The 72089-nt window shown below is 41.5% G+C and overlaps 1 protein-coding gene, 1 long non-coding RNA gene and 2 pseudogenes across 2 annotated transcripts; 3 read left to right on the top strand and 1 right to left on the bottom strand.

Annotated features, from left to right (window-relative positions):
* The first annotated feature begins 7928 nt into the window (after positions 1-7928).
* LOC125084566 (heat shock cognate 71 kDa protein-like) lies at positions 7929-9803 on the top strand (annotated as a pseudogene).
* Positions 9804-19320: 9517 nt separating this feature from the next.
* On the top strand, positions 19321-21179 carry LOC125084397 (stress-induced-phosphoprotein 1-like; annotated as a pseudogene).
* An 11052-nt stretch (positions 21180-32231) lies between these two features.
* Positions 32232-68920, bottom strand: LGI1 (leucine rich glioma inactivated 1). Its single transcript, XM_047702051.1, has 8 exons — positions 68366-68920; positions 67888-67959; positions 48944-49015; positions 48773-48844; positions 39858-39929; positions 36655-36824; positions 36215-36379; positions 32232-33418 (listed from the first exon to the last, which is right to left on the bottom strand). Exons 1-8 carry the CDS (start codon positions 68830-68832, stop codon positions 32583-32585), a joined length of 1926 nt encoding a protein of 641 aa, XP_047558007.1. The 5' UTR covers positions 68833-68920; the 3' UTR covers positions 32232-32582.
* LOC125084570 (uncharacterized) lies at positions 68822-70587 on the top strand. Its single transcript, XR_007122644.1, has 3 exons — positions 68822-68874; positions 69142-69245; positions 70174-70587. It is a non-coding gene; the product is annotated as an uncharacterized LOC125084570 (long non-coding RNA).
* The last annotated feature ends 1502 nt before the right edge of the window (positions 70588-72089 follow it).

Below are 72089 nucleotides of genomic sequence, written 5' to 3'. Positions count from 1 at the left end.
TTTCCACCTAAATTTTGACAAATACTCCATTGGATATGCAGCTTGTGGCAAGTTTTATTTAGTGTTAAAATAAGTTTTTATTCATTAGAGAAGCTCAGTTACATCTGTTTTTTTCAGAGATAAAATTTAAGTGAACTACATCCATCTGTCTAAAGGTTTTTTATACTAAAGATTTTTAAATGAAATTGTAATGTTCATGAGTAATTATTACCTTTCAACTCTTGGATTTATGTTGGATATAGACTGACTTGCTGATTTTCCCTTAAATATCAAATCATAAAACCCTGTGCTACCACTGAAGAAAGACTGCGAATTCTCAACTTTTGTCTTTTTCTTCATTGACCTTGTCAGTGACTTTTCAAATGTAGTACAAGATTTGCAACTGAGTCCACAGAGATTCTGAGGAACAATGCAGGCTATGGTCCCCTTCTAGCATTACAGCATTTATGCTTATGTTTCTGGTATGGATTAACAAATATTCACAACATTTATTTTTTATTTATTTATTTTTAAAGATTTTATTTATTTATTTGATGAAAAGATCACAAGCAGGTAGAGAGGCAGGCAGAGAGAGAGGGGAGGAAGCAGGCTCCCCGCTGAGCAGGGAGCCCGATTCGGGGCTTGATTCCGATCCTGGGACCACGAGATCATGACCTGAGCTGAAGGCAGAGGCTTTAACCCACTGAGCCACCCAGGCGTCCCTAATCACAACATTTAATGAAAAGAAAATATAAGTTCAATCATTCATTCAACACATATTTTATCCAGTATATACTAAATATTGGAATAATGTGAAGCAGGGATTGCAGCTGTGGACAACACAGAGATAGACCTGGTCCCCATGGAATTTACATTCTAGTGAGGGCAAAGATAACAAACAGGAAAACAAGTAAATGAGCAACATAATTTTATTTTATTTATTTATTTTTTAAATTTATTTGAGAGAAGAGAGAGATCACAAGTAGGCAGAGAGGCAGGCAGAGAGAGAGGGGGAAGCAGGCTCCCCGCTGAGCAGAGAGCCCGACGCGGGGCCCGATCCCAGGACCCTGAGATCACGACCAGAGCCAAGGCAGAGGCTTAACCCACTGAGCCACCCAGGTGCCCCAAGCAACATAATTTTAAATATGAGTAGTACTCTAAAAAGAATAAAGCAGTGTGACATGATGGAAGGACAGAGCAGGGAGGGAGGGATTTTAGAATGGGTGCTTAGGAATGGCCTCTCTGAAGAGGTGACTTGTGAACCAAGACTTGAATGACAAGAATAAAATTAGTCTAGAAAGATGTGCTGAGAAGATAACCGGTAACTCTTAGCATTCCATGGCTGGCAAACCACTGTCAGTTTTCCAATCTGGTTTTTATTCTTCCCCAACATGCACCTGCTGCTTTAGCCAAGTGTGTGCAGAGAGTGACAGCCCTCACCTCACCCCTCCACAGAGGTGACTTCTTTTTCATCAGACCCAGATCACCTTTCACAACCCCCATAGGTAGAGATGCCTCTTACCTATGAATCCTAGTGTTCCTTACGTGATAAAATAGAGATGGGGAGAGGAGAATTTTGTGGCACCATTTGGCATCTGGGGAAACCATTCCCTCATCCCACCCACCTTCATCCTGTGGGGAAGAGAATAAAGTTTTGTGTGAGGAGGACTCCGCCAAAGGTATAAATATGAGTGCGAACTTTAAGAACTCAGTGTCCTGGGGCTCCTGGGTGGCTCAGTGGGTTAAGCCCCTGCCTTCGGCTCGGGTCATGATCCCAGGTCCTGGGTTCGGGCCCCACATCGGGCTTTCTGCTCGGCGGGGAGCCTGCTTCTTCCTCTCTCTTTGCCTGCCTCTCTGCCTACTTGTGATTTCTCTCTGTCAAATAAATAAATAAAATCTTAAAAAAAAAAAAAAAAAGAACTCAGTGTCCTGCCACTTGGGGCACCAGTCTGTGAACTCCCTGCAGATGAGCATTTGGAGCATTGACCCATTTGAGATCTGATCAAACTCCAAAGGAAGATTCCTCTTGCTTATTTCCAGGGGGGCATCTGGCAGCAGAAACTTGACACTGTGTGTTATATCTAGGAAGGAATGTTCCTGAGCCTGCCACCCAGATTCTGATATCTAGGAGCATTCTAACAATAAGTGTCCCCCCGTCATGCTTCTCCCACTTCTAAGATTTTTGAATTCTAGAATGCTCAAACCTGTTCAATCTGCCCATGTAAACACTGCCCACCATTCAAAGCCCTCTCTTCCCTAATGCCTATTTTTTAGGCTTTTCTGAGGCCCTGCTGTGCTGAGCATATTACTCTCAGAGTCTCTGATTTAGTATATCAGTATTTTTTAAAAAAATAGTTCTTGGAGTACAGGTCTATTACCTCATTGCTTAAGTTTATTCCTAAGTATTTTATTATTTTTGGTACAATTATAAATGGGATGGTTTTGTAAATTTCTCTTGCTGTTACTACATTATTAGTGTATAGATATGCAACAGACTTCTGTGTATTAATTTCATATCCTGTGGTTTTACTGACTTCATGCTATCAGTTCTGGTAGCTTTTGGTGGAGTCTTTAGGGTTTTCAAAAGATAGTATCATGTTATCTGCAAATAGTGAACGTTTTACTTCTTCCTTACCAATGGGATGCCTTTTCTTTCTTTCTTTTTGTCTGACTGCTGTGGCTAGGACTTCTAATACTATGTTGAATAAATAAAATCGGTGTCCTTATAAGCCGCTTCTCCCAGAGTTTATGATCAGGCTTCTCCAAGAACTTACTTTCCATTTAAAGGAGATTTGAGGAAAGGGAAAGCAAGTAGACAAGTAGGAAAGAGAGAGGAGGGTTGATTCCCTCCTCTCTCCAGTTCTTTGGTGACCACAGGGAGAGACCTTCTCAATTTAGATGAAACTGGTCTTTCTAGTTCAGTGTCACCATTCTCAATGTAGAAGGTTCTCAAACTCCAGGAGGCAGAAGAATCACCTGGGTAGCTTGCTACAAATGAGGATTTCTAGGGATCAACCAAGAGATCCTTGTTCAGTTAATCAGGTGAGGCCTGGGAATCTGTATTTGTAACCAGCACCTCCAGGTCATTGGGATGTTGTTTACCTGTGGGCATTTTGAGAAACACTTGCATAACGGATAGTAGGGGACCATTGCCCACCTCTGACTTCTTCCTTGTGTGACAGGGCACTCTGTTTTAAGACAGGATCCTAACACTCGCATTCATTTAACATGTATTAACTTAAGCCGAATACCATACTAGGCATTCAAGGGAGTAGAGCCATAAAAATATTTGGGACATACTTATACTAAAAAATTAACCATTGTTTATCTGAAATTTGGATTTCACTGGGCAGAATTTTATTTGGCAATAAAATTGGCAGGGGTTAGGAACTGTTGTAGATTGGTTCCTTTGGCAAGCAGACCCTGAGATGGAGTTTAGTGTGCAGAACTTTTACTAGGAAGTGCCTTTGAGATCAACACACTCAGAAGGGGAAAAGAAAGCTGTACTGGGCTGAGAAAGAAGGCGAACTGAGATGTAGGCCCAATGGCCTCAAACAGACCTACAGGCAACCAAAAGCATCCAAGTTGTCTCACATGGGGCTGAAATGGCTGGGACGTTCTACATCTGGTTCCATCCATCATGGGGTATAAGCTGTCCTAGGAAAGCTGTGGCCTCTGTTGCTGAAGCTGACCCTGAAGGAGCTGACAACTGAAGTTTCCTTGCTGACAACAGTCCTAGCAGCCAAAAAAATCCTTCCCTGAAGGATGACCTGGGATTCACCATCCCTGTGTCCGCTACAAACTCTGAGATCTAGCAATGATCCTAATGGTTCCAGTCATTCAAATGTGGACATTAAAAATTAATGTGATCTTGTTTTATACTTGAGAGATAGTAATACCTGGTTATAGTGGGTGAAAAAAATTTGTTTGGCAAGAAGCCTCTGGCCTATAGTCATATATTGTCATTGGCTTTCTTGAGCTGGTTCATAGGACATAGTATGATTTTTAAACACCTACAGCCCAGAAATAGGTTTCTGAAAATTGAATGTGTGATTCATAGTGAAATCTCTCAAAGTTTAAGGAAGAGAACTGATGGAAAAGCTGGGATCAGTAGTTAATCATCAGGTAAAGAACCCCTCTAATTCCCATAACCCAAGTGAGGAGTAAAGCATGATCAGTTTATCCAACACTGTCTCAGGGTTACCTTGTATCCCATTATTCATCCATCCACCCATCCATCCATCCATCCATCCATCCATCCATCCATCCATCCATCTAGTACTAATTGACTTTGTTCATAGAAGTAAGGGCTCTGATTCCTCAAGTAGTAGAATTTCTGCAAGTTTTCCATTAGTACAATTTAAGTGCAGAATGAAAAGCTCTTCTTGTTACTACTGTGTTCAGGTTTTTAATTTTTTTAAAAATATCTTCCCATGCCTCATTTGTTTTTCTTTGAGATATGGAATCAAAGTCTCTTTTCCCTTTACATAAATAATTTATTTTAAAAACACTGGTTCCTATAGCAACTTCAAAGGTTAACAGCACATGTAGGCCACAGGAATCTTCAGAAAATTGTTTATGATAGAATTACCAAGTCTTCCCAAAAAAGGAAGAAGAAGGAAAGAAAGAAAGAAAGAAAGAAAGAAAGAAAAAGAAAGCTGCTTAAAACATTTAAAAGCTGCTTAAAACTGTGAGCAAAACACACACATGGAATTTGCTGATGGTGTAATGTGGGATTTTCTGCATTCTAGCAGCTTATTAGGAATGTAAGGGACAGAATTCTCTGAGATGGATGGGTACACACCATGCTAGGGGCTCTGGGGTTAGAGAAATGGGATGGGCCCTAACAATAGTGACAATAGTATTTTTCTGCTGTAAAATTTCAAAGGGGCCTCTTGGAGAGCTGGGGTTCCTTATCTTTGTCAGATGTTAGGAAAATGCATAAGGTTTGGTACCATCTTTTTGATTTTATAGAGGAGGGATAAGAAGCTCAGAGAAAAATGATGCTTGGGAGATCAAAGGCCAAGAAGACTAGAAAGTAGAGAAAGAGGATAGGGTGGCTATGAAAATATACCACCTGTATTTTCTACTGTGAAGAGCAAAATTCCCTAGCTGGCCACAACCTCTGCCTTTCTAGATCTACTGCCTCCATTGTGTTGGGACCTGCTTCTCAGGGCTGCTTCCTCCAATGACTGAACATGGCAGAGGGACTAAGTTGAGCCCATTCTATCAAGAGGACCCTGACCTTGGCTTGACTCCACATCAGCTTGCCCAAGACTCTTCCTTTCCAATCTTCATTTCTTTCCAGTTTTTAAAATGAAGTAATTTATTTTGTCATTATTGAGTTAGAAGAATTATTTATATATTCTGGATATAATTCTTCAGTCCTATATATGTATATGAATATTTTATCCCATCACATGACTTATCTATTTCTTTTTCAATGGTGTATTTGAAAGAGCAGAAGTTTATAATTTTAATGAAGCCTGATTTATCAATTTCCTTTTATATTTTGTGCTTTTCATGCCCAATCTATCTTTGCTTACCCCAGGGTCACAAATATTTTCTACTATATTTTCTTTTACAAGGTTTACATTTTTATTTTTATTTTATTTTTTTAAAAGATTTTATTTATTTATTTGACAGAGAGAGAGAGATCACAAGTAGGCAGAGAGGCAGGCAGAGACAGAGAGGGGGAAGCAGGCTCCCCGCTGAGCAGAGGCCCAATGTGGGCCTCGATCCCAGGACCCTGGGACCATGACCTGAGCTGAAGGCAGAGGCTTTAACCTACTGAGCCACCCAGGTGCCCTATATTTTTAAATATTATATTTAGATTTATGATTCATCTTAAATTTTTATTCGTGATAAAAAGTAATAGTTGAAGTTTATTTTTTTCGTATGGATTTTCAGTATTTCTAGCCCATTTATTGAAAAGACAATTCTTTCCCTTAACACTTAATAAAAAATCAATTGACCATATATGTGTGGGTCTATTTTAAGATCTTCTATTCTTCTCCACTTATCTATATGTCAAGTCTTATGCCAGTACCACTGTTTCTTTCCTTTTTTTTTGAAGCAGTTCCCCCACCCCCAGTTTTATTTATTTTTTTTAAAGATCAACCTAAGTATACCTTTTTTTTTGGTAAATATTTTATTTATTTATTTGACAGACAGAGATCACAAGTAGGCAGAGAGGCAGGCAGAGAAAGAGGGGGAAACAGGCTCCTTGCTGAGCAGAGAGCCCGATGCAGGGTTCGATCCCAGGACCCTGAGATCATGATCTGAGATGAAGGCAGAGGCTTTAACCAACTGAGCCACCTAGGTGCCCCCCCCCAGTTTTATTAAGAAATAATTGACATACATCACTGCATGAAGTTTAAGTATGCAGTACGATGGTTGATTTACATATATCATGAAATGATTACCACAGTAGCTTAGTTAACATCCATCATCTCATAGATACAATAAAAAGAAAGGAAAAAGATTTCTCCCCCTGATGAGAACTCTTAGATTCTACTTGTAAGGTTTTGCCGGCAAGGTAAACACAACACAGGCGAGGTAGGCGCAGGGCAAGATTTATTGGCACCTTCCGACAAAGTTTCAGGGCTCAGGAGAAGGGGAGCCAGGAAAGTCGCACCGGGAGGAGGTGGGCACCCTCGGGCGAGGTTCCTCGACTCTGGAAAGGGGAGTGGGGGAAGTCGCACTGGGAGGTAGCTGGCGGGGGGGGGGGGGGGTTATTGGGCAAGGTAGGGCATGGGCTCACATCCATATTTGGTGATCAGAAGGTATGGGGTGAGGGCTCCTGATACTGCTGTTTCCTGCATAGGTATCGGGTTACCTATGCAGATGTGACCTGGGCGTATGCCCTTTTGGCGGGAGAGTCTAGGGTTAAGGAAGGGGTGGGGAAGGGACTGGAAGATGGCGGCCCCGGTGGTCATTTCTATTGTTCTTCCTGCATTCCCTGAACTGCCGACCCAACACTACTTTCTTAACTGCTTTTCTATATATCATCTAGCAGTGCTGACTATAGCCATTGTGTTGTAGTGATATCTCTAGTACTTATTTATCTTATGACTGAAAGGTTGTACCTTTTGACAAACTTCCTTCAAACCCTCCTTTTCCCTTCCCCACCTCTGGTAACCACAAATCTGATCTCTTTTTCTATAAGTTCGGTGGTTTTTTCAGATTCCAAATATAAGTGAGATCTTACAGTATTTATTTGTCTCTGTCTGACTTATTTCACTTGGGGTAATGCTAAGTCCATCCATGTTGTCATAAATGATAGAATGTCCTCTTTTTTTAAGGTTACATAATATTCCATTATATGGGTATATATACCACGACTCTATCCTGTCATCCATCAGTGGACACTTAGGCTGTTTTCATGTCTTGGTTATCGTGAATAATGCTGGTATGAACATGGAGGTGCAGATATCTTTTCAAGTTAGTGTTTTTGTTTCCTTTTGATATATTCCGAGGAGTAAAATTGCTGGATCATATGGTAGTTCTCTCTCTCTCTCTCCATTATTATTATTATTATTATTATTATTATTTTTTTTTTTGGAGGACCTCCGTACTGTTTTCCCAAACTGGCTGCACCAATTTACATTCCCATCAATAGTGCACAAGGGCTCATTAAAGGCCAGGCTAGATCTTTGGATGACTGTCTTCTTCTCAACCCGAGCCAGGCCCACACATAAGCAACCATATCTAAGGGACCTGCAGTTGACATTGATCTTGGCACCACCTACTCCTGCCTGGGTGTCTTCCAGCATGGGAAAGTGGAAATAATTGCCAATGATCAGGGAAACCGGACCACCCCAAGTTATGTCGCCTTCACGGACACTGAACGGTTGATCGGTGATGCTGCGAAGAACCAAGTTGTGATGAACCCCACCAACACAGTTTTTGATGCCAAACACCTGATTGGACGGAGATTTGATGATGCTATTGTCTAGTCTGATATGAAGCCTTGGCCTTTCATGGTGGTGAATGATGCTGGCAGGCCCAAGGTCCAAGTAGAATACAAGGGAGAGACAAAAAGCTTTTATCCAGAGGAGGTGTCTTCTATGGTTTTGACGAAAATGAAGGAAATCGCAGAGGCTTATCTTGGGAAGACGGTTACCAATGCAGTTGTCACAGTACCTGTGTACTTCAATGATTCTCAGTGTCAGGCTACCAAAGATGCTGGAACTATTGCTGGTCTCAATGTACTTCGAATCATCAATGAGCCAACTGCTGCTGCTATTGCTTATGGCCTAGACAAGAAAGTTGGAGCTGAAAGGAATGTGCTGATCTTTGACTTAGGAGGTGGCACTTTTGATGTGTCAATCCTTACTATTGAAGATGGGATCTTTGAGGCTAAGTCCACAGCTGGAGACACCCACTTAAGTGGAGAAGACTTTGACAACCGAATGGCCAACCATTTTATTGCAGAGTTCAAGCGCAAACATAAGAAAGATATCAGTGAAAACAAGAGGGCAGTTTGTCGCCTCCGTACTGCTTGTGAACGTGCTAAGCATACACTTTCTTCCAGTACCCAGGCCAGTATTGAGATTGATTCTCTGTATGAAGGAATCGATTTCTATACCTCTGTCACTAGTGCCCAGTTTGAAGAATTAAATGCTGACCTGTTCCGTAGTACCCTGGACCCTGTAGAGAAAGCCCTTCAGGATGCCAATTTAGACAAGTCTCTGATATTGTCCTGGTGGGTGTTTCTACCCATATCCCCAAGATCCAGAAACTTCTCCAAGATTTCTTCAATGGAAAAGAACTGAATAAGAGCATCAACCCTGATGAGGCTGTTGCTTATGGTGCAGCTGTCCAGGAAGCCATCCTTTCTGGAGACAAATCTGAAAATGTTCAAGATTTGCTGCTGTTGGATGTCACTCCACTTTCTCTTGGCATTGAAACTGCTGGAGGAGTCATAACTGTTCTCATCAAGCATAATACTACCATTCCTACCAAACAGACACAGACCTTCACTACCTACTCCAACAACCAGCCTGGTGTGCTTATTCAGGTGTATGAAGGTGAGCGTGCCATGACCAAGGACAACAACCTACTTGGAAAGTTTGAACTCACAGGCATACCTCCTGCTCCTCGTGGTGTCCCTCAGATTGAGGTCACTTTCGATATTGATGCTAATGGTATCCTCAATGTCTCTGCCATGGATAAGAGCACAGGAAAAGAGAATAAGATTACCATCACTAATGACAAGGGCTGCTTGAGCAAGGAAGATATTGAGCACATGGTCCAGGAAGCTGAGAAGTACAAAGCTGAAGATGAGAAACAGCGGGACAAGGTGTCTTCCAAGAATTCACTTGAGTCTTACGCATTCAACATTAAAGGAACTGTTGAAGATGAAAAACTTCAGGGCAAGATAAATGATGAAGACAAACAGAAGATTCTTGACAAGTGCAATGAAATCATCAACTGGCTTGATAAGAACCAGACTGCAGAGAAGGAAGAATTTGAACACCAGCAGAAAGAGTTGGAGAAAGTCTGCAACCCCATCATCACCAAGCTGTACCAGAGTGCAGGGGGCATGCCAGGAGAAATGCCTGGAGGCTTCCCTGGTGGTGGAGCTCCTCCCTCTGGTGGTGCCTCCTCTGGGCCCACCATTGAAGAGGTTGACTAAACCAACCTGAGAATAAATAGGTTGAGCATTGTTCCACACACAATATTCAAAGGACCCAAATTTGTAGCAAATTCCATGGCAGTTGTAATGTTGAGCTGCTATAGCAAAAAAACTGGGCATTCTTGATACTTGAATATGGAATATGTGCACAGGGAAAGGAAATAAACATTGCACTTTATAAACACTGTATTGTTAAGTGGAAAATGCAATGTCTTAAATAAAACTGTATTTAAAATTGGCAAAAAAAGAAAAAAATAGTGCACAAGGGTTTCCTTTTCTTCACATGCATGCCAGCCTGTGTTATCTCCTATCTTTTTGATGATGGCCATTCTAACAGATATGAGGTGATATCCTATTGAATGACATTCTTCTTGCTTATGGCTCAAAATCAAGTATTGTAAGTCCTCCAACTTTGTTCTTTTCTTTCAAAATTGTTTTGGCTTTTCTAGGTTTTTACATTTCTGTATGAGTTTTAGAAATAGCTTATCAAGTCCTACAGTAAAGTTTATGGAGATTTTGATTGGGATTGAGTCATATTTCAATTTGGGGAGAACTGATATCCTAACAATACTGAGTCTTGTGAAATAATAGGAAAAAAATATATATACATATATATACATATATATGTGTGTGTGTATATATATCTATATATCTATATAGATATATATACTTCTGTCCCTGGTTCCTGGCACAGAGATCCTAAAGCCCTTGCAATTTCTTAAGTGTTGAGAGCACAAGTAGCATATTCTGCTCTAACATTTAGTCTTTGATCTTGGTTTCTAACATAAATCCCCTAAATCTCTTGGGATTTCCTGGGGTAGAAATGTTTTTTTGTTTTGTTTTGTTTTTTAAAGGTTTTATTTATTTATTTGAGGGAGAGCATTAGAGAGAGAGAGAGAGCATGAGCCAGGGGAGGAGCAGAGGGAGAGGGAGAAGCAGACTCCTAGCTGAGCATGGAGCCCAATGTGGCTTGATCCCAGAACTCCATGATCATAACCTGAGCTGAAGACAGACACTTAACTGCTTAACTGACCGAGCCACCCAGGTGCCCCAACAGGAATTTTTTTTGTGAGGTGACTCTTTGTGGGTTCCTGGATAGCTTCAGGATGCATGCTGGTCACCAGAAAGATGTAACTGCAATTAGAAGCTTTGAACTTTCAACCCTGCCCACTATTCTTTGAGAAAGTGGAAGGAGCTAGAGATTAAATTAATGATCAATCATGTCTACACAATACAGCCTCCATAAAAATCCCCAAAGTATAGGGTTTGGAGAGTTTCTGGGTTGGCGAACACATCCATGTACTGAGAGGGTGGTACACTCCAACTCCATAGAGACAGGGGCTCCTACATATGGGAAACTTCCAGACTTTGCCCCATGCATCTCTTTACCTGGATGTTCCTCTGTGTCTTTGATCATGTCTTTTGTTATATACTAAATATAGAAAGTGTTTCCCTGATATCTGTGACCGGTTCCAGCAAGTTATCAGACCTGAGGAAGGAGTTACAGGAACCCTGACTAATAGCAGGTTGTTGGTCAGAAGTATAAGAGATAATCTGGTACTTTAAATAGGCATCAGAAGTGGAGACAATCTTGTGGTACTGAGCTCTTAATTTGTGGATCTAATGCTAACTGCAGGTAGTACAGAACTGAGTTGAGCTATAGGACACTCAGCTGGTATTGGAGAGTTGGTGGGTGTAGGAACAGAGCCACACTTCTAATACCCAACACTATCAGAAGAATTTAAGTATGAGAAGAAAGGAGAAACAAAGAGTTTTTCATAGACAAGTCTATAGTCCAGTATGAGGAACACTGACATCTTAATAATGTTGAATCTTCTAGTACCTGAACATGGTATATGGCTCCATTTTGGATTGTAAGTTTACTTATTTATTTATTTTAAAGATTTTACTTATTTATTTGACAGAGAAAGACACAGAAAGAGAAGGAACACAAACAGGGGGAATGGGAGAGGGAGAAGCAGGCTTCCCGCCTCACAGTGAACCCAATGCGGGGCTGGATTCCAGCATCCTGGGATCATGACCTGAGTCAAAGGCAGATGCTTAACGACTGAGCCGCCCAGGTGCCCCTGGATTGTAGGTTTAAATACAAGTTTTATTCCAGTGTTTCATGTCTTCTTCAGGGGTTAGGATGATCTATATCCTTAATTTTTTGTCTTCCATTTCAACCACTTTCTCTCTGAATCTTTTTACTTCTTTCTTTATTTTATTTCATTTTCTTGTTTATCTTCCTCCCATTCCTCAATACTCTATTAAAACTTCATTTGAGTCTATTCTCCATTGGGTACTTGTAATTGAGCTTTCATTCCTAAGATGATTTTATCTTTTCTTTCCTGACTTTGATCAATCTGTCTATCTATCTATCATCTATCACTTTGTCCATTTCTGTTCTTGGATTTTGAATTTCTGATTTAAGGTAATTTTTCATATTTTCAGATGTTTATTTAAGGATATTAATTCCATTTGGAATTTTGTGTTTTGTGGTTACTCTGTGATTGATTTTTGGTAAAAATTTTCTTCAGCTGAGCTATTTTTATCTTAGTTGTTTTCTTCCCCCCGGAGTAGCTTTGTGTGAATTTATGGTGCTTAATTTCTTGTCATGGGATATAAAGTAATTTGCCATTGCTTGTTCAAGATCACCCTCTTCTGTCAATGTAGTGAAGTACAGTTCCTTTAAGGACTGGTATGGTTTTTAAGTGCGGGGGTGGATGAGTTTTTTTTTTTTTTATTCTTTTCATTATTTACCTATTCCAGTTTTAGAATATCCTATTGATTTTATTAATGTTACTTTATTTTTTTCTCTGAAGGTTTCAGACAGCTTCATTTCAAACTTCTTTTCAGATTCTTGTATATCTGTCACCTCAGGATATAAATCTCTCTTTTGTGACTACTTTTCATTGCACTAAACGTGTTTTTATTTTTTTTATTTTTTATTTTTTTTTAAAGATTTTATTTATTTATTTGACAGACAGAGAGATCACAAGTAGGCAGAGAGGCAGGCAGAGAGAGAAGGGGAAGCAGGCTCCCCACTGAGTGAAGAGCCCAATGCAGGGATCGATTCCAGGACCCTGAAATCATGACCTGAGCCAAAGGCAGAGGCTTCAACCCACTGAGCCACCCAGGCGCCCCCTAAACGTGTTTTTAAACTTTTCCTGGAAATCTCATATTGTGTGGGAATTTTCTTCTATACCTGCCTTGTCTGTGAGGTAATTTCTTAGCTGCCTTAGCCTTGGTCTTATAGGTTGACCAGACTCAACCAATGTCATATATTTGTAGTTCAACTCAGGACTCCCCATTTCTGGAGAGACAATTCTCTACAATTCACATGGTATAGACCAGAAGGGGAAAGAAACTCAGGAAGATAGAAAAATGGAAAGAAACTACATCAAAATGATGAAAGTGGTTGTCTTTTGGTGATCTATCCTTTTATTTTCTGTATTTCCAAAATTTTATGTTATACTTGTTTATCATTTTCATAATAGAAAAAGACCTAAATAAGTATGTTGTCAAGAAGCTGAATCATAAAAGAATGAAATTTTAAATAGGAATGCTTTCGTGATTATAAAGAATGGATTGGCCACATAACTGTTGATTACAAAACATGGTTCTGATGGCCACAAACAAGAGGAAGCCTTGTGGTGTGGGCTTGTGGGTTGTGATCAGATCACTTTTCAGGAGCACCAGTTGGAGGTACAGGGTAAGAAGGCAGGGTTAGGAAGGGATGGCAGATGGTAAGAACCTCTAGTTTGTAGGCACCTGGCCAGGATCCAGGCTCTGATGAGCAATTAGGAGACTGCAGTAGGGGCAAGTTGGCTGAAGGCATAGTGGGGAGCCAACATTTATTGAAGGGTTGCTGAGTTTGGGCCAGGCACTGTTTGGACCCTGAAGATAGAGACGAGCAAGACCAACACAGTTCTTACCTTCATGAAACTTACAGTTGTCAAATGTCAGGGGTTGTCAAATTTTGCTTGGAGTAAGCATTTTAGGTTTTGTGGGGCCACGAAATCTCTGTCATAACTACTCAGCTCTGCTGTTGTAGCCCAAAAGCAACCACAGACAATAGTCAATGAACAGACATGGCTGAGTTCCAATAAAACTTAATTTACAGAAACAGATGGTGGCTGAATTTGGACAATGGGTCATCATTTTGCCAACTCCGATCGAGGGGGAAGACAGGCAGTAAATGAATCAACATAAACACTAGATTGTGATCACTGTTAGGAAGGAATAAAAGGGATGATGTGGTTATGAATTACTGTGGGCGGCCCACTTAATATTTTATCTTTCACTGAGTTGTGACATCCATACAGTAAAACACACAAATCCTCAAATAATACAGGATTCTTTTAGCACCTTAACCCAAATGATGTGTGAACCCATTTCTTTTCTTGTGTTTGGTTTTTTTTCTGTAGTGGTGCTTGGTTAGGGCCAGAGCTGAGGAGGCATGAGTGAGAAAAATCCATCAGAGAACATCAGTACCACTGCTGAACCGTAGACATCGATCTGTTTTGTAAAACACTTCTTTGAAGTATTGCTGTGATGGAATTTATTGATATCTGCCACTTAATTGGTGGGCGCTTTAAGAGTTGTGCATTAATCATGGACAAAGACCTGAGAAAAATTGGGGCGCCTGGGTGGCTCAGTGGGTTAAAGCCTCTGCCTTTGGCTTGGGTCATGATCCCAGGGTCCTGGGATCGAGTCCCACGTCGAGTCCCACATCGAGCCCCACATAGAGCCCCATATCGGCCTCTGCTCAGCGGGGAAGCCTGCTTCCCCCTCTCTTTTTGCCTGCCTCTCTGCCTACTTGTGATCTCTGTCAAATAAATAAATAAAATCTATAAAAAAAAAAAAAAGACCTGAGGAAAGTGCCCGCAGGGAGCTTAGAGGTAGGGTCAACTGGTACAGGTATGGATCCTGCAGGAGCAACTGGCAGCTGCAAGAACGCTTAGTGAGGTCAGTGTGAAGGCTCCAGGTGAGGCAGGAGGCGAGGTCATCACACACAGGTAGTCGCCAGGAAAAGACAGCCTGAGCTTGTAGGAATTAGAGAGGTTTGGTTTGATTGTGTGTGGTTTTGTTCTGATGGGATTGTTTGAAGACACTGAGTAGGGAATAGTTAGGGAAAGTTCTGTGATGGCGAGAGAGAGAGGAGCGAGCAGGAATGGAGTGTGTGTCAATAATTAGAAACGAATCATGCCATGTTCAGATCCTCTCTCCCTCCCTCCCTTCCTTCCTTTTCGCCCTCCTTGTCTCTCTCCTTTCTTTGTTAAACATACAGGGGATGAGAGAACAAGAAGACATTTAATTAGTGGGTTGCCATGGAACATAAACCTACTAAGATACTATTTGCTGCATGCAAAATTAATGGGCATCCTGTATTCACATCTGCTGCTTGTGGGCATTCTGTACTTCCGGTGTTGGTTTTTCCACTTCAGCCTCGGTAAGGGAATCTCTTGGAAGACAGCTGCCACCAGGAGGCAGCCGGGTGCTGTGTTGACTCTAGATGCCCACAGTCTCTGGGCTTCTGGGTAGTTCTGAGTGTGCACTCCTTTCTCCTCCAACCCTCCCCATCCCCACCCCAACCCAACCACAACTTTCCACTGCTCACTCCTAATCTCGCTTTGTTAAAATAGCTAAACTCTAGAAACATTTAAAGCATTTTCTAAATGTAAAAGGAATCCATAATGTAACACGCATCCTGCCTTCCTAGTTAATTGCAGTCACAAATTCTTTCTTCTTTTAAAAACCTGAATTTAGGGGGCGCCTGGGTGGCTCAGTGGGTTAAAGCCTCTGCCTTCGGCTCAGGTCATGATCTCAGGGTCCTGGGATCGAGCCCCGCATCGGGCTCTCTGCTCAGCAGGAAGCCTGCTTCCTCCTCTCTCTCTCTGTCTGTCTCTCTGTCCACTTGTGATTTCTGTCTGTCAGATAAATAAATAAAATCTTTAAAAACAAAAAAACAAAAAAACAAACAAAAAAAAAACCCTGAATTTAGGAGCGCCTGTGTGGCTCAGTTGGTTGAGCGACTGCCTTTGGCTCAGGTCATGATCCCAGACTTCCAGCATCTCGTCCCACATCGGGCTCCCAGCTCCTTGGGGAGTCTGCTTCTCCCTCTGACCTTCTCCTCTCTCATGCTCTCTCTCACTCATTCTCTCTCAAATAAATAAATAAAATCTTTAAAACAACAACAACAAACCCCCTGAATTTAGCTTAAAAGCTCCTGTCACTCACCATGTTGACCTGGGTGTCCCCTCCCCTCCCAGCCTTCTCTCCTGCCCTCTAACTGCACAGGCTCTTTGCTCCCTCCTCTTCCCACCACTTCCTTCCTCTGCTTGTCACCATGGTTACATGGGGACCTGTTTCTGTGGTGCCTTCATCCATAGCTGGTTTCCGAGATAATTTCCCCAGTGATTCCAGCTCCTCTCAGTTATCTCTGCCCTCATCTTCCTCCAATGAAGAAAAAAATCTGGGAGAGAGAGAGGAAATCCCAGCTGCTCAGATATCAAAATTCTATCTGTAACCAGGAGATTTTTCTCTAGGTAATGTTACCTCTTCTGTTTGTTTTCCTTTTTTAAGAAGGAAAAGCCACTCTTGTCCCCATGCCTGTTACTCTGGTGTCACTCTCAATCCACATGTAACATTTAATTGATTAAGTGCCTTTGGGCCTTGGATCTGTAATAACACCCAGCAACTGTATTCTTCTTTAAATGCCTTCAATTATGGAAGTGAAAAGGACAGAAAAAGTCACCGAAGCAAGATCACTGGCTGTCATGTGGGGGAGGTATCAATACAAGAAGGCCTCAGCCTGGTCAGTCTGGGTCATGGTGAGAGCTTTTGCAGGACAGCCTCAAGCTGTGTAAAGAGATAGTAAAGCTAACGGTCCCTAGAAAAAGAAACTTTCCAAGAGCGATGGAGTGGAAATATCTCCAACAGTTTTCAAGCAGCAAAGATGATTCTAAAAAGCTTTAGGTGCAACAATATGGAAATGAAGATCAGAAATGAGAGAGTTTTGATAAGTATTTTTGGCTTTTGATTTGCTTGGTTTTTGGTATGCTGAGATTCTGTGAGTTAGGTAATTTTCCACACTCCTCATGAGCTACAGGATAACCTACTCAAATTATGCAAATCATTGTTCAAAGGAAGAGGCAGAATTATGTTAGTGTCTTCCATAATTCTATTGGAACTGTGATTCATAGGGTCTTCATTCTCAAAGAGGTTGCACCGAATGAACACAGTCGAGCAACATTTCTTTTTTTCATGTCAGGAAAGGCTGTAACTCACAGAAACACTTCTTAGAATCCCCATGTCCTCACCCACCCACTCCCCTTCCACAGCTGCTTCTGGGCCTCTCTCTTCTAAAACACAGATTTGGACATCCTCCTTCAGCCTGATCTGTGAGTTTCTTTGTGTTATTCTCCTCCCAAATCTGCCTCATGAGAGACCCTAAAACAGGAGCCTGCTGGGAGGACCGTGAGAAAGGAAGAAACTGAAAAGAAAAAGGCAGAACCTTCTTTAGTTTCCAGGGCCAGAGGAAGGACTGGAAATACATTGACATCAACAGTTTTGCCTGGTTAGACTTACATTTTTTGATAACAAAACTAGCCACAATTTCCTTTAAGCATCTGAGCATCTGCCCCGACCCTCTGGGACAGTCATCTTTATTAGCAGTAATTTTTAGTGGTATGCTTGACCCTTGGCCCTATCTCTGCATGTGGGGTGTAAGGAGTCTTGCTATTTTTCAAGGGCAGTAAAATTCAACTATCTCAGTCATCTCTGGCTTAACCGAAGAAGAACGGGAGGCAATGAAGCAGACCCTTTCTGAGCATATTGCCCATACTCACCACCCTCTGAGTGAGAACACTGACCTTCTGGAAAAGAAGATGGAAGGCAGGACATCTGTTGGGAAGATGAGAGCAAGGTGTTTATATTATCCCTCTTTATAGTGGAGGTGGTGGACATTGGTGGCACAGGCGATGCGATGGTAAATCTGTTGGGGCATATAGGGAAGCATGAGTGACTGTTTCAGGCTGAATTTAATGAATTGTTTCTATCTTGATGGAGACATTAGGAGTTTATGTTCTAGTCTTCAGCTTTGCATGATCAAAATTGCTATTCTGACTGTCCTCTTGGGATGGCCAGGCTTTGGAAGATTCATCTTCCAGGAGGCTGGACCATGGATTGATTTTAGGAAAGAATATCATCACCGGGAAGGAAATCTCTTTCCCCAAACTTCCTTTCCCACTTTAGCTGTATCCTTTTTAAGGACTACCCTTTGTGGTCCTGGTCTCCTGGAGCACTGATGTTCACAGCAGATGCCGCGGGATCATAGGGTCCCAGGGGCAACCTGCCAGAGTAGTCTGGTTCTGCTGCCCTCTGCTGGCCACCGTGGGCATATTCCTCTTGTTAACCACTTGGTGGTGTCCCTCTCCCCCAAGAGGCTGCAATTCTTTTTTTTTTTTTTGAAGATTTTATTTATTTATTTGACAGAGATCACAAGTAGACAGAGAGGCAGGCAGAGAGAGAGAGAGGAGGAAGCAGGCTCCCCACTGAGCAGAGAGCCCGATGCGGGGCTCGATCCCAGTACCCTGGGATCATGACCTGAGCCGAAGGCAGAGGCTTTAACCCACTGAGCCACCCAGGCACCCCAAGAGGCTGCAATTCTTATCCTCCAACCCTTCTTCCTCTGCAATCCCTCTTATTATTAAGGAGATACCAAACCCTCTCATTATAAAGGAGGCTGGCATGGAGCCAGCAGCTTCCATGTAGAGTTTATTTAACGTGCCTGGAAGAATGATTCTGGCACCCATCACAATGGATAATGGGTTATTTCTGGGAAGGGCCCTGAAATATGTCCAGGAAATGTCTGAGCTCATCAACTATGCCCTGACTCATTCAGTCTGTTATCAGACAGTGATATCTCTTGACCTCATCCCCACATATTATGATAGTTTCTATTTGGGAGCCTCTAAAGAGGAAACCTCTTTCTATAGCATAATAATAATTGTTATTGTTATGATTCATCCACTATAGCATCCTTGAAGCAGTAGCTGAGCATTGCAGAAATCTAAAATGTCAGCATCAAGTTGACCCTTTCAACTGAAAGTGAAGGGGAGAAGGTTGGAAAGATGCTGACAGAGGTGAAATGAGGTATCCTGAAGATAAGGGAGACTAGGTTGAGATAGCCCAATGTGCTGGGTCATCAGAGAGCAGTAATACCTACCAAATTTTATTGTACATTGTAGACCTCCTCAGAGTCTTGCACTGGCCCCTCTGGGCCTTCCTAGCACACCAATGTAGGCTGGTAGTGCCGTGCTTGGGCTATACTTCTAGGAGAATCCACCTACCATGTAACCTTTCTTCTTTGTCATGGAGGAGCCTTTTAGCAGATGTGTGTATATATAAGTGGTCTGCACTTTGCCCCATTCCAGTGTAAATATTACAAATATGGCCATCTGGCTCATGTCACTGACAACGACACAGCATATTGGCCTCAGATTAGGAGGAGGACAAGACAGTAAAATCTTCACCAAACTAACAGTGACACTCCAAGGGCTTAGGCCCTTTTAATCTCTCTATTTTGGGGGAAACTTCCCTTGAAAAAAGTTATCAAAGTATGAAATTAAAATAATTTTTAAGGGTTGAGAACATGGAGTGGATGGAATTGATTCAACTGGGTTCTGGGCCGGGCTATGGAGTAGGTCAATGAGCTAAAAGAGAAGGGTCATAGGCCCTGAGTGCTGGCAACATCGATGACTACATCAATGCTACAGTGCTCCTCTGAGGCAAGTTAGATCCCCAGAACCACATGATTTACAGCAATTGCTGGGCAGCCTACACCAAGAAAGTTGACTACTAGAAGGCTTATGAGGATGGTTGCAAAACTATTGACTTAAAGCCTGACTGGGGCAAGGTCCATTCACGAAAAGCAGCAGCTTTTGAATTCTTACACTGATCTGAAGAAGCCAAGGGAACCTACAAAGAAGGTTTAAAACATGAAGCAAATAATGCTCAGTTCAAAGAGGGCTTACAGAATATGGAGGCCTGGTTGTGCAGAGAGGAATTTCATGAATCCTTTCAACATGTCCAGTCTGTACCAGAAGTCAGAGGGTGATCCCAGGACAAGGACGCTGCTCACTGATCCTACGTACCAGCAACTGATAGAACAACTATGAAACAAGCCGTCTGACCTGGGTGCCAATCTGTAAGATCCCGGATCATGACTACTCTCATTGTCCTCCTGGGAGTCGATCTGGGCAGCACGGATGAGGAAGAAGGAGTTGCAATAGCGCCATCACCACCTCCTCCCAAAAAGGATACCCAGCCCGCGCCAGTGGAACAAGATCCTGCACCGAAGAAGAAGCAGGCACTGAAAGAAAAAGAGTTGGGGAGTGAGGCCAAAGACAGGACTTTGACACAGCCTTGAAGCGCTATGACAGAGCCAAGGACCTGGATCCCACCAGTATGACCCACACATGACCAGTCAAGCAGCTGTGTACTTCGAGAAGGGCGACTACAGTAAATGCCGGGAGTTTTTTGAGAAAGCCGTCAAGGTGGGGTGTGAAAACTGAGAAGACTGTCGACAGGCTGCCAAAGCTTATGCTCAAATCGACAACTCCTACTTTAGACGAGAATGGGCAAGTTCAGGGTGGTATGGCCAGAGACGGCAACTCCTACTTCAAAGAAGAAAAGGGCAAAGATGCCATCTATTTCTATAACAAATCTTTGGCAGAGCCCTGAACCCCAGATGTGCTGAAGAAATGCCAAAAGGGGGGCGCCTGGGTGGCTCAGTGGGTTAAGCCTCTGCCTTTGGCCCAGGTCGCGGTCTCAGGGTCCTGGGATGGAGTCCCGCATTGGGCTCTCTGCTCAACGGGGAGCCTGCTTCCCCCTCTCTCTCTGCCTGCCTCTCTGCCTACTTGTGATCTCTCTCTCTCTCTCTGTCAAATAAAAAAAATCTTAAAAAAAAAATGCCAAAAGGTGGAGAAAATTCTCAAGGACCAAGAGTGGCTGGCTTATGTAAACCCTGACCTGGCCTTGGAGGAGAAGAACAAAGGGAATACATGTTTTTAGAAAGGGGACTCTCCCAAGGCCATGAAGTATTACACAGAAGCCATCAAACAGAACCCAAGAGATGCCAAATTGTACAGCAATCAAACTCCTGATACACCAAACTCCTGGAGTTTCGGCTGGTGCTCAAGGACTGTGAGGAATGCATCCATCTGGAACCAACCCTCTTCTGCTGCTTACACTCGGCAAGCAGCTGCGCTAGAGGACACGAAAGACTATACGAATGCCAGGGATGTTGTTAAGTTAGAAAAACTTAAGGCCTTAGATCTGTACTCCAACAGTTAAGGAGGCAGACGGTTACCAACGCCGTATGATGGCCTAGCACAACCCACACAACAGCCTGCAGGTGCAGCGGATAACGAGTGACCTGGTCATGCGGCTTATCCTGGAACAGATGCAGAAGGACCCCTAGGCACTCAGTGAAAACGTAAATGATCCTGTAACACCACTGAATATCCAGAAGCTGATGGAAGCGTGGGTCTGATCACATTGGGTGATGACTTGCTCACCATGTTCTTCCCTTGGCCCTTGTGTGGAAAGAGGAGCTGGAGCTGTAGCAAGGAGCTCAGAGCAGAGGGGAGAGCAAGGTAAAGCGAACAACTTCTCTTTCTAGACTTACATAGATCTATGTGGAAGAGACCCACTCACGTTACTGGTACTGCCACTGCCTCGAGACCTCCCAGCACATGCATGGTCTCTTCTGCTGCCCTGGGGTTCCGTGTTCCCCATCCTCAGTTGCTGTCTCCTTTGCTCTCCCATAGTTTTTTTTTTTGTTTTTTTTTTTTTTTTTTGAGGCAGTGGGCATGTATCGAGAGGGGAGGGTGTTCTCCCCGACCTCAGGTCCCAACTCTTATCACCTTAAGTCCACGTACCCTTCTCCAATAAAATAAGCCAGTTGGGCGTGGTTATGAAAAGAGAAGAAAAGAAGGCAGTTTTTAAAGAATCAGATAAAGAATTCCAATCAAGGCAGTAGTAGCAGTCATGCATACTTTGCCCTGGCTCTTTTTCCCTCTGATATTGTTACTTAGTAACGTCCCAGATAGTGGCTATGCCATCAATGAGTGTATCAATGCATGCACATTATGATGACTTAAAACAGTGCTCTTAGTGGGGTGCCTGGGTGGCTCAGTGGGTTAAAACCTCTGCCTTCAGCTCAGGTCATGATCTCAGGGTCCTGGGATCGAGCCCCGCATGGGGCTCTCTGCTCAGCAGGGAGCCTGCTTCTTCCCCCTCTCTCTGCCTGCCTCTCTGCCTGCCTCTCTGCCTGCCTCTCTGCCTGCCTCTCTGCCTGCCTCTCTGCCTGCCTCTCTGCCTACTTGTGATCTTTATCAAATAAATTAGTAAAATAAAATAAAAAAAAAACAGTGCTCTTAGTAACATACATAAGAAATGTTTTTATTATTTTAAGCCAGTAAGATTTCAGTGTTACCAAAGTATTACCAAATAACCCAGTTTATCCTGACAGATAACAATCAGAGTTAAGTATATGAGTGTAAGTCAATCACTAGGTCTCTGGTTGCAGAGAGATCTGGTTTGAATCCTGGTTCTGCTGTGTGTTAGTGGCATGCCTTAGGTAGACTTCTCCACCTCTCTGAACTTCCATTTTTTCTTTAGAAAAAAATGATAATAATAGCATCGTTGCAGGGGTCGAATGACTAAATACATATAAAATATTCAGCACATGTTCAGCACACTGTAAGTGCTCAATAAATGGTAGCTATGATTATTTTTTAAAAAGATTTTATTCATTTATTTGTCGGAGAGAGAGAGAGAGCCTGCGCACGCACAAGCAGAGGGAGCGGCAGGCAGAGGGAGAAGCAGGTTCCCTGCTGAGCAAGGAACCCGATGCGGGACTTGATCCCAGGACTCCGAGATCATGGTCGGAGCCGAAGGTAGACGCTTAACCGAGCCATCCAGGCGTCTCAATGGTAGCTATTATTATTGCTTTCAATCATTAGCAATATTTTAGCCTATTGATCATAAATAGGCCATGCAAAGACAAGAGGAATGTGTGTGAGCCAGTAGAGTTATTAAAGTAGATGGAATACTGCCTTTTCGGAGATATAAAAAGGGGTAAGCTCTTCAAGCTTTGTGGTGAAAATATGTACACACATGACTATTTTGTGATGGGGAGGGGGTTATATTTGGTCTTTTAAAATAGTATCTCTGCTTGTTCACACTCCATTCACAGAACAAGCCCTCTTTACTAAAACTTAGAGAATTCTGTGCTAAAAATATTCCATTCCCATTTGGTGTAGTGAAATGTCATATCCATTAAACACCAACATACCAAATGCTTCTTGCAGATTCTCAGCCCAGCAAACCCAAGTCAACAGGAAATCATGATCAACAGCTTGTTCATACTGTACATCTTGACAGATTAGTTTGGAGAATTATCTAAGGCTTAATTGTTATCTTACAGCTATCTTAGAATTGTAACTCATGTACTCCAGTTAACTAATTTTTAAAGAGAAGAATTTGTGAGCCAGGGAGTGAAAGGGACTTCTCAAGGTCACAAAACTATAAAGGTGGTTGAATTGGGCCAAAAGCTCCAAATTTCCAAGCCACGTTTTCCTCCATTGTAACAGTTACAGATTTTCAACCTGATCTAGTTCTAATATAGAAAAAACTAAGGCCAAAAGAAACTCAATGTCTTGTTTTAGGTGATCCTTAAAGCTAACATGTCCCAAAGCTTTGGCCAACTTTTGTAACCACAGGCTTTGTGCTCCTGACATGCCCCTGCTTAGTTCAACATGGTTATTCATTTATGTATGTATGTATGCATGTATGTATGTATTTAAAGATTTTTATTTATTTATTTGAGAGAGAGAGAGAGAGAGAGTGAGACAGAGAATGAGAGGAGAGGTTAGAGAAGAAGCAGATTCCCCACTGAGCAGGGAGCCCAATGTGGGACTCGACCCTGGGACTCCAGGATCATGACCTGAGCCGAAGGCAGTCACTCAACCTACTGAGCAACCCAGGTGCCCCACAATGTGGTTTTTTAGTGTAGAGGCCAGCAAGTGGACTGGTGATGGGTTAGCAACATCACAATCACTTAAAGAATGTTTAAAAATAAAAACTCCTAGGTCCTGTTCTTTAAGGATTCAGTTTCAGTGGCCCTGAGGTGGGGTCCCAGGAACCTGTGTAGATAGTTTGCTTTCTAGGGGTTCCTTGGGGGTGGGGGTTGCAAAATCAGTTCCGGGAACCATTATTAACAGAAGTCAGTGTTTTATGTTCTTCTCTTCTCTGCTAAGATTGATCTATGATAATTTCCAGCTAATGACTAGACACCTGTGGGAAAGCTAAGTCAGGAAAAGTCCTGGGCCAGGAAAGAGCCTCTAAGATTTTAATCTTCAAGCCAAGCTCAAGGTGATTAGAGCAAGGAGAAAGCTGCCCTTGCCAGATAAAGATTGAGCTGAAGCCGAAACACATCCAGGAGAACAAAATGTGATCTAGGAATGCTTGCTCTCATTTCCCAGGGATGGGAGGCCACGGAATCAGAATTGACAGTTTGACTTCACTCGGGAAAACATCATTTTGAAACAGAGGATATCAGTTTAAATATTTTAAAACAGAATGTTTGAGAGAACACCATTTAAAGATGTATATAGAAATTGTAACAGTGAATCATCATGAATAATAGACAAAGATGGGAGATTGTATTTTGTCAAGTTTTGCAAAATAAGAGCTGGAAGGACTCTTTGAAACCTTTTAGCAAAGGGATTCTAGACACATCTAAGGGTGTGGCCTCTTCCCTAGTAACTCCAGCTCTCTAAATGGAGATTCTCCACAGAGACCACACCTTTGGCTGACGACTTTTGTTGTTTTGCCTGTTCAACATCTCCTTTCTTTCTTTTTAATAGCACTACAATTTCACTTTAGGGAAATACTCTTACCTCACTCTCATTGCACGTGGTTATCGCCCATGGGTTCCAGGGTGGGCATATGACCCACGCTTGGCCAATCAGACCCTTCTGTACTTAGCCAGAACAATTGCTTTGGGGATGGGCACTGGGCCAGTGAGGATCAGCCCCCAACTTTTGCTAGAACTACTGGAAAAGGAATACCGTCTTTCCGTTAGGCACAGCTGAGCTGTCAGGATGTCCTGCTGGAGGTGCTGATGGATATCTCTCCACCATGAAAGGAGAGACTGATTTAGAAAGTAGTCAATAATCGAGTCAGAGAAAAACAGATTTATGAAAATATCATCTGAGTATCTGGTCCAGGTATTTCTGAAGCTATGTATTTTTATATTTAAACTAGTTGAGTTGGGATTTCAGCAACTTATAACCAAAAGAATCCTAACCACCCTGTCTCCTCAGGGATCAGAACCTGGGTGGAGAAATGATTAATGATTAACTTGCCTAAGTCTCTAGCATTGTGAGTAGCCACAGTAAAATGCAAACCCAGATCCACCTGAGTCGAAAACGTGTTGTTACTCATTATGTCCACTGCTCTAAAGAGAGAAATATTGTGGCCACCAACAGGATAGATCTACAGGCAAAAGGCAAGAAAACACTGGTCATGTTTCACTTCTCCTTTAGATCCCTATAGAACTTACTTTTCCCCCTTTGTTGTTTGTGCATGCTGCCTTTTAGAAATAAACCCCAGAGGTATGTAAATCCTTTAAGAGTAGGGACAACTTCTTGCTCATTTTGTTTTCTTCATACCATCTTCCAAGCACTTTGGCTATAAAAGATGTTCAAGAAAAGTTTTATTTATTTATTTATTTATTTGAGAGAGAGAGAGAGAGAGAGAGAGAGACAGTGAGAGAGAGCATGAGTGAGGAGAAGCAGACTCCCCGTGGAGCTGGGAGCCTGATGCGGGACTCGATCCCAGGACTCCAGGATCATGACCTGAGCTGAAGGCAGTCGCTTAACCAACTGAGCCACCCAGGCGCCCAAGAAAAGTTTTTGATACAATTGAGCTTGCTGTGTCGGTTGGTGTAAAAACCAATCAGTAGTCATAGGGTACTTAGAATACTCCAGGTTCTTGATTAGGGTGTCTCTCCAGCAGTTTACAAAAGTACTGAATTTTTCTTTCTTTTTTTTTTTTAAGATTTTATTTATTTATTTGACAGACAGATCACAAGCAGGCAGAGGCAGGCAGAGAGAGAGAGGAAGGGAAGCAGGCTCCCTGCTGAGCAGAGAGCCCAATGCAGGGCTCGATCCCAGGACCCTGAGATCATGACCTGAGCCTAAGGCAGAGGCTTAACCCATTGAGCCACCCAGGCACCCCAAAAGTACTGAATTTTTCTTTTTTAAGATTTATTTATTTATTTGAGAGAATGAGTGGGCTTGAGGGGCAGAGGGAGAGGGAAAATCTCAAGCAGACTTTGTGCTGAGCACAGAGCCCAATGCTGGGCTCTATCTCACAACCCTGAGACCCTGACCTGAGCTGAAACCAAGGGTTGGACATTCAGTCAACTGTGCCACCCAGCTGCAGAAGAATTCAGAGTCCTGAATTTTTAGTATTTATTTTGTTTGTAAGCACTTCATAGCATGGTGCCACTGATGGATACTATCCAGAATGAATCTTGACTTTGCTTCTTAACTGGCTATATATGACTGGGCAAATTACTTAGCTTTCTAAGCCTAAGTTTTCTCATTTGTAAAACAATGCTCTTATTACAGAATCATAGAGGATGGAATGATAATACAGTTAAAGCACTTAGTTAAAGCACTTAGTATAGTGCCTAACTCATAGTAAGTGCTTAAGAAGTGCCACTATTATTATCATGAAATTAAAATGTTAAAATATAAGTTATACTATTAAAATATTAAAATTCCTAAAGTTTTTTTTTGAATTATTAAATATTGTGGATAGATAGGGTTAAGGGAATGAAGGACAAAAAACAGTTGTCCTGGGATCTGGCCCTGTTGGGAGGACTGGTTTCTGGGACACAGTTTTACTGAGAATTATTGTTAAAAGCTTTAGCTAGAGAAGATGCTCCCTTTGGGGCATCTCTGAGTAGTGCTGACCATGGGTGGGGTTCCTTCTTGAGAATAGAAATTTCAAAGGTATAGACTTTCTGGAACTGTTAGTATCCCACTTCCTATTCTTTGGGTCTCCATGGATTAATTAAATTAGTTCTCACCCTTCATTTTTGTGGATCAAGTTTTAGGTAGATTTGCCACATGAGTTTGAATAAGGATTTACTCAGGAAATAAATTGTGTCTCTTTTATTTCCAGACCACCCAGTTATACCTGGGAAGCAGGAGGGCTTGGTAGGTCTATTCTTTTGGGGTAACCCATGGCCAGGATTCTTTATGAGGCTGGAAATTGGCTATGCGGGGGAGGCTGCTTCTCAGATACGTGAACAAGAGGGGTGAAGCTGGTGAGCTTAAAGCTATTTCATTTCCACCAGCTTTATGGATTTTCTACAAAGTAGGACTATTCCAAGGGATAGAGGGTGGGACAGGATAAAAGAATCACAGACCCCTAAGGCAAAGTTCCTGACCAGCAGGGATAGGTAGGCTGGTAGAAGAGATGGATAGGTCAACAACCAACCATAACACAAGGCAGAATAAATTATGAGACTTGTTTATGGTAAAAGCCATGGGCTGAGGAAGCTGGAGAAAGGAGAAACCACATCTAGCTGGTTGGATGAGGACTAAGATTTCCAAAGGTAGAAGAGTAGGGAAAGGGAATTGTTGATGGTTGGGGTAGCCTGGGCACAGAAGCAAGTACATGCTCAGATGAATAATTTGGCAAATTGTGAGCATGAAGGGAACGTGGGTGAAATGGATGATGGTGGAGTGGAAGGAGAAGTTGGCCAGATTTTGAGTTCCACCTTTAGGACTTTATAGGGACACTTGAAGGTCTTCCTAGGCCTGGGTGGTCCTGGATGCCCCATACCCTTGATAGCAATCATCTTAAAATGCATCTACATCCCACATGAAGATCAACATGTAAGAACTGTGTTGAGTGGGTTGAGCCCTTACCGACTAGCAGTATACCTACAGATGTGGTCCTAGGACCAGTGCCAGGCGAGGAGGAGTTTGGAATCAGCTTGGGATGGAATGAGTACAGGACTTGAGAGGAAATGTTGAGAAACTTGCACAGCAATTTGGCATCACCACAGTAATGAAGCATGTGGACATTTTTCTGGTAATTCATTTTTATTCTAATTTCAAAAAATATTGGTCCACAACACAATGGAAAGACATTGGCCAAAAATACATTGGAGATTTTTTTTAAATTTCCATAGTTGAAGCTTTTTTTTTAAACATTAGAAAACTTTTTAAAAGTAGAGCAGCTCTGATCTAGTTGAAGTAATATAATATTACTTTTTAAAGAAATTTGAAGTGAGAGATGACAGAGAAGAGAGTCCGTGAACTTGAAGATAGATCAATAGAAATCCCAGAGGAAAAGGAGATGGAAATATCTAGTACTCAGCATCGTACCACATTAAGGTAACTATGCCTAAACATTCTTAGGTGAAGATAATTGTGTGGCAATTACAGAAATCCACTCAAACTAACACAGAACAAAGCCAGACGTGTATGTGTGGTCATGGCGGGGCAGGGTTGTTATTAGAAGGCTCCAGAAGTATGTCAAGGAACTCAGGGACAGGGAGTGCCATTGGCTGTAATGAGGGATGAGCGGGAAATGGATATGAAGCCCCTAGGGATCTCCCCCGCTCTTCTCTCTCTTTCCCCCTGTGAGAGATGCTGTGTTACACTGCCCAGATCCTCCTTCAGGAATAAAAGACTTACTTTCCCAGCTTCTGGGAAGACTCCCAGAAACAGCCTTTGCTGCCCTTGCTAGCTTGTGGGGATTGTTTGGCTGACACACAGCCTCACCTCAGGCCATACTTTCTTCCAGCCCACATCCAGTGACTAATCCCCATGAAGCTGGAAAGTTCTGGTGGGTCCCCTCGCTCCAACTTGGGGTGCCTGAGAAGGAGCATCTCAGCTCCCTACAGGGATGCTTTTATTGGAACTGCATCATGGCTCAGCTGCTCTCTGCCAAATTCTCCTTTCTTCTCCTCCCTTCCAGGTGGCATTTCAAGAGTACTACCTAATAAATGTATGTACATTAGCCTGACAGAGTCTGGTTCTCAGGCAACCTTACTGGAGCCACCAGACCTCCCTCCTCCTTCCTTTTCTTCCCCTTTCTCTCTCTCCTTCCCTCTTTCTCTTTGCTCTTCCTCCCCTTCCCTCTCAGACTATGTAGTTTCTCACCTCCCCTTCTCTCTGACCTTCTACCTCATTCTCTTCTCACCTTTCAGACCAGCTTCCTCTGCTCTTACAGCTGTTCAGTCACTGTCTCTGTAGCATATGCCATTGGTTCCCACCCAGAGGCTCCTTACTGGGTTGAAGTACCCATCCTGCAGCTGCCATGGGTGTTGGTTTATAACAGCCTACATCTGCATACCTCTCTAGAGGATTGTCCTTTGCCAATGGGAGCCTTCATCACTGGAGATGTCTGAGAGGTTATGCCCCATATTCTTGAGTTTGATGACTATCAGATGGGGGAGGGGGTATAAATGTCTATCCTCCTTGCCTTAAGGCAGGACACACTGTGTGGTATAATTCAAACTCTGGAGTTCCCCGTGGAGTCAGTCTGAAGCTAATTTCTCCTGAAAGGACATCTCTGTGTAACACCTTCCCCTGTCCTAGTCTCAGTCCCTTACAGGTGTACCAGGAGAGCACTCCCTCAATAAATACCACTACTCTGAGGGAACCTGATTTAAGATAGTCACTTTACAAATCTGGTGCCTGTGGCTAAGTGACCCAGCCTCTGCTGTCCTAATTAGAAATATCCAGAAGAAAGAACTGGATCAGTTCGGGCAGAGCCCAACCCACTGGTCACTCCAGGTCCAATCATCTGCAACTAGAGAGGAGGCAGAGTTTTACAGTATAGGGCAGAAGAAAGGTACAGGGAAAAAGGGGGGCAAGTCTCAGGGAGGACTGGCCAGTTCCTAAGTAAGTAGACCCCACTACATGTCCTCCTCCTCAGGTTTTCTTGAATTTCTGTCAGCTTACTCACTTCTCACCTCTTCCCCATCTATAGTCCCAGGTTCGGATTGGAGGCTGAGGTGTTGAAGGGTAGTACCATGTGATGAAGATGAGTCTGGATTGAGTGTCCAGAGGCCTGGATTGGAGCTACCTCCCTCTGCTCACTTCATATCTCTGGTTCTCAGGTTTCAGGTGAATTAGAGAGTTGGTTTGCTAATTTAAATAGTCACTGTTTCTGTGAAAACAAACAGAGAAGAATCTAAGCCTTTCATCTCTGCATCCCTGAATTCAGCAGAGGGCCTGGCACAGAGTTAGAACACCAGCAGTATATTGACAACAGGAGAGATCCTTTACAAAGGATCTCTGTGAATTGCATTAAAGGGCTGTGAATTGCATTAAGGTAATAAATGTAGAACATGACCCCGAAGCATGCAATATTCTGGGTGTGGAGCCGGCACACTCTGTGAGTGCTGATTTGTGTCAGGTTGGTGTTAAGTACCTTGTGTGCATTTCCAATTACTGCTGCAGTGTAACAAGTCACCCCAAATCTTAGATGCTTGAATTGACCGTTTTATGATGCTCATAGATTCTGTGGGTCGGGAATTTGGACCAGGTACCGTGGGGATGTCTTGTCATCCAGAGCCTCAGTGGGGGTAGGTCCGACAGCTCAGGGCTGGAATTACCCGAGGCATCTTCACTCGCAGGGCTGGTGCTTGATGTGGCTGTTAGATGGGACTTCAGCTGGGTGGGCTTCCTCACGATGGTGGCCTCAGCCTCGTGGGACTTTGTGGGTGGCCATTCAGGATTCCAAAAGTGATTGTCCCAGTTCACAAGGTAGAAGCTTCATTGTTTTTATGATCTAGGCTCAAAGCCAAACTGCATCATTCCCACCACATTCTATTGATTATAAGCCTGCCCACACTTAAAGACAACAGAATTGGGTACCACCTATTGATGGGGTGGAAGCAAGGTTCTCATAGAACACATGGGATGGGAAATATTGTGGCCATATTTGGAAATTCAATCCATTGAGTGCATATTATCTCATTTAATCCTTCCACTGTCCTTGGAGTAGGCATTAGTTTCCCTTTGCAGATAAAGAAACTGAGGCTCAGACCATTTAAGTAACTTGCCTGTGGACAAAGTCAGTACATGGCAAGGCTGGATTTAAACCCAGTCTGTACAAAGCAGGTGTTCTTCAACAGCATATATGCTGCTTATAGAAAAAGGGGACTGAAAAAATAAGAAATTCAAAGGCCAGTTCTTCCTGTGTGCAAGATCAGCAGTGGGTAAGACTTCTTGTCCCCCATAACTCTATTGTCAGTTCATATCTTCCCACGTGGTAAAGGAATCTGGCTCCTATGCATAACTTCCCAAGGCATTGCTTCTTGGAGACAGTGTAACTACTCTGTGCACCTTTGGTGCCTCTAGTTTACCAGATAGGTGCTGGCACCTACCCATTCATTTGGCAAAGGAATACAGGGAGCAATAAAAGCTATAGGAAGCTCTGATTCACACAGAACCAATTCATGCCAGGCATATCTTCTCTGCCACGATCCCCTTTTGAAACCATATCTCCTCTTTAAGTCCAAACAAGGACCACTTCCTCCAGGAACTCATCTTTGATACTCCTGGGATCTTTATAATCAGAACGTTAAGATGATGATTGGCACTTACAACTTACTCTGCAGGTTTCTCTATCCTAACCCTCCAATTGGTCTAAGGCCCCAGAGGACAAGGGTCCATGCCCTGGGGCCATGCCCTATTTCTCCTGAATTCTGCTCCCCAACACCACAGGAACAATACCCCATTCTTAATAGGTACTCAATAAATAGGACTGATTAGATCAAAGGGACTTGTGAAGTTTATTATTACATTATAACAGGAGGACACACATGCGTCTTTGAATGTAATTTTTGAGAGCCTACTCTATAGGCACTGTGCTAGGTGCTAACAAACCATGTGACCCGGGAGTAGGAATTTGGAAAATCAAACATGAGCCTCCTGCACACTCTGCAGTATGTCAGTAACATCCAAACTGATGTCTAGAAGTGAAGCTTCCTTGATAAGATTAAGAGGCCCACATATGGGGTGAATTTGAGGCACGTACTCTAAGGTTACCTCAATCAGCTCTCAGATGATTCTAGGGTCAGACACTTAGAAAGTCCTTAAATAGCATTTTTAAAATTTAAAATCTTGACTTTCTCTTTGTCTCTAAGTTTTTTGAAGAACTTTTTTAGCTAGAGCTATCAGATAGGAAAAGGATGGATCTCACTATTCTTTATTTCAAATCAGGCTATTTGTAATAAGCAAATTTCTCTACCCCACTTTAAATTTGTCACCCTTTCACCACAAAATGTTCTTAAAAGCCATGACCTTTGGAAACACCCTTGAATGTTCCAAATCCAAACAGCTGATAAACCTGTTCATAAATCTTGGGTAATGAATATCAGTGTTTCGTTTTCACTCCTTATTCACACCATAAGATCTCGATCTAAACATAACCCTATTGTATAATCTATTTCCTCAACAAACCGAGACTAAAGCAACTGTAAATAATTACCTTTGGGATATGAAAGAAAATGTAAACATTTTATTTGGCAGTTTCTGAACACATGAATAAATAAATGGAAAAGTACATATTAATATTTCTTTTTGGAGTAACAGATATCATTAAACACTTATTTACACATCTTCACTGCAAAGAACAGTCACACAATTCAATTTTGTCTTATAAAAGGTCACTTCCCACACCACTGGACTGGACAGTTAAGGATGGAGATACTGGTAGTGCTTGGTTCTAGCAGTCTCAATGTTTGAAAGGCATTCATTTGCAAGTGTGATAAGAAGAGTCATCATGCATCGAGTTCATCCGGATCATGTACTGTAGAAAGTTTCTGGTGGCAGCCACAGAATTTGGTGTGTCATGCGCTTAAGTCAACTATGACATGTTTGTAAATCTGTGTATTTCCCTTAAAACTGGAAGCAAAAAGAAAATTACGCTTATTAATGGACACGTGCGTGAATGATCTTGGTGCTTGAACATTTAATTCCTGAAATTTCACGAATTTGGCTTTCTCTGCATCCCAGTTATACACTTGCGTAAAGGAATAATCACTTCCAAGAATTGCATATTGGTAGTTATTTATCTGAAGAGGCTGGAACACCATGGATCCTCGTGATGGCATCCTCTGAATGTCCTGAAAGGAGGAACCTCCCCATTTCATTACTTTGGAATCACCAATGAATCTTGTCAAGCAAATGTACACATCACCTTTCACCGAGAAGTGCTTGACGGCATAGACGTCCTCCATGTTAGGGATATCCGTTTGGTTAGTGAACAATTGCGTTGCTTTGTTCCACTGATAGATTACAGGACGCTGGGAGCTACTAGACAGGATTAAATGAGGCGTTCTGAGTGTCTGAGGTGTTCTGGCTATTTCTAGATATTCCACATCAGTGTCCCTGTACCACGCATGTAAGGATTGATGGGAGTAGAATCCATTTCCATTCCATTTATAAATGGTAGTAAAACCAGCTTTTGAGCTGTCAGCAACAACAAAGTACCAGTTGTTTTCAATCTTGAATGTTTCAATGTCATTGGGTTTTCGGATTTTGAGAATTTCAATATCCTGGATTTTTATAAATTTATTTGCAAAACTGTCTCGCTTATAGATGTGAGAGCCACCAAACAGCTGGGCCACAATAACATAGAGCTGAGTTTCAATGACTATAGGCTTGCACACTACAGTGGATGTGCCTGGGAAAAGACAAATGAGAGATTAGTTGGATGGCCATCCTCTTTTGCAGCATGTAAACATGCAACCTGAAGCCATACAGCTTCCACCAAAATCAGCCTGGAATAAGGATTTCCTTGGTTGAATAGGAGAGGCCAATCTCCAAGGCCCAATGGCAGCAGGACCCTGAGGTTCTGTACCTTTGTGCCTCACGAGGCCTTGTTACCAACAACTGAGTTGTCAAGTCACATCCAACCTGCACTAGACATTTAACAGGGCACACGGCTACTGCCCGAGTTTTCTCCTCTCACTACTTGCAGAAAGCAAGCATTACTTTCCCTGACACATCATGAGTTAATTACAGTAATTCTAGTGAAAACTGCCACTTATTGAGCACCAGTTCTGTGCTTTGCCAAATCATCTCATTAAAAATTCCCCAAAATCTGAAGAGATAAATATTATCCTTCCTTTGCAGATGAGCAGACAGAAACTCAGACAGGTTCAGTGGTGCTAGGAGAAGGCAGAGTTGGGATTCAAACCCAAGTCTACCAGCGTCTCTATGCTTTTAACACAACATGTAGGGAGGTGAGCTATTCTAGGGCTTCCGACTTGGGCTAGGATCCCACAGGTTTCTAGAACCACCCTACAAAGTCTTGAGCAGTGATGTGGGTAGCCCATGATTCTACCTGTAATTGGTTTGTTCCTAGTGTGAAAGGGTTCTTGCTCTAAAAATAATGCGATTTTCCCCTAGGAAAGGACAAAGATGCTATTTGTCATTTTCCTGAAGCTTAGGCTATTGGTGGCAAGAGAGAAGACAAGGAAGAGAAATTCTTGAGAAAAATGAAAGAGGGGTATAGTCACAAGTGATACTCCTGAGACTTATTTTGAGAAATTTCAGAGAACAATACGGATCAGTGTCCTTGCTCAGTATATCATTTTAGTAAGAGTTTGGCATTCATCAGGAAATATAAATATCGGGGCGCCTGGGTGGCTCAGCGGGTTAAAGACTCTGCCTTGGGCTCAGGTCATGGTCTCAGGGTCCTGGGATCTTGCCCCCCATCGGGCTCTCTGCTCAGCAGGGAGCCTGCATGCCCCTGTTTCTCTGCCTGCCTCTCTGTCTACTTGTGATCTCTCTCTCTGTCAAATAAATAAATAAAACCTTAAAAAAAAAAAGGAAATATAAATATCATTTATCAGTAAATATTGACTAGAGGGAGCTTGGCTCTAGGAAATCCAAAGCAAGCAAGGCAAATCTGGGGCCCAAGCCTTTTCTAACTTTAGGAGCTCCAAAGCAGTAAGTTTTGCATCAGCTCTTTCTACTAATTGATGAAATTATCCTATTTGTGACCCTTTTCAGAACTCAACTGGTTGTGTGACTTTGGGAAAATCACTTAAGTTCTCTGGAATTCAGTTTTCTCTTCTGTACAATGAGGGTTTGGCCTAGATCAGGAATGGCCACTAGACTTCAACCACGTATCAATATTGATCAACTGATGAGTTGGAAAACTGTGCTGAGAAGGATTCGTAGTCCTGTCTGCACTCCATAAGCAAGAGCACTGTGATTGATTAGCGATGTCTTTCTGGGGTAAGGGAGGTCATAATGATTGCATATTGAGTATATATTTGTCATCTTAGATGAGATGATGTCCTCTGAAAGTCTGCAGATATGTGATTCATTTCTCCTTCAAGTGTTCATTCTAAGATTCATCTAGAATAATTGATTGACTATACACAGGTAAGAAGAACCTGGTTTAAACTGCACAAAGCTGCTGCAGTCCATTGGAAAATTGAGGGCACTTTGCGAGAAAGGGAAGCATGACCTTCCTCCTCAAGAAAGAAGGAGGTTTCTGGGAGGACCTCAGTTTGGAGAAGATCCCTTCACCTGGGCACCTTAGTCTCAAACAAGGCCCAGACCTGTCTTGATCCTGTAAGCAGTGGGGCTGACAGCCACCAACACAACTGAATTATAACTCTTCCCACCCAAGAAGTGTAATCTTTTACATAGAAGTCTGAATGCTCTCAGGAACAGATTTAAAGGTATTAGAAGCTAAAGCTGATGGAAACATTTTGGAGGGAGGCCCATATTCTAACTTATTTAAAAACCATTAAGTTGTTGAAATGAGAAGAAAAATTAAGAGGTCACATAAGTAAAAGTTTTCATGGAAGAAAAGTAGTTCCCAAGGTCAAACTAAATGCACAAAACACTGGAAAGAGGCTTCATCACTGCTAGACTTCTCAGGGCCTCGAATGCATAATTATTATGAATCTCCAAGAGGGAGATATGGTTCACAGATTTATTGGACCAAAACCCCTTTTTGTGACAAGGAGTACATTAACATATTGAGGGGGTCACTTTGTACAATAGAGCTTGTGACTCATTGATCTAAAATAACATCTTTATTTTACAGATAAGAAAAAGGGAAGGCCCAGAGAGGGTGAGTGGCTCATCCAGCTGGTTTGTGGCAGGACCTAGATTAAAACTCATGATTCCTAGTCCAATACTTTTCTTTTGAAGAAAAATAATCCACCTTTATTTGGCATTTACTATGCTACATTCTATGCTGTTTCTTGAATATGTGATGACATTATCTTATGAATACATTATCTTCAACAACCCCATGAGTTAAGTATTATTATTCCCATTTACAAATCAGGAAATCAAGGTTTAGTAAATCCCCAATCATTTAATAAATGGTACGGATGGGGATTAAAGGACTCTAAGCGTGGCCAATCATCCCTCCATGCCAGTTATCTTTTTCTGTTGCCCTCGGTCCAACCTGCTTAACTTCCTATTCAAAATACGGTCAGGTTTTTCATACCTGTAATGTTGTCATAATTTCGGAAGGTCTTTTCTACATGGTCCCATTCAAGGAAAATGCACTTTCCGGTAAAAGGCTGAGCAATGACTACATACTCATCGTTCATATAAGAAAAAGTATCTATGGACAGTGATTGATAAGGCAGGTCTTGAGACTTTGCAAATTCTGCAAAAACAGGAAATGATGATGAATAACTGCATGCTAATGCTTCATTCCTTGGCTAGATCTCAAACATCCTTAAGAGATACATTTATTTAAGAGAAATAGTAAAATGATAATTTTACTTTGCTTTTAAACCCACAAAGTTTTAATGCCTTATCATAAAAAATTAAAATTGGTCATTCAGTTTTTAAAGATATTAAAAATATCAGTTCCTGCACACACACAAAATGTAGCCCTTATTTTAGCTTTATGAGGTGGAATGATTTGGAATACATTACCTGTAATGATGCAATCAAAATCCTTGGGCGAGAGACTATTGATTTTGCGCTTCTTGTATTCTGGGGGACCTTCACAGTAGATGTCTTCAACAGTTGCATTGGTGTGGTCCAACCATTCCACTAGCCACTTGAGTTTACAGTCACAGTTAAATGAATTCCCTCTCAGGTCCCTGAAAGACAAACTTCAGTTGATTTTGCTGTATGAGGGTCCTACCTACACAGGTATGACCTCTACCTCAGCAATTAACATATGCAGATTGCTTTTACCTGGCTTTACATCATGCTCCATCGTCTACCTTGAACATGACTGACAACTCACTTTGAATTCAGAGATATCCCACAGTGAGTGCCCTCTTGAATGCCACCCAGTCAAAAGAACCTCATAAAGTATTCCTTCTTGGATCAAAGGCAGCTCTGTTTAGAGCTGTGCTGTCCATAGAAATATAGTGTAAACTACATATGTAATTTAAAATTTTGTAGGAGCACCTGAGTGGCTCAGTCAGTTAAGCATCTCCCTTCAGCTCAGGTCATGATCTCAGGATCCTGGAATCAAGCAGGCTCTCTGTTCAGTGGGGAGTCTGCTTCTCCCTCTCCCTCTGCTCCCACTCATTCTCTCTCTCTTTCTCATTTAAATAAATAAATAAAACCTTAAAATTTTTTTTCTCTATTTCTGAAAAAAGTAACAAAAAAATAGGTGACATTAATTCTAATAATATATTAAAATAATTTGTCACTTATTTTTAAATAATATATTTTATTTAATATCTCTCACAAATCATTTAGCTGTGTAGCCAACAAACATTATTAATGAGGTATTTTATACTTTTAAAAAACATTAAATCTTTGTTGTTGTTTTTAAGTTTATTTATTTGTCAGAGAAAGAGAGAGCACAAGTGGGGGGGGGTGGGGAGCAGGCAGAGGCAGAGGGAGAAGCAGGCTCCCCACTGAGCAGGGAGCCTGATGCAGGACTTGATTCCAGGACCCTGGGATCATGAGCTGAGCCAAATGCAAACACTCAACCAGCTGAGCCACCCAGGCATCCCCAAAATCTTAAGTCTTTGGAGGCTAGTGTGTATTTTACACTTAGAGCATAACTCAGTTTGATGCTAAATTTTCATCAGAAGTATGCGATCTGTATTTAGATTTCATAAAATTTATACTCAGAAAAAATAGTTTCACACATCCAAGTTGTTCCAAACATAATTAACTTTTGCAATAGCTGAACAGAGAATCAGTTTTTCAATTTAAATTTAGTTTTCTACTTAATTTTTTTAAAACTAAGTATAAATTTAAAGCTTTGTTCCTTAGTTACACTAGGAACACTGCTCAGTGACCACATATGTGGCTACTATATTGGACAGAGCAGGTCTAGAGGACAGAATATCACGCTTATTATATCATATTTAATTAAATCAAGCGAACTATTTGCTTTTGTTCTTCCTCACAGATGTAATTCATCCTGATCCTATTCCATGGTCTACAAATTCAATTTTAATAGGAAATGACTTTGACACACCAGAGTTAACTCAGACATCCAGCAGCTCATGTCTGTAATAAAATATACAGCATGGATCGTTTAAATTTCCACATATGATCCTAACTCACCAAGTTTTCTGTTTATTTGCATTGCTTCTGTTCAGAAATTCCAGCTCCTTCCTAAAACCCTTCTTGGTCACACAGAATTCTCAAGATAGGTACTGCCTAGTCTTCACACAGCACACAAATAATTTTTAAATGTTGAGGCATTTAAAAATGTTTTTTGGGGATACATTCAAGAAAACCAAGAAATCCATGAAAAAGACAAGCTATCAAGGATCCTTGTACTTAGATAATTCTTGGTTTAGGCATATTAGAGTAGGCCCAAGTGGCCATACCCATTACAGGATTTCCTTAGAGACTGAGCCAATTTCAAGTGGGTTCTTTGTTGTTGTTGTTGTTGTTTTGGTTTTTGCTCATGTGTCGTACTGGCTGACAGAAGGACGGGCCAGAGGACAATGTCCAAATAAGCCATATCCCCAGATCTGCCATGGTATATCATCTAACTTCCAAGACCTTCCCAGGACTTACTTTATCTCCCAAGAATATTCTGACCCCAAATAATGACTGGCAAGTTTTTTGGGTGATTGTAAACCAGAATGGCTAACTGTGATCTGTTTGAGACTTTTTGGTAGTGTCTTGCTTCTGGTACTCTTTTGCAAATAAACCATCATTCAGGACTTGGGGTACCAGGCATTGAGGAGGAGCTAGGGAAATACCACAAGGAACAAAGAAGTTTTTCTTTAGCTTACTGATTTGAAGTTAAATACTAGGTTTAGAAGAATATACTTGACTCAGATCTTTTGTTATTGGAGAAAAGTTGTTTTGAACATATATTCTATAGAAAAGTACCTGAGTTGATAAAAAAAAAAAAAAAAACCTTTATGTTTACATATATCCTTTCATTTTTCCTATATCTACCTTATAACCATTTAATACCCTTCTAATGTCTGGAAGGCACTTAATGAAGCTAAATTGCTTTTGAGAGAGTTAGGCATATATTACTTGTTTTGCTTACAGCAAAATATACAAATTCCTTACAAAGATCTTTCACTCTGAGGCTTAAAAGTCAAAGTTTGAAAGCTCTTTTGTTTGAAAAAGGGTCAAAAATAATTAAGTTCATTCCCTTCCTGGGGCTTAAGCCAAATTCCTGGGGATTAAGCCTAGAGTTGTTCAGTCTAAGGAGAGAAAAGGCAAACTTGCCTCCCTTCCCCCACTTCCTGCTCCATTTCTCTGTTGACTGACTAACCCATGGGTGTAACCTTTCATCTGTACTCGGTCAGTTTCCCAGACTCCTTTATGTTTTTCCTTTGTAGCCCCATTTCCTGGACCTCATGAGAAAAAAGGCATCTTGAAATTTCACTTGGGGCCTTCTCTTCGCACCCCCTCAAAGTCCTTTATCAACACTCCCACCCATAAGACACACACTTTGCCCCATGGAAAGTCTGGGCACTATATATTCAGAATATAGAATATATATTTTGAGTCTTTACTATAGAAGATTCAAACATTAGTTCAAGTACATTTAAAATATAAGCAAATTTAAAATTTAAATTGTAAAATTATAATTTAATTTTAAAGCCAATTACAAATTCTAAAAATTAATACTAAGTTTCTTTGTTAACTATTGTAAATTAATTAATCGGTGATGTCTTAGGTCCTCTTACACATTTGTTAAAGAATCCAGGCCTTTGAAAATATCTTTTGGGAGTGTCTGGAGATTGTTGTTTGCGAGGCTCCTGGAAAAAAAAAAGAGTGATGTAAACTGTAATCGAACTAAATAGATGCATTTTATGATAAAACTTAATTATGAATCCTTTTTATTCTTTCCTGACTACACTAAATTAGTTGCAGTACCTTTTTTATTTCTTCTAAGATACTACTCAGATTCCCACTATTGTATATTCAATTCTTGGTCTCTTTGCTTCAGTGCTCACTCAGTATTTATGGCATTTTCTATGTATGATGGCAAAAAAGAAGCTAACAAACCAATAACAAAGTGGTATTGGACATTGATCTTTTTATGTAGAATGGAATATGAGACTCATACTCTTAGACATTCAGTCTAGGGGGTGTGTCCCAAATGATGACTAACTAAATGGGTGACAGTGCCCATTTCATCTCACACTCAGCCTGCCCTTGCTCCTCCCTCTCTCCTTCTCACTTGCTCTAGACAGTGGCCAAACCCCCAACTAATAGTGCCAATAGCTTTAGAGTTTGGGAACCTGTCTAACCTATCCCCCTGCTAGCACATCCTTTCTTCTTTCCAAAGCATATACTCCCTTTTTATATTTTTCTTTTCTTTTAGTTCCATTCATTTGGCCTCAAAAAACAACTTCGTCACATATGTCCATCCATCCATCCATCTTCTTTAAACATTTCTTTTCCTTTTCTTCCAGTTCTTATCTTACTGCACAGGAACTGTTTTCTCTTTCTCTTTCTATTTGTTCTTTCCCAAGTCATTAGAATAATTCTTATCAAAGCTAATGAGTAAGGAGTAGCCCTGATGGTATCAAGAAAAGGGAAATGTGTCCATAGTGCAGAAGTGTGGACATAACAAGGAGTAGGAAGGGATGTAGACTCTGATAATTTTCTATTTTTAACTAGTATTGTGTGTGTGTATGTGTACCCATATCGGTTATATACTTTCCTAATGAAATTTTTTCACACACAAAAAATAAAAAAACTAAACTGAAACAAAAAGAGCTTATGTTGTTGGCTTCCAAAATCCTTGAAAATTCTCTCAAATTCCATTTAAAAGACTCTCAAAACTCTTCTGTCTTCTACCTGCTCTAATTAATATGAGATTTCTCAAGTGCAAACATTCAAGACTTTTAAAACCTATTTTTAAGTTAATTATGTTGTTTTCTTGAGTTTTAGAAATTACGACTAGGTTGGAAACCTCTTTTCAATGAACCTTGGGACATAAGAATGGGAACTGAATCAGAATGTTCCAGTCTCAATGACCGTCTATTATGAAAAGAAGGGCACTGCTTTGGAGCCATTCTGAGCTTGGTTTGAATTCTGACGCCACTACTTCCTGGCTGTGTGACTTTAATTCTGAATCTTCTTCAGGAATATTTTCATTTTTTTAGGGGGAGGTGATAATACCTCATGTCACAAGATAGGGAGAGTAGATAAGATAACTCCGGATGGTACCTGGCATCTGGTCTATTCTCAATAAAGGGCAGCAGGGAGGAAGGGGAGAGGAAAAGAAGGAGAAGAGCTTGCCTAAGAAATAACATTTAGAAAACTGGCCATATGAAAAAAACACTATGACTGCAGTGGTATTAGGATTAATAAAATGTTCCTAAGGAAGACTTTTCAAAGATTTTATTTATTTTTTTGACAGAGAGACCCATCGAGAGAGGGAACACAAGCAGAGGGAGTGGGAGAAACTCAGCTGAAACTCAGCTTCGAGGGGGGACTGGAGCTTCAAAATCATCATGGGCATCTGAGGGCTTAAGGTGTGTTCTCTTAGGGGGTGGGGATGCGGGTGAGGGGACTCCTGAGGGCTCTGCGCCAGAGCTGCCAGGAAGAAAAAGTAGCAAGTCCCTGATGCTCCCTGAAGCCTGCTCAGCTTTGGTTATTAGATGGTAAGAGTGAAGATCTGGTGCCTATGGGTTAAACAGCTGGAGAGACTGAGATAGCATTTCATGGGTTAGGGCTGGGGTTTTTAGGCTTGATGTTAGTATCGTTTGATTCTTCAGATTCCATCTCTGTATTGAGTCTTGCTACTGGAAGGCAAAATGGACAATCTAACGCATTCAATTTTTTTCACTTTCTCCTTTCCCTCCGTTGTCCCCCCCAGCTTCACAGAGTAACAGCTTCATGTCATTATTCCCTTTCCCCTAATAGATGCTCTGGTTGAAACATGTTCTGTGTCTTTTGTAAAACTGGCTGTCAGTCTCGTCCTCAGCATCACTGAGAGCAGTGTGGTGGTTTGGGGTTCGGCTTGGTCTCAAGTGGACAAGGGCTTCCATTTGAGCATCCTCATTCTCAGGAGTGTGCCTCTTCCCAACTTAATTTCACCTCTCTTGGTTTCTGTCTCTTTATCTGCAAAACTGAGTAAAGAATACCAATTTCCTTTATTGTGAAAATTAACACACACAACTGCTAGTATTTTTTATATACACATTACTGAAATGGATTCCAGGGAAAATTTTGGCATCTGCAGGTGAATATTTAAGCCTATGTCAGATAATCAAGACTATAAAACTAATCCGTTTCTTTGTTATTGTCAAAACCAGTGATATTTAATGCCTAAGCACTTTTAAATGCTCAATTCAGGAGCTGAAATCATCTATTCTCTTTGCCTCTCTGAGTAGACAGAACTCTATGCCTTAGTATTTTTAAGTGTCTCATCATTTACTGATACATATTATATATATTAGTGATATATATATATCACTGGCATATATATATTTTCTGATATATGTACACACATGTATATATACACATGCATACATATATACTATATATGTAATAATGCTTATTATTTCTTCAAGAAAATTTGGAAAGTGTAGAAATTATTTTTTAAAGGATGAAATAATAATCATCCTGGAAGAAGTAATCACTATTAAGATTTTGTCATATTTTTTCTCACTCATTACTACAGAGTTCATCTCATGAGGAATATTTATGCGGAAAGCAAGTGATTCCAGAGAGGCATGCTACTGGTCCTGAAGGTCTAGAGACCTTCTTCTCTTCCCTTTTTCTTTCTGGTCCAGAGTGAGATGGCTTGAAATAGTGTGAGCCTGAATTGGTGTGGGGGACCTCCTTCCTCTTCGAAAGTCTGCTAAGTAGGCAAGGGTCAAATCAGTGCTGGATTTTAAAACCAAATACAAGTATTATTAGGAAGAAGACGAAGACAAATTAGAAGGCTGATGGAGAGAGAGGCAAGGAGTCAGACGTGGCCACCTGAACTGTCAGGAAAAGTCATTCTGCATGTGGTATGACTGAAGGGAATCCTGGCGAGCATACAAGCCAACCCCCTGTCTGTCCATCCTCTCCAGGGCTCTTTGGATTGGGGAGCAGCCAGGGGTGAGGCGGGGGCAGATGTGGAGGGGGAGGTAGAAAGGACATGGTCCAGGAATGACATATCAGGGTTTGAGCTCTGGCTGTTTTCTTTTCTCCAAAGTGAACGATCACTTGGTCAGAATCATCTACAAGTTCTATTCGAGCTCTTAAATCACATCTTTATGCTTTTCACCATGAAAGGCTATGGCTTCATCTTTAATAATTAGGAAATGATATGAGGAGAATCAACACCCTAAGCCATGCCGTTTAGAGACAATGAATTTGACCAGAGGTTTTGGTAGGGAGTAGGAATGCACTGGAATGTCTGAGTGGGGAGCGGACAGAACCCATCAGCAAGAGTGAAGAGGAGGCAAGGGAAGGTTTGAAGATGTATTTCATCCATGTTAATTTTTTCTAGGTTGATTCGGTAGCAAGTCCTGGAAGGATGCTTTTCTTACCACCAGATTCCTAGTACCTGGCACAAAGTAAGCCCTCAGTAGATACTTTGAAAGGAATGAATGAATGGGGTAGGCTGGAATGGTGGAGAGGAAGGGCAGCAATCTAGACAAAGAAGAGAGTGGAGGAGAATGCTTAGACCCCTTGTACCGAGACACTGAGTTAGGAAGAAAGTGCAAACCCTGTGAACTGCCCTTGCCACCCGCCTGCCCCCGTCACATGGACCTGCTGCTCACAACATGCCCTCCCGCCTCATCGCCTCCCCATGGCAACCATTCCAAAGCAATGTGGAGGCTCTTTAAAGGTGCCTTCCACAAAGCATAAGAAACATTTTTTTAAGACACAAGGGAACTGTCCAAGTGAACATCTAGTTGCCTTGAAACTAATTGAGTGGGGTCAAGCATTCCCAATGGCAGACAGTCTGTCCTTCCCAGCAGAGGGGATGACCATTACCTCCACTTTGGTGTCTTCCTGGTTTACCTGAGAAAACCTCTGATGATGACTGTGGAACCGACTGGAAAGTCTCCTCCCTGAGGCAGAGCAGACTGGCTCCAACAGCACGTTTGTTTCAGTGCCGCCGGGCTCTGCTGCTAAGAAAGCAGCGCCCACAGCCATCTGGGGTGCTCCCAGCCTCCCTGCCGTGCAGATTCCCAGCTGCAGTCGGTGTCTCACTGAATTTTCGGCAGTTCAAGTGCAGTTATTTTAATTTCATACAGAATGTATAAAGGGGATGAAAACACTGCAGCATTTGGAATCCTGATCCAGGACCCATAGAGGTTAGGCAGGCCATTTTAGTTGATTTTTCTGTAATGGTGTTTCCTACCTACCAGGCTCTGTTCTAAGCATTTTGCATAGATTTACTCATTTGATCTTAGGACAACCTTATGAGCAAGGTACTCCTAAGCACCTTCTTATCTCCTGTCTCCCTGTGTTTACAGATTATTGTTATCACTCCCATTTTACCCATAATGAATTCTGAGGTCCAGTGAAGCTAAGTGACCTCCTGATATCCCACAGCTATCAGGCTTGAAACCCGGGGGTCTGGTGGCAGAGCTCACCCTCAGCCACTACCGTGCACTGCCCCTCTACCTGTATGTCATCCTAAAGGCTGAAAGGAAGACATTCTGCCTGCCTGCTGGGGACACACAGGCACCTTGAGTTTGGGGACTACTATATGCACTTTTTGGGTCCCCCACTTCTGAGCAACCAGCAAGGGCTCTGCAACACATCTAGATTGATGACAATTTTCCCCAAATATTTTTATACATGCATGCCAACAGTCCTGCCTCTACTGGGCCTCAGTCACAGTGACACATACGTGATACCAAAGGAAATCATTACCGAAAAGGCTCATGGGTGTTAACAGAAAGTAATAGATATAATGTTTAGAGACTTTTGTCATCATTGGCCATAAACTATTTTTAATGCATTTTCACCCTGTAATTTCAAAAGTAATACACAGCCAGCAGAAAAATTCAAACCTTGTTGATATATATAAACTATTCAAACATTAACGTTAAACACATATAACATAGGGACAGTAATTCAAAATAAAGCAATAAATAGAGGGTCCCAGGATTTGACTGGTGATGTAAGGACTGAAATGTAAGGAATTCTCCCTTTTCTGAAAGCTAGCTTGAGGGGAAGGGGGTATATATAGTAAGTTGTCTATAATTCTCTTTTTAGGAGTTAAGTCTATAATTGTTGTCTATAATTCTCTTTTTAGGAGTTAAGTCTCCTGAGATAGATGTGTAAGAAAGCGAGATAAGTTTGTTGCTTCCTTAGGAACTAATTGCATCTGTATAAAGGCTCAGGTAGGCCCCTTGACGCAGCTTCAGTGTTAGGCCAGAGTGGGAACCAGTTGACTCAAGCTATAGGTCTCATTCCAACTATTTGTGCTTGGAGACTAAGAGTGAGGCTAGGGCCCCTGTCTTCCAGATCTTCTTCTTCCCTAGTCATGTTTGCCCCTCAGACCATGTCCTGTGGAAGGATCCAGACGGCTCAATCAAAGCTTTCTGTCCCTGCTAGAACTGACTTGGTGGAGAGGGCATGAGACATCTAATTAAAGACCCCAGGAAACTTCTGCCTTTACCACTGCTTGCTGGGGAGCAGCTTAAATGCAGGGTGCACCCCCATGTTCTCATCTGTCCACAGGGGCAGTGATATGCCCTCTTTTGTAAGGTCACCAGGAGACTATAATGAGGTCAAGAATATGATAGAGCTTTGTAAACTTCTTCTCTGGTATATGCAATTTAGAGGGTCAGATGATAACTCCTCTCTGATTCCTGTTTGCCTTTGATTGAGAAGAGCTGGTCTCAGGTGGAGGAAGGTGCTCTTTAAAGCCTAGAATCTTAAAAAAGAAACTAAATAGCTCAAACAAATGTCAGATTTATTTATAGGTGGTAAATAATGGAAAGCTAACTTGATGTGCTGAGCAGTCAGAGGGACATTTGGTTTTCAAATCCTCCCTATCCATCTCTCCTTGAAAGGAAGAAAGGAAAGGAGAAAAGAAAGAAGGAAGGAAGGAATGGAGGGAGAAAGGGAAGGAGGGAGGGAGGAAGGAAGAAAGGAAGGAAGGAAGGGAGGAATGGAGGGAGGAAAGAAGAAAGGAAGGAAGGGAGGGAGGGAGGGAGAAAGGAAGGGAGGGAGGGAGGAAGGAAAGAAGGGCATTTTGAAGAACAGCATAATTAGCAAGGAGAACATAACTTGGGGACAAAGGCACTCAGTGAGAAAATATTTGTTTGTCTAATTGCTCTTGCCAGACGGAGCTCCCCCAGGTTGGAACTGGATCTTATTCATCTTTGTGTGGCACTTCCTAGAGACTATTTAGGATGAACCATATGGCACTGCATTTTTGTAGATCAAAAACAGTCTAATATTGGCAATGCCATATAAGTCAACCTAAGTGTTAGATGAAGATGCAAGAGACCTAAGGGTCATATTCACTCAGTCAACTTTAACCTGTTTCCTCATAACACCTCCTTCCCACCTCTAGCACCTGGTCAGAGAGGTTGGGCTTCCCTTTCACTGTCTGACCCTTAAGATTCATGCCTCTCTTTTTGAAGACTGACTTTGGTGTTCCCTTGAGCTTGAAAATGTCTGGATGCTAAGCACATGTTATACCAGGGTCCCCTACTTATAAGAGACCTCATTAAGACCCAAATTTCAATTCCCATTTCATTTAATGGACCTAACAAACAAAATAGTCTCTAGTCAAATGAAATAGATGTTCTTCATCAGGGTGTTGTATAGATTTTTTTCCTTCTCCCTTTTCTCCCCATCTTCCCCCACTTTCCTTCTATTTTCTTTTCCCCTTCTTTTCTCCCTTTCTCTATCTCTCCCTTCATTAACCCTTGCATCCATCCTTTCCCCTTCCTTCCATCTATTCTTGCTTCCTTCCTTCTTTCCTTCTGGGTCAGGTAGTCCTTTAGACAGAAGAGAAGATACGCTTGAGTGAACCAATGGGAACAGCAGACTTACATCACGAGTTCCAAGAGAGGACATGTGGATCTTACATCCTCCCTTCAGCCCTTGATGATGCTGAGTACCAGACAAAAGCTCTGTTGAGTAGGACTTATGTGAATTAAGCAGCTCTCAAGTTGAGGTCATGACTTCTATTTCTCCTTCCATATATTTGTATCTGTTTTTTATTATTTTCTAAACAATGGTGTTTGGCAGTGTTTGGCTCTGTGATAAAATGGCATTAATATGTATACCATACACAGCTATTTCTGTATCATATTACAGCATTGATGTGTAACGCAGCAAAGCAAACATTTTTCATTATAACGCCTTTTTACAGAAGACTTGAAGGGTTAATGATTTATGTGTAATACATCTGGCCATCAGGGCCGCTTACTGCAAATCCAAACAGCAGTTGAGACAAGGTTTGGTGAGAGGAAGTGTTCAGTCCCTATGGACACACTAGAATATAGACCCCAAAGGCAAGTATTTTTGTCTACCTTGTTCCCTGCTGCATCCTGGGGCTTAGAACAGAGCTGACAGTGAGGTATTGTGAGGGGGCACGTTAAAGTTGACAGAATGGCATCGGGATCTCCTGCATCCTTGTCTTAACACTAGTGAGACATGTATTAGGCACTTGAAAAATAGTCTTGAATGGGTGAATAGCCATTGCAGTTCAACTATTGAATTGATGTTATAATCCCGTAACTATTCAGCTCAGTAGTCACATATCCCCTCTAGGTCTCTGTTTTCTCATTTCTAAAATGGGGATTATTGTGCCTATCTGGCAGGATTGTTGGGAGGATTAAATGAAAATCCATGTAAAGCAAATTGACCGACAAAATAGTAGGCACTTAATAAATGCTAGTGCCTTTTTTTCCATGCCCTCTAGCCTCCTTCAAAATGGATGTGAGGGGGAGTGGTGGGAGAGGCTAGAAGAAATAAATTATTTCGTTCATGTTTTCCAGGGCTTTCCAACCTCAACCCTATGCCATTTCAGGCTGGATAGTTCTTTGTTGTGGGGGCTGTCCTGTGTATTTCAGGGTGATTAGGAGCATCGGTGCCCTCTACCTGCCAGATGTCATGGCCCCGAGTTCTGACAACCAGATCGTCTCTAGATATTGATGAATGTTCCCTGGGAGGCAAAACTGTCTCCCGTGAGAGCAACTCTTATAGCTATAGTCATCCATTGAATAATTAAGTATTCCATTAATAAACAAATTGTTCAGGTACTCTGTAGACATTGCTGGTGGTTATAGTATATGTTTAAATGTATATAAGGTCAGGGCTTACACAGAAAAAGAAAAACAGCACATATCAAATTAAGCTATACAGTCAAACCATAACTATCCTTGAAGTGAGTAATGATGTAGATAATAAAAAAGTTATTTCAGTCACACAACTTCCCTGCATTAGATTATTTTCCTAATTATCGTTAGATTAGGCTAATCATATTAATAATGATAAGTTTCCTGGACCCACACTGGCTGATGACAGGGAGATTTGGCACATGCACATGGAGAGAAATCATTTGGGTTTCTTAAATTTTCATGGACTAACCATGAAGTGGGTGTTTGACCCACAGATTATCAAACTGCATTATCCATTAGTAAGCTTAAAAAGTAATAGCAACATTCATACTTACAGGTGAATTAAAGACTTTAGTCCCCGGAAAGTATGTCTTGATATGGACTTGATGTTGTTGTTTTCTATGAATCTGCAATAGGTTATAATATTTGTTGTCAGACAGCTGTAGGAAGCTGAGAGCACTTGTCCTGAATCATTATGTAAAAAAAAAAAAAGTTTCTTTACTTACAAATACTCTAGATGTGGAAGACCAATAAAAGCATCATCACTGATCACATCAAAGGAGTTCGATGTGAATAATCTGCCCAGAAAAAGTACACAATGAAAATGGTTAACCTGACAGATTGTCAATCTTTACTGCTGTTATCTCTTAGAGAAATTAGTGGGAGTTGTGTATGAAAAAGTAAACATCTGCTTTTACAGTGTTATTTATTTAGGTAATCTTTGCAGCCTTTTTTTTTATACCCTCAATTATCTCCTCATTAAATACTCATTGAGAGAGGCTTTATGCCCCACTTTTCACAGTGTGGATGTCACAGGCCTTGGGTAACATTTTGAGATACAATTGGACAAGTATGACAAAGCAGCCAAAGCAACATTTTGCACATTAACACAATGAAGACACTAACAGAATCTTTCCCTCTTGCTCAAGAAACTTCTGGAACATTCTGATCAGTTCAAACAATTGTGCCTCAGGGTATTAAGCCTGGAAACCCTGGAAAAGTAGCTCCATCAAAGCCTAGTTGTGCTTTGATATCTAATAGTAGATAAGCCATTAACATTGGCTCAATGAACATCAACTAAACTTCTTAGAGAATAGGACAGGCTGAAGATGGGAAACAATGAAGCTTAAAAAAGGTATTAGATCCATTTTATTTTTAACTAGTTGAAAAGAACAGTTCCTTGGATACATTTATTTGCAATTTCAAAATAAAAAAAAAATTGAAATTACTGATGAAAAGGAACATCAACCAGCAGTCCCAACATCCTGTTGAACAACTGGGAAGAGTTGTCAGTTTCTGAATTTAAAAGAGGTGGTTGTAGGCCAAATAATACAAAGGGTGGGGGTATTTTTGTTTGTTTTTATTTGTTTGTTTTTTTAGAATGAGTTTTAATTTATGAAATTCATTGGCTAAAGTGTTGATACAAGCTAAAAATAAGGTTTTAAATGTACTGATGACAATTTTATACCTCAGTTTAAGTGATGTTCAGTCTACATATTCAGGTTCTCATGTGGGGGAACCTCTTATTCCACTTATAACTATTATCCAAAATGTGACCCTGGTCATGGACCAGACCAGATGTTTTACTTAATTTGACAATTCGTGTCTCATACATACCATTTAACTGCACTATGTAAAGTCCAATATTCTCTGTTAGTAACCTTTTTGACTTACTTTTGAAGTCTAGGAATTAAAAATAATTGCTACTAACCAGCTTGGTGACTTTGCCTCTCTGTGCCTGTTAACTAAGGAGATTAAAACTAAGAGACCTCACTTTCTGAACATTTATGAATAACTTATTTGACAGCTGGGATTGCTTTAGAACAGTCAGAGGAGGGGAAGGCAGTGGGTTAGAGATGAATTGAGCATGATCAATAATCTTTGAAGGTAAAAGATGGGTACATGGAAGTGAATCTTACTATTATCTCTACCTTTTTTTTTTTTTTAAAGATTTTATTTATTTATTTGACAGAGAGAGAGATCACAAGTAGTCAGAGAGGCAGGCAGATGGGGAGGGGGAAGCAGGCTCCCCACTGAGCAGAGAGCCTGATGCAGGGCTCAACTCCAGGACCCTGAGATCATGACCCGAGCCGAAGGCAGAGGCTTAACCCACTGAGCCACCCAGGTGCTCCTTATCTCTACTTTTATATATGCTTGACATTTTCCATAAAAATGGGGGAAAACAGGAACCAAACAAATAAAACTAGATGATCTGTTCCATTTCTTCTTAAGCTATCAATCCTGGAGTGATGTTGGGTTTTCTATCCCTCCTCCATCATACTCAAATCATTCACTAGGCTTTGAAAAGTCAACACCAATGAATAATGATGTATATTAGATGCTTGTAATTATTAAAAGAAATTCAAAGGTTTATGATTTCAGTCCAACTTTGGCAATTGTTTTTTCTTATTTCATGGTTCTGGAAAGCAACAAGATTGCTCAGCTTTACTCCAAAGTAAGCTAACATCCAAAGCCTTCTTTAGGTTCCAGATTTTTGTTTCATTCTGTATAGGCATTATCAAGGATGGAGAGAACAGAATAAGGCAAAATAGATACAGAGCAATACCTCCCATGCTCACTGGTTTACAAACTGTCTCATGGTTGGACCAGCCACTTCAAAGCTGTATACTTCAAGTCGCCAGAAGAAATAGCTTTCAGCACCAGCTCCCCTTATGTTGAAAGCAGATGCAAAACAGAGCGGGAAATGGGTATTAGTGGGCAGCACTTGCCCACACATGTCAGGGAAGTAAAACAGAGAATTTCCACTAGAATTTGTATCTGCTTGTTCATTGCTTATCCCTAGCACCTGTAACATTGTCTGCCCCATAGTGGACACTGAATAAATATTTGTTAAACAAAAAAGGAATTCATTTTACATTAAATTCTTGTCAATGTTACATTACTAGATTGAATGTTTCTTATAGCAGGGACTTACCCTTATTTGCTTTTGTGTCCCCAGCCCTGAGCACAGTTCCTGGTTAAATAATGCTTGTTTAACTAGGTTTCAAGGATCAAAATCTCTGGCTAAAGGTGAAACTACATGCAAAAGTATGAATGAATCTCACAAACCTAAGTTGAAGGAAAGAAACCAGAACACAATAAAGTATATCATATGTGATTTCACTTATATAAATTAAAAAAAAAAAACACAGTAAAACTCATCTATACTGGCAGAAATCAACATAATGGTTATCCTCAGAGGTGGATAGTCACTGGAAGGGAGCACAGGGGGAGCCTTTCAGGTATGGATAGTGCTGAGTTTCTCGACCTGGATGCTGGTTACAAAAGTATTCACTTTATTAAAAAATCATGCTGGGGGGCGCCTGGGTGGCTCAGTGGGTTAAGCCGCTGCCTTCGGCTCAGGTCATGATCTCGGGGTCCTGGGATCGAGTCCCACATCGGGCTCTCTGCTCAGCAGGGAGCTTGCTTCCCTCTCTCGCTCTCTCTGCCTGCCTCTCCATCTACTTGTGATCTCTCTCTGTCAAATAAATAAATAAAATCTTAAAAAAAAAATCATGCTGGTGGGGAGGGAGGAATGAATAGGCAGAGGAATTTTAGGGCAGTGAAAACACTCTGTATGATACCATAATGATGGGCACATGTCATTATACATTTGTCCAAACTATAGAATGTACAACACCAAGGAGGAACCCTAATGTAAACTAGGGACTCTGGGTGATGATGTAGGTTCATCAATTGTAACAAATGTCCTACTCTGGTGGCGGATTTGGTAATGGGGGAGACATGTGAGGATTGGGGGTATACGGGGAGTCTCTGTGCCTTCTCCCCAATTTTGCTGTGAACTTAAAGCTGCTCAAAAAAAAAGTCTTGGGGGCACTGGGTGACTCAGTGGTTAAACGTCTGCCTTTGGTTCAGGTCGTGATTCCAGGTTCTTGGGGTCGAGCCCTGCATTGGACTCCCAGCTAAGTGGGAAGCCTGCTTCTCCTTCTCCCACACCCCCTGCTAGTGTTCCTCCTCTCACTGTCTCTTTCTATCAAATAATAAATAAAATCTCTTTTAAAAAGTCTTTAAAAACCATTGAAACAAACCCTTAAGATATATGAACTTTTCATTGTGTATATTTCAATAAAAAAGTTTCTTAATAAAAACAAGAAAGATAATAAGGTAATAATGAATATCTTAGTCTTTTGATTCTAAATTCAATTGTAGTTTTCTTTTTTTTTTAAGATTTTATTCGTTTATTTGAGAGAGAGAGAGTGAGAGAGCATGAGCAGGGGGAAGGGCAGAAGGAAAGGGAGAAGCAGACTCCCTATTGAGCAGAGAGCCCCAATGCAGTACTTGATCCCACAGCCCTGGCATCATGACCTGAGCTGAAGGCAGATGCTCAGCTGACTGAGCCACCCATGTGCCCTCAGTTGTAGTTTTCTATGGACAAGGATTCTGGGGACAAAGATACATAAAATTTATATATACACAGTAAATATAGTTGAGCAGGCTATTCATTTTATTGCCCTATCTATACTTAAAAAAAGACTAAAAATCATGTTCTATAAAGAGGGTAAAATTCTGATCCCTAATTTTCATGAATTTCTTGGAAATATATTTGATTTCTATATTATGATTTGTTGTTATTGATCCAGATATTAAAGAATCCACAGTCGCTGTTCAAAGGAAACTGTGCTACCCGACACCATCTTCACATGCGACAGATCTGGAGAGGACCAAGGTGGCCATCTTTTATAGCACACGACCTGTGTCCCTTCCCACAGATTATTAGGGCAAGAAGGGCTCGGGTCTTCATCCAGGGTAGCTGATTCTGAGGTGGGTCAGCCTCCCAAGGCCCAAATGTCCTGGTCAAAAAGGCTAGTTGGGTTAACAGTGAGTCCCCTTCTGGGGATTGGGAATCAGCATAGATGGAGCCAACCAGTAGAACAGCCTAAGGAGAAAGCATGCCTCAGGTTTAGTTAGCTCCATGGCATGCAAAGTGTGTGCAAGCCACACTCAGGAGAGAGCAGAATGTGGAAGAGGCCTCACAAAGAGAGGGAAATGTTGGAGCAGTGGGGATGCCTAGATCTGTGTTCAATCCCAAGCCACTGCTTCTCAGTCTTGGTTGCACTTGGGAATGACCTGAGAAACTTTAAAAATACTGATACCCAGTTTTGCCCTGAGGGGTTCCAGTTAAATTCTACATGTGGGGTGTAGCCTGGGCATTGGAATGTTCAAAAGCTCCCCAGGTGACTCCCCAGGTGCAGCCTGGGCCTTCCTTCTGGTCAGTTTCCCAACTCCTGTTCCCCTCCTTTACCTGTGGCCACCGAGAGCAGTCAGCTCTCCTTGCAGCAAGTCTGGTTGGAGCGGTGGCTCTGGACATGGAGGTGCTATGGACTGTCCTGTCCCTATAACTACATGTAGTAAGAGTCTGCAATAATATGATTCAGATTTGACAATCATCCTCACAATAGCATCATGCAAGGGTTGGTGGGGACCAGTGTACCATGTGAATGAACTTGGTACTCTGAGCCACAAATCAGAGATCTGGATCCCACAGACTTTCCAATCAGTCATCCTGTGGATTTGTCTGGAGATAGTGTAGAATCTGCCCTTCACTCCTAGTCTTGTGGGAGCCTGTGAGATCTCTGCCATTTCCTCTATTTTCAGTGAAGGAAAACACCAGGCATTTCCCTGTAGAGTTTTGGTGGAGTTGGACACAGGGATGTGCGATGAGCTATCTGTATCTCACCACCAAAGGTGATGCACTTAGATCTCTTAGCACCCTCACAAATTCAATAGGAAAAGGAACTACAGGAGGAATGGGGAGGACTTTTCCCTCCCTCTGCAACCAAGGGAGTATATGTTTCCTTACGAGAAGGAGATTTAGGAAGACCGTACACACCAACTGTTAATTCTAGACAGGCAATAGCTCATTATTTAAAGAATGGTGTTGCCTTCATAATAGCCTATATTTCATAGACTCCTGCTGGATTATATTCTTTGGTCTTTGGAAAAATTCTGGAAAGTGGTAGAGGAGTTGCTAATATCTGTTTGACAGGAGGAAACTGAGGCTCAGAGGGCTGTTAAAAGCTTTGCTTAAGATCATGAGTCCCAAGACTCCTCGTCCGGTAGCTGCTCAGAATAGGGTCTTAATATCTCCATTCTGGCAGATAATCATGACAACACTCCTCAGCTCATAGATTTAAGAAATCTAGTTAAATAATAATCCCTTTTTAAAAGGAACTAATTAATCAATTTAAGTAGTCTCAAAGTGACATTAAGATCATTTAAACCCGTATTTTTCTTCAAGTAAAGATGTCAAAATTTTGGAATGCATTTCAGTGTATTCTGTTTATGAATACAATATCCTCATTGTAGAGATTCTGAAAAATACAGAAAGTTTAAAGGAAAAAATAAAGATTGCATAATCAAACTACCCAAAGATATTGATACGCATATTCATGAACATATATGAGATATACACATGTATATTTATAAAATTGGGATAATGATGTTATGTTCTTCTGCCCTTTTCACGTACTTATTTTATCATGAATTTCTCATGACAATAAATTTTCAATATAATTTTAACAGATGAGTATGTTTTCTGTTATAGATGTAATTAAATTTTTTTCTTGTTGATTCCAATTTTTATTATTAATCACTACCATAACCATCCTCATATACAAATATTTTTGCCTGTTTACCACATCAACACTTAGAATTATACTTTTTGTTTCTTTTTCTATGAAACCATATCCTTTGATAATTTCTGTTGCTTTCTGAGCCCTTTTATATATTAAAAACATTACTTACTCTTTTCTTATCTTTATTTGATGCTAAGAGTTTTTCCCTATTGATTATGATTTGTCTTTTCATTCATGATTTTTAACAGGTAGACATTTTACATTTTTAACAAAATGTATCAGCTTCCCTTGTATATTCTTTGCTTTTATTCTTAAAATGTTCTTTCCCACATAAAAATCAATGAAGTATCACCTACATCCACCCTCTTAAATTTTTTCTTTTAAACATTTGACTCCTCAATTGATTTGGGACTTCCTTTTATGTATAATGTGAGGTGAAACACTGCCTTGATTCTTTCCCAAACACTTACTCAAATTTACTCAAAACCTTTTGTTGAATAATCGATGCTTTCCTCATTTATGAGTGTTTCTTCCTTCAAATGTCTCGTATTTTATTGGATTTTTCCAAGAACCAAATCTTGGATTTATTTATTATTCCTACTGCTTCCTAATTTGTTATTGTATCTGATTATTATTTATGTTCTCTTGATTTCCTCAAGATACTGAGTTTAGTGCTCAATTCATATATTTTTATTCTTTTTGATTTTAAAGGAAAGCATTTAAAAATATGACTTCACTTCCGAGTAAGGCATCCAATAAGTCTTGAAAGGTAATAATCTTTTAAAATTGCATATCTGATTTCTGCAAGTATTTAGAATAATATTATTAAAATCCCCTGTCAATGATAGGATTTTTAAAAAAAAGACTTCATGATTTTATAGTTAATATTTCACTGGGAACAGAAGATGATATCTCTGAAAAATATCTGTTCACCTTGAGTTCTAGTTGCTCCTTCTGGTGCCTGTTATATCCAACTACCTAGATGGGTGGGTCATATTTCTTCACAAGCAGTAAATTAACACCAAGGTTGTAAAGTTGTTAGGGGGTTCCTGGTTGAACTGAAAAGCTAGGACCAGAGCATTTAATTCAAAAGGAGAAAAACGTGGGCAACAAGGTTAGTGTGGAGCTCAGAGTCCTGAGGGAAACCAAGGTGGCGACAGAGAAGTAAAGAAATGAGCAGATCAGAGAATGCAGATCTAGCTACAGGGGAAGAAGGTCAAGTTTCAGGCTGCCAGATATCCAGCCAAGAAGCCAGAGATGGGAAGCCACCGGAGCAAAAGGACTGGGCAGGCACAGGTGTTGATGACGAGGCTGATGGGCTGCTGAAGTGGTTTCTTGCCAAGGTTCCTCACTTTTCCAGGTTCCAGGGAAGGAGCACAGTGAAGAGCGAATCAGGAAGTCTTAATTCCTGTGAATTGGTCATAAATCCTCTGTGTGGCCTTAAGACTTATCTCTACATTGTCAAAGGAGGAGGCTAGGTGGTTTCTAGCTTGAGATATACAGGAGTCTATGCTTGCAGACTGTGGGCTTCATTCATGGAAGAGTAGGCATGAGCTCTGCAAGGGGAGCAGGGAGTGGTGTGAAGGCAGGTCTGCAGACAGCTGAATGACAGGTGTAACCCTGCTGAGAAAACCTCCCTTGTCTCAAGCCAGACTGCTCACCTGGTCGTGTGCAAGGGCCCCCTGGTTCTACCAATACTTCTTCAAACTTCCTCTAGGTACTTATGACATCTCCATGATCATCAGAATTGTCATTGACCCATGAGTGGCCTGCATGGCATCAGAGCATGATCTTAAGCCAGAGCAGATTCTCCTGGCTACTCTCCCCTCGGTGAGGGCTACTCCAGATGAAGAAGAAGAGTGAACAGCCAGCACTTGGTTGTCACTTGGAGATGGCATTGATCAGATACAGAACAGAGAATCTGGTTTTTAAGTTTGTAACTGCCACTCATTACATGCATGATACATGAAGTAGGTGAATCTGTTTCATCGTCTGTCAGGATAGGAATTATAATAGCAAAAGGACTTCCTGGAAGATTCTAAGAATTACATGGGATAACATATGTGAGCATGTCTCCTATGCTTCTGTCAAAGAATATCTAAGCAAAGAGCATAGACATAAAACATTGGAGCTGGAAGAGCCTTTAGATAGATTTTCTTACTTCTAGGGAAACTGAGAGCTAGTGAGATTGTCACCTGTCCCAGACAACTGTTATGGGTGTGGTCCTGGGAATGAGGCAGTCATGGATAGTGTGTGCAAACACAGAAATGCACAAATCCAGGAGTATCTGTGATGTATACATGCATATATAGACAAATGAGAGGTGAAGCCACCCAGGCCATAAGCTGCTGGGAAAGTTAGGGGCATAGCTGGAGTGATTTGACAACTTGTGTACAGTTTGCTGTGCTGAAATGATTCAGCCCCTTGAGATCCTAATATTCTCCTTTATCCAAAAGAATAGGACTGGTTGGATGATAATTAATAATAGGCTGATGATTCACTTTAGTTAAATGCCCACATTCTAAGGGCATGAGACATGTGAATAATTTACATTTGAATATTTAAAAATATACTTTTAAGACAGGAAAGCATTAAAATGGGAAGCATCACATGTGAGCACCTTATGTCATGGTGTTTTATTTTGGGGGGGGGTTTTGGGTCTCTCATCCTTGAAAAAATTTTTCAGTGAAATTCAGCTGATCCTTAAGTAGACCACCAGGTCTGCTTTATCCGGGTTGATAGGAAATAGCCCTACTTTAGCTTCATATAAATCTGGTGGTAGGTGAGGGACATTCCAGAGAGATAGGTGGTTCCATTCCTCTTTTAACAGGTGAGGAAACTGAGGTCTGCAGAAGTTAAGGGATTTACCCAAGGTCACATACATCTTTTATCAGCAGCAGGGCCAGGATTAGAATGTAGGTTTTAGATCTGCAGGGATCCCCTTGGGAATATTCTTGACATGATGCCTACTAGCAAAGATCAAATCATGGATCTACTTCTTTGTTTGTATGGTCTATTACCTCTTATCCCAGGACAGTCAAACTTTTCCTTTCTGGGAGTTGGCACAACTAGTCTAGGAATTGACATAACTAGTCAACAGCCCACCCCTCCCAATGTTGTTTATAAATTCAGTCTGTATTGTCCTGGTCCTGAAGCACCAAGAATAAAGGACTTACATTTTATGGAAAGCCCATTCTGTGCCAATCCTCATCTTCAGCAGCTTGCCATCTATGAACTCATTTTAATCTTAAAGTGAACACTATAATTTTGGTTTTATATTCTCCTCTTAAAATATGAAGGAACCGAGGTAAGAGAGGCAAAGTAATTTGAAGCTTGTAACTGGCAAAGCTGGGATTCTGTGCTCAAACTGGTGTCGGTCATAGGTGAGACCATGCTTTCTCTTTTTAGTCCCATCAGATCTGCCCATTGTCTGCTGTAGATCTAGAACAGCCTTGCCTGGAAGTTCCCAGAGTCTATTCCCTAGAATACAAGGCCTTCATAGGGTTGAGAGGTTTTACATGAACAGAGAAACAGATAAGTCTGGGGAAAGTGAATAAGTAAAGATCATTAGGGTTCTTAATCACACTAATCTTTCTATCCTTAAACTGAGACTCTTCAAAATGGAATGAAATACACAGCTTCCCAATTTTATTGATCATGGGACCCTTTTATCATTGAGCTTTATGTTTAATGAATATTCTATGAAACATACCCAGGGAAATGCTGGATTAGCCATTTGGGAAATGGCTGTTAAGGAACCTGCTCCAAACAAAAATAGTGAGAGTGTAAATATAAGCTCAGGGGCTTTTTCCTGTTAAATGTGCTGTGAGGGGTAATCTACTTCCTCAGAAAAGTGGAGCATCCCCTGGGAGGTCCCCAAAGCAGCTGTGTGTGCCAAGCTGCTTGACCAGCTGGACAGTGTGGGAGGCAGGCATGCTCCTGGATATCACACTCCATGAATCCACACTAATAAAACTGAGTTAACTCCTTATATGGAGATAGATGTTTTAGTGTATCCTTTAAGGTGGAGTTCTTTGCACTTGCCTAAGCACTGCTAGCAAGCCTTTCTAGAACAAGGTGAGGTATAAATAATTAAGTTAGTAAATGCTATGAATCCCAAAAGCATAGACTCCAATATCCTGTGAGATGTGAAAAGAAGTGAAATGACATAAAATAATTCTAGAGGCTTTTCTAAGCCAAAGTACATTGTGAGTAGCCAAGGTGGGGAGATAAAATGTACAGTTTCCCAAATTTATTTGAGCACAGACCTGTTTCTTGCTGGACAATAGTTCCACAGGACACAAGTTTAGAAGATGTTGGTCTAAGGCATAACTTTAATGTATGTAAGTCCTTTTTCTTTTGCTATTTTCTTCTCTCTTTCCTTTTTCCAAGCAAGGAGACCAAGGCTTACACATACAAATGAGAATTAAATCCTAGGGAAACGAGTTGCTCTTGCCAGTAATGCTGCCATTCTTTCAAAGGGCTTTTGAAACTCCTCATTAATTGTCCTCAGGAATCAGGACACATTCCCCTGAATACCCCCATTAATGGCAAAGGTTGACTCTTTGAGAGGGGGTTGGATTTGGGGAATGGAACTATGCGAAGTCAAGCCTAGTGATTCATGTTCAAGAGGAAGTAGATGCAAGTAGTTAAAAGTGAGGATGTGAGGTTAAGCTCCAGATGTGCCACTTAGGAGGGGTGTGACATAGAGGAGGTTACCTAAAACCCTTTTATGACTCAGTGCTTCATCTGTGGAATGGAGGTAATCATAACCCCTCATGGGGTTATTGTGATGATGAAGTAAAGAAATGAGGTCAATAAAGTGCTTAGCCTCAGGCAGTACAAACATGACAAACACCCCCTAACAAAACTTTGCCTGGTTTTATTGTATGGCTTGTAAACTGGCAGTAAAGATAGTTCTCAAAGAAGGATCTAGAAATGTTTAGCCATGGAAGTATAGCTGGAAGGAATCTAAGACCTCCCACAGGAATTCTCTAATGACTCCAGAATTGTTTGTACATATGAATTCTGGTCTGTTTTTTTAAGGCTTATTGCTTTTTAATCACATTGTACACAGGCAAACACCTGCCATCTTGTCATGTAAATGGGCATAACAATTTCTCTCTAGTCCCTGCCCATGGGAGAAATAATGAAATATTGTTTTATCATCAGTCACCATGGGGAGGTCTTGGTAAAATCCCAGAGGATCTACTTGGAAAATTGAGAACCACATCATTATTTTTAATGATGACTTTATAATAGCCAATTCCATATTATGAGACTCTTTCATTTAATAATCTAATTTGCTGCTTTGTTAGAAATGATCCAATAAATTTTCTTCATTTCTTTAATGAGACCACCTTCTATATTATATTAATTTCTAGGAATTCTACTTGTAGAATGGAATACAATGCAATAGAATTTTTTTAAGACAGGAAGACACCTTAGTTAATTGAATAGATAGGTCTTGAAATGTCAACTTATGTTTTGTTTGTTTTTTAGCCTTTAAAAAAAAATCTGCTTCCAGATTTTTGCCTTCCCCTGAAAATTAGGAAAATATGGCTCCATGCTCATGTACCATATTCTCATCAGCAGTGATCTGCTGGAGCTGAGGATCTTGTCATTTTTAGGTAAGGCATGTCTTCTCTGGTTTACCCTGGTCACTACCACCCACTATTGTCTTATACTCAACTGCTTCCTTTATTTACCCTACCACCCAATCCCCATTGGCATTTGAGTTTGAGAATCACAATTTTATCTATCTCTGGTATTTTATACATATAAAATCTGAGGCCCAGGGGCGCCTGGGTGGCTCAGTGGGTTAAAGCCTTTGCCTTCAGATTAGGTCAGGATCCCAGGGTCCTTGGATTGAGCCCCACATCGGGCTCTCTGCTCAGCAGGGAGTGGAGCCTGCTTCCTCCTCTCTCTCTGCCTGCTTCTCTGCCTACTTGTGATCTCCGTCTGTCAAATAAATAAATAAAAATCTTAAAAAGAAAAAAAAATCTGAGGCCCAGGGGTATTTCGTGACCAACCCAAGTTCAGAAAGCCCAATAGTGGCTGACCTGGATTTGAAACTCATGTCTTCGAGTTCAGACCTCTTTCCTCCTACCACAGAACTACTCATCTGAAGACTCGATAGTGTTAATTATTTTGAAGAAAATAATGTTTTACAAAATTTGGTGCCAGTTTTTTTTTTCCATGAGAAAGAAGCGAGAGGATTCTGCTTCTTCTCAGTCCTCTAACCCCAGAAAGGCAAATAGTTCATGTTTTCGGTGAGAGGAATTTGAAGGCAAGATTGCTTAGCAGGTTCTGATGGACACTTATGGGTAGAACAACAACATTTTGAATGTAGGATCATAAGCAAACACAGCCCATACAATCAGATGCTAATCCAATATTGTGGTTGGTCAAATTAAAGTGATTTTCAAAAACCATAATAAAAACTAACGTTTATTATTGAGTTACAGGAACTGTGCCAAGCACTTTCCATCTATTGTTTCATTTAATCCTCACTGCAACCCTGTGCAGTAGGTATGATGGTTATTCCCCATTTTGCAGATGCAAATCATGAGGCTTGATTAAACCTGCCCCAAATCATGGAACTACTAAGCAGCAGAGTGTAGACTGGACCCATGTTTATTTGACCACAAAACCTGTGCCCTTTGCTACTTGCCATATTGCCAGCTCTCCAGGGTTAGCCATTTTGATATCACAGCTGTCACCATAAAGGCCCTATAATCATTTTGTAGCCCATATCTCAACAGTTGGCAAAAGTCATCATCATCGCCGATCAACTGAATATCATTTTGAACAAAATGAGAAAGCCCATCAAGACTACCTTAGGATAAGAAAATTTAAAAGAGAACACCTTGTGATACATTCAAACACAGGCGATTATAATTTACCTTTTTAGGGATCACTGCCAAATTGTATCTGCCATATCAGAGCAGGGAGGGAGAGAGAGCTGACTCTCATCTTCGTGTCCCTCATCTTCGTGTCCCTCACAAGCCCAATGCTGTGCCTGTTGCACAGAAGAATCCCATAATGCATTTACTGAGATGGGAGGCTTTTGCTTTCATTTTGTTACTGCTTGCAACACTACAATGAATACATATTTGTAGCTAAGCAAGTATAAATAAGTCAGAAAGGAAATTACCTTTTTGTTAGAGAACTTTGTTTTTCATCTTAATACTGCTTAACCAACATTTCACTTTGGAGGTCTACTCAGACTGAATAAAGGGAGGGTTTTATCCTTCACCCACCCTTGATGCTAGTCAACCTCCAGAATCACCAGAGAACCTGGGAAGCAAATATGATTTTTTTACATGTCAAAGGCCTAGAAGAAGTCCAAGTGGGACAGAAGAGACTCAGCAATGGGTCTAAGAAAGGCTTTGGATGCTTTGCCTTTTAAATTCTGGTACACTAGAAATCTCTGTTCAAGAAGTTTAACATCATAATGCCATGTTTTTTCCTTTTTCTTCTTTTTGGAAGTATGATTTATATGTATAACCAATACACATGATGTAGACGAGGGGATTGAGATAGCCCAGGAAACTGGGTGAAGAGATAGGGAAAAGGCAGCAAGAAAGTGAAGGGGCAGTGAAAAGGAAGGAGGTGTTCGCCAACAAACTGCCACTCTCCGGGCCTCTCCTGGGGAAGAGAATGTGCCCTTGCCTCCCAGACTGCCCTCCACTATTTTGTTCTGGTCCCAAAGGCAAGGTAGTTTCCTGACTAGACTTTGCCTGACCCATTCAAATTTAGTCTGTATCCAGGCCTTCAGGAGGGAGGGTACAGGTCCTCCAGGAACTGGAGCCTCAGACCCAGGGGCTCCCCGATGATGGCCTGTTGTGTTTTGTCTCACACTTTCTAGGTTACCTGGGTCCCTAAGACAGATTGGGGAGCTCCTCTTTAGCTTGAGGGAGTATCACCCAACCATTACTCTCTTTGTAAAGGTAGTCCTTGGTTCCTCGGGAAGGAGGCCAATTCCCAACGTAAAATGCCAGTATGCGAGAAATAACTGAGCCAGTGAACAGCGCCTTTACTCTGAGGCTGAACAGAACCTCTTCACATTGTTTTGATTCCGTTCACTTTCTAGACCTCCACACAATTAGTTCGCGTGAAATCTGATAGGGTACACTACCATAAAAAGAATGTCACTATCTACTATTAGGAAAGCAAGACTCTTTAGTACAAAATCTGTGAAAATATGGATTGAATTCAACAAATAGAACCTTGGCTACGGATAACCCTCCATGAGGTCCAGAGACATGGGGCAGATAGAAGCACAGATAATTCTAGTAAATGACAGGAAGAACTGGAGATATCCAAAAGGTCTATAGAGTTTGAGAGAACAGAGGTCAGGGAATTAGGTACTTCAGTTTGTTATGGATGGAGCTTGGGGAGTGTCTGTGTGCATGTGTGTGTGTGTGTGTGTGCATGCACGTATGGTATGAATATTATAAACGATGACCTTGCCCAAATATCTACATTCTATTAATGCCAACTCGGGTGTTCAGACTTTCTCTGTTTCTGGGGAACCATTAAAAATGTCCAAGCACAGGGTGACATAATGAGATCGGTGTTTCTGGAAGTAACACTAATGGATGGAGGCGGGTAGCAGGAGCACCCAATGCAGAAACTCCCACAGCAGCCCATCAACCCCTGATGGCAGTTTTAATTAGGGCCAGGGCCTTGGGGTGAAGAGGAGGTGGCAGGTTCTCATCCTGTTTGAGAGAGGACTTGTCTGGTTGGAAGTGGACAGTGAAGGAGGAGGGCCAGTAACTCCTAAGTTTCTCTCTTGAATAATTGAGAGGAAGAAATCCGTTTTCGGAGAAAACATTGATCGCACAAGGTTGCTTTGCAGTCACAACAACTAAGTAATTAAAAAGTTGAAAATCAGAGCCATGGGTCATGAGGCGTATTGTAGACAACACAACCTAGTTGCTGACTGAAACTTTTACTTCGTTGTCTATTGTGAGGGGCATCAGCTGGCCCCAAACAAAACCAGGCTCATCCATAACCAGCTAACAATTCCCCCAGAAGCCCCCTTAGCATTTAGGTCTGGCTTGAGTAGTCATTAAAGGGTGCTACATTTTTCTTATTCTTGTAATATAAGGAGGAATAGAAAAAGGGGCCAATCACTTCCAAAGGAGAGATATGGTATTTTTTTTCCTGGACAGATAGTATTTTGAAAGACTAAATGATAAAACCTTAATAAGAACGGACATATTATTTATCTTGTTCATGGTATTTACTTTTTCCTTTTTTAATTTTTTACTTCTTAGGGGCTATGTACTTGTGTGCAGACTGTGGATTAATAAAAGAAATAGTGATTATTTTTTTTTTCCCCCAGAGAGATCAATTCTATTGCTTCAGATAGGACCAAATATCACTGGAAGAAATAGAATTTTTTTTCTGACCACATTGAATTCTTATATACATGGATTTTTTTCTTTTTCTTTTTCTTTTTCTTTTTTTTTCTTTTTTTTGAGCACAATACTTAAGTCAACCCTGTAATTTGCTCCCTGCAAACAGAACTCTTGCAAGAGTTGGAGGGATTTGGTTAATTAAAAATTTTATAAACAAATGGCAATGTGGCCACATTTTATACTCTTCAGTTAGAATTTTACTTCTGAAATGAGCCTTTGTCATTGGGGATTTCAGTCTGTAGTTCAGAAGAACAGGGCTTTAATGTGTGAAAACACATTTCTGCAAATTCCATTTGCTACAAGCACTGTTCCCCACCACTAAATGCAAACCCAAATGAATAATCATTCTCATTGGTTATGTCTCACAACTGACTCTATGGAAAACATGAATGAAATTGCTTGGGCAAAGTTTTGTTATTGTGGCTGTTTAAAACCAGAAATAAGATATTTTGTTCACTGTTTTTGATGAATTTTTATTAGATAATTCTATTCTTCCTCTCCTCTCTACAGAGTGTGGGTTTTTGTTGTTCCTGTCCTCCAAAACACATTGTCAGCCGCGGCCTAGCAGGATCTTTTCTCCCCAAACACAGTGTGTAACTTAAACGAGCACTGCATCTGTTTTCCTCAGTACCCCAGGCTGACATTTCAAAAAAGTACTTCTCATCATGCTTCTGCAGAAGGTCTGAAAAAGCATTTGGGACCATAACAAAATTATCAGATTGTTAGCATAGATCATGGGAATGGGCCATTTCTTTTCCCTTTTCAACAACAGAGCAAGAAACCAACTGTCTTTGCACAACAATGAAGCAGCATCAAGTCTGAAGTTTATCCCTTCACAGGATAGGACAGGTCAATTTGGTAATCCATGGTCACAAAGGCTGTTAGAATTCATTGCAAAACACAAGCCACCGCTGCTGTGATCCAGGCCTTGTCTGAAGGCCAAAGTCACACAAAGGCAAATTCAGGCCCCTTCCTCTTCGTTTTCCGGGAGGGACGGGCAGCCCACGTGGGGTTTTCAGGGCACCTGGTGGCCCTGCCCCACAGAAGAACTCTTCATCCGTGAACCATCTATTCCCATCAACGTTATGATTATGGCACAATTCCCATTTGGAGCCTTACGATTTAGTTCCTCCTCGGTGAAAATGAGCTTATTAGACCCTCTTCTGAAGAGAAGGAAGCAAAGAACATTGAGCAGGAAGAATAGGGAGCAAAATCTTTAGGAAACAAGGTGCCGGGATCAGAGACAAACTTCGACACCTGACACTTATGCATAAGCTCTGCCCAGGCACAAATCTGCATGTCGAGGTTAGCCAACGTGAGTTAAGTAAGGACATACAGGGCAAGAATTACTTGCCCTTTTGTTATTTCTGAAACCTGAACTGCTTTTAGAAATAAGGGCTGGAATGTTCCATAGGAACTCAGAGCATGGGACACAGGGGCATGGCACACACTCGGTGTGGGCTATTTAAAAACCAGCTCCTTGGCTTCCCTCTGTGATTCTAAATACGTGTAATCACATTACCCCGCAGCAGCCGGTAACTATTCCTATACCACTGTCCAGCATCTGCGCTTGGGAGGCTGGGCCCTGGCAAAAAAAAAAAAAAGTAGACATGTTCTAACTGATTGGGTTGCTCAGTCCAGGTTTTCTGTGTCACAGCTAATGTCTGTTTAGTGTTGGAATATTAGAATGTGTTGACTGACGCTTCTCCTTGAATTTTAAGGACTCACCTATTTAACTATCCTGGGAAGGAAAGAGGTTCCTTAGCTCTGGAAAAGGATGCTTTTAAAATGAGCCATTTATTTATTTAACAAGTGGACAACATAAGCACAATTATCACTTTTTCAGATACAACCAATTCTTAGGCTGCAGAAGGATCCTGCCTTGGGAGACTTTGCCTCTCTATGTACTGAAGACTCTTTTTTGGATTTGTCTGATGTGCTAACTCTTCTCCTAATCATACCACTAGCCATCAATCAGATAAATCCCTTAAGAATATTCTGCTCAATTGCATATCACCCCAGGACACTCGCTAGTAGAAAGACATTAGCCAACATTGTTACATAATGTCCAAACACCTGATCAGGTTTGTGAATTCAAAGAAAGAGTCAAACCAGTTTTGGAATTTCATATAGATAAAACAACAGATTAACAGATTTAATTTATAGATTTTTTTTTTAGCTTTTTAGCTTTATGTAAAAATTAAAAACACTACCTTTCTTAAAATGTGTAAGCATTTGTCATACCCAATGCCAAGCATTTATCTACTTAAATCTTATCTATCTCTGATAACAATCCTTCAATGTATCAACATCTCCATTTTATAGATGAGGAGACTGAGGCTCAGAGAGATTTAGTCATTTGCACAAGATTCCTTGTCTAGTTTCTAGTGAGTACTGGGGTTAGATTTACACAGGTCTCTCCAGTTTCAAATCATGCTGTTTGTCTCTGTATATATAACCTCAAACAGCCAAAATGGCTAATTAAGGCAAAAAAAAAAAAAAAAACAAAAAAGCAAGCAAAAAACTTGTGTCCTGAATCATACAGTTCAGATAATGAAAACTCAGTTGATCAACAATTGGCTAATTTCCTCCCGGAACCATATCACTACAACTTCAATCTGTCGCCTGACACCTGAGTCTGGGGAGACCTCTTGACCCTCACATGGTCCAGCTCTAAGAACTAGCACTCCAATGGCCAAACATTACACGTCAGAACAAATGATACATGTGATATTGTGCCGGTGGAGAAATTGAATTTCTTAGTCAAATATTGTTTTTTGACTATTTTGAGACATAGCCAGAATAGGTGGTTCCCTCGTGGCTAACTCAAAACATACGGCAAAGACTAATCCTTCACACCACCCTATATTAATATTTTCTTTGCCTCCTTGTAAGGCGACTAGTTATAAGTGATGGGAGATTAGAAAACAATCTCACGAGAGTTAATATATTAAGGAGTTACCTAGAAAGAACCCGGATTTGTTTTTCCCCACATGGTAAATCATACAGAGTAGCAGCCCGCCCCAGATCCCCGGGAGACAACATCTTGAGCGCATATGTTATGCAGGGTTCTCTATCGACTAATTCAAAAACTCCAGGGCAAAATAAGCAAAGTTCCCAAGTCAAAAATGAAAGTAAAATAGTGGCATGGAATTGGGAGCACTGTTACAAACATTCCAACAACTTCATAAATAGCCGTTAGAGTAGACAGCATTACAGGTTAGCAAATTTACCATTGCAAAGAATCAACCTGCACTGCTCGTGTCCAGTCCCAAACAAACCCAGCTACCTCTGACTTTACTGATTGTCTTTTTCTTCCCAGAAATGCAATCACATTTGACAAAATTAATATTGAGATCGTTTTACTAGAGGGCTTATCCAAATATATGCTATATTAAAAATAGTCATGATATAAATATTTCTCACAAGAGCTGCAGCGATGGTGTGAATAAAAAACTCCCTTCTGAGATTTCAGTAAAACCAGATCTCACAAAGGATCTGAAAGAAAACAAACAAAAAACAAACAAACAGACGTACACAAAGAGACACACACACACACACAGAACAAACCTTATGTTAATCCAGTTTAGCAAAACAGTCACTATTTTGACACTATTTTATGAAGTACCATACTGTTCCTTCCCAGATGGAGCAGGAGAGATGAAATCGGCTACAGGTTTCTCATAATAATGTTCAGGGGTGGGGGATATCTAAGCATGTTCCATAGCAGCTTAATCAAAATCAAAATTTCTAAATGCAGCAAAATGTTAGCACTGTCAAATGGCCAAGCACGCAAGAGGAAATTCTCTCTCCATGCTCTTCTACCGATACATACAAAGCCCCAAATACATCGGCTGGAATTTTTAAATCGTAAATTAGATATCAAAATGCTTACGGGCCTTACAATGAGATAACATCAGGAGGAACGGTGCGTGGAATGGATCTGGCATTCTCACATAAAGCATTATCTTTGGTACAAGTACACACGGCAGGGCATTTTGGCTTCGCTGGTTTCTTCCCCTCAGTCAGCAAAAGCGCAGATAAGAGACATAGGAAATAAGCAATTCTTTTCAGGGGGATGCAGGCAGTTCCCATCCTTTGGCTTCTCTCTGATTCCATGCAGTCGAAAAAATATCCCCAAACATGAACAGGGCTTCTGGAATTCAGCTGGTGATTGTCTTGCTCTGAGACCAGGTCACACAGGAGTCCACCCGTTTCCTTTGCCTCTGTATCTCTGCTTTTCAAAACGGGGACCTGCAGCTGATTCGTGAGCTGCTCTTCGCTCCAGCAACGCACTGCTCGGGGAAGAGACCTGTGAGGTGCTGTGCGATGGGAGGGACCCAACTGCTGGAGGAGAGAGCCGACTTGCATCACCACGAGAACACTGAGCACAGACCAGCCTTCGAAGGCAAAGTGAAGTGATGTAACAGAAAATAAACAGCGTTTTGCTTGCACCGAGAGGCCCTTTAATTGTTACCAAAAATAGGACTGCTTTATGTCTTATTAGTGGGTGGGTGGGCGGGAGGGTGGGAGCAGTCATCTTGTATCCGATCTCGGCAGTCTCAGAAACCTCTGGGAATTTGCTGTGCATGTAGCAAAAGACCGAGTGAGAAAAACTCGCTTTGGAGCCAGCCCTGGCTGGAAAAATGAAGTTAAATGAAACTCTCTCTCTCTCCGCAGCATTTGGCTAAAACCTTGATCTTGCTTGCTGATTCCACCTGACTGATGCCACCGTTGAAAGACAAATAGGAACACATGGAGAATGTGACTTTCAGGGAATGAATGTGAGTAAACAGTCTTCTGACACTTATCAACTCTTATGAATTCTTGCTTTTCATAATCCGCCCCCCACCCCCATGTGTAACCCATCCCCTCCTTCCATGATGAAGGAGGAAATGAGGATGTAGACTGCCCCTGTGCATAATCCTCCCTCCTCCTTTCTCACACTCCCTTCAGTCAGGTGTAGGACCAGAAGCCCTGAGGGAGCTCCCTGCCAGCAGGAGGCAGCCGACTTTGGCTTCTGAGGGCCCTGTAAAGGCCTGGTTTAGCCCAAGAGGCTCAGACGGGGCGGGGAAAGCACTGGATTAAAAGTCAGAGCCCTGGCTTTGAGGTGCCAGGTCTGCTACAAGCGAATTGGCCTTATCCCTGCATCTGTTCGCCTGTCTGTGAAATGGGGATGGTAGCATAGGTGTTCCATAAATATCATGAACATTACATCAAAGTGCTAAGTTATCTCACTGTCATACCTGATGGGAAGGAGAACATACCTTTGGAATAGGAAATTTATTTAAAAAAAAAAAACAAACCAAACAGACCTTGACACTGGGGCAAGGTGGTTTAGTCCAAGAGGGTGGGAAGACCCTTGGCTTGGAGGACAAGGAGGAGAATAGACCCTTGATCCTCTTACCATGCTGAAGTCGGCCACTCTGGAGCTGGCCCAGCTGGCCAGGGGATGTCAGTCTATAGTCCTTTCTCCTGCTCAGCTTCTTAGACTGAAAACAGTAAAAGGACTGTTTGAGTAAATGCATGATTATGACCAAACTCGTCCTCCACGGAAACTTGATGCATTGGTGGTCTACCCCTTCCCTCCCATCACATGCCCCACGCTCACTGCAGTCACTTGTTTAATTTCTCTAAGCTCTGGAGGTGGGGGGAGGGGGGACAGTGGCAGGCATGTTCACGCTTGTATTTGGTTATTGTCTGTTTACCCAGAAGACTGTAAGCTTCATAAGGGCAGAGACCCTGCAGTGACTCCAGTGCCTGGACAGCATTGTACACATGCTGGGCAAACAGTTCACCTTCTAGAGCAACAACAGAACGTAGAGGCTATTCATGACCAGGACATGCTCATCCAATGAAACTTCACATCCCATCTCAGAGTTACAATAGAGGAATTTGATCTCATCAAGGGGGCCAGAGGACAATTCCCTAAAGAAGTAATGATTGAGCTGAGTTCCCAGGTAAGGGGGAATGAAGGAGAGAGCTGGAACTTTCCAGGTGGGGCAAATAGACCCAAGGACCCGGCCTTGACCCTGAGGACAGCAGACACCTCTGCAGTGTTTTGGGCAAGGAGTGATATAATCTGGTTTGTGCTTCAAAAGGACCAGTAGATTATGACCATTAGACCAATTTTTGAGGGCATATAAATGTGTTATATTTTTACAGAAAAGGAAAAAACCTCCATGCAAGAGAAGTAATGATTTTAGAGTAGATTCTACTAACGTTTCACTATCTAGTCTCTTTGGAGGGAGGGAATATATGATAGTGTTTATAATAACCGTGACCCATGGGCAAGCCCCACTTGAAATGGTAAAAGTGTCACTTAAAAGTTGGCTGCAAGCCAGATTTCTATAAATTGGGTCTTGTTTCAAGTGCACACTGGAAACTTGTTCCATAAAATAATTATGTGGTAAAAATTTCATAGAGGATTGTTTTTATTCTAACTACCCATCCCCTAACTTATCTGACTTGTAAATGATGCATTTTGTAATTATAAAATAAAGACCCCAAGAACCTTCAGGGACTTCAGAGTTCTCAGATCCAGTCCCCAAAATGTTACAGGTGGGGAAACTGAGTTCCCAAGAGGTCATACAAATGGTGGGGAGCAGAGCAACCATTCTGTGTGAGGTGACATTCTCAGAGACGTGGTGAAATGGATGAGTGTGGTTAAACAGGGTAAGTCACTCCCTGTGTTTCACTTTCAAATGTACCAAGTTACCAAGATTGCTTGATCAGCCCTTCGCTTTGCACTCTGTAGACACAGTCAGAGAAAGGGTGAGCACTTTCATTTTTGACTGGACAAAGGCAGAAGGGCAAATGAATGAGGGAAAGAAATCATGCCCATAACTTCACATGGCAGCTATATTTATTAGTGTGTCAGTTCTAGTGGAAAAGGGACCATGGGGAGGGGAGGGGGGTCTCTAAGGACAAATTACAATGGGCATTCTGAAAAGACAGTAACTTTTTCTTTCTCTTTGGCATTTAAAGCCCAGACTTGAATTCCTTATTCAGTTAAAACACCCACTAACCCACTAAGATCAGGCAAAATTGTAACCGTGTAATGTGGAGTGCTGATGGCCTTTTAAGGGAAGAGAAACTGCCTGGTTCCCAAATTGGATCTGAGGAGGGGGCTAGGAAGAGCAGTTTGCCATACTGAAGTCTTGAGGGGCCTGGAGAGGGGGCTCTTGTTGCTGATGAGACTTCCTTTCCCCACAACTTCCTCCTCCTCCAGGAAGCCCTGGTACGGCACAGAGAGGATGTGGGAATCGGGAGGGTGGAAGCTAGGGGTTTCCACCAAGTCGGACACCTTTAGATACGGTTTGATAACCCACCTGTGGATTTATGATGGGGACCCTTGGGAGAGTAGGCTAGAAGGGATGAAACAAAGCTGGAAGGATGCCCAAGGGGGCTGGGAGGCTTGGCTGAGGAAGGCTAGATGCACAGGCCCAGCTGTAGAGGAGGAGATGAGTGGATCTCAGGATGGCTCTGCACGTTGCCAGCTGTGTGACCACAGGCTACAGTGTAAACTTTCTAAGCCATAGATTTCTCTTCTGCATCTTGAGGATATTAGTAATACATATCACATGGAATTGTTGACAGAATTAAATAGATCTAAAGTGTTTAGCGTG

This window comes from Lutra lutra, chromosome 14 (assembly GCF_902655055.1).
Source record: "Lutra lutra chromosome 14, mLutLut1.2, whole genome shotgun sequence".
Taxonomy (NCBI): Eukaryota; Metazoa; Chordata; class Mammalia; order Carnivora; family Mustelidae; genus Lutra; species Lutra lutra.
This window is presented reverse-complemented; position numbering and strand designations above follow the sequence as displayed.

Excerpts from the sequence above, each read along its gene's own strand:
- LGI1 (XM_047702051.1), bottom strand. The coding sequence starts at position 68,832 with ATGCAAGTCGGCTCTCTCCTCCAGCAGTTGGGTCCCTCCCATCGCACA. Across the intron at positions 67,960-68,365 it reads CCTCCTGATGTTATCTCATT|ATCCTTTGTGAGATCTGGTT; the intron begins GTAAGGCCCGTA and ends GTTTTCTTTCAG. Across the intron at positions 36,380-36,654 it reads TTTTGATTGCATCATTACAG|AATTTGCAAAGTCTCAAGAC; the intron begins GTAATGTATTCC and ends CTGTTTTTGCAG.